Here is a 72,089-nt window from a genome sequence, read left to right on the forward strand (position 1 = left end):
CAGTTTAGGATGAAGGATTAGAAGGACTTTTACTTGAGTTGCAATTACATAATATTTTTGTGTTTAGTATGAATTTGTTTAGAAAGAAATGAACATAAAACGCACCTAAGCATGTCCCTTTATTCATTCCTCCAGCTGCCTTGCTTTCCCTTCTATGCCAGCAAAGAGGCATAATCTAAGAGATCTTCCATGAAGGCAGAGCATGATCTTTTTTGCTCGACATCCTGACCAAAACACTTAATATATTAATCCTTAAGCTACATATACTACATGTATAGGGCTTGTTTCCAAATACTTGCAATGAACCTACTACATAAACTGGTTATCATGCATTAAGGTATTTTTGACTAGACTCTGAGATGACAGGTCTCTCTTGAAATATCATAACTGTTGCTAATTGGAAATTTGAAGTTATTTATTTAGATAGTATTAAGGACCTAGGGTTTAGATGTCTTATCTGTTGTATTTTCTGCCTAAGCATGACTAGAAAAGGGGAAAAAAAAGCACTGGATTACTCTGACATCCTCTGCTGAAACTGAAGGCTGATGTCATTCTCATAAGCATGTGGAACAACAGTATCGTAGTCCATCTCTGTCTAGCCACAGTGTAAGTAGGAAAAGGTGGGAAATTGGGGAAATTTAGTCAATCATCATATGGTTAGAGTGCATGGCATGAGGGACTTTTCATGTGCACATACAGTGCTTTGAGTCAGGTGATTGATCATATTGCATACACTGTATTTATACTTCCACAAAACTCTGACATTGACTTCTATCATCAGTAAAAGTGTTAGAATTCTCCCTGTCTACTAAAAACAACACCTACAGGTGACAACCTGTATTTAGTTGTTATATCCTGTAATTTACCTGTAGTAAATTTTTCTAAAGTAATTTGGATTACAACCAAGGGCATACTAGCAGTTACTTGTCCATACCCAAACTTACAGAATACTGCTTCTTAGTAAACTTAGTCCAGAAAAAAACGTACATTTATTTTCTTGGCCAATCTAAACAAATCTCAGCCTATGTTGCTCCAAGGGAGCAACTTTTCCTGTGCCACCAGCAGGGGCTCTTTTGCTTGACTTGGCTTATTCTTCTGGCATATACAACACAACTTGAAAGTTTGCTCAATGTCTCTGTTCAGCTGAGACAATATAAAGCATTTCTGGTTTTCTTAGGTTTTTTCAGTCCTTAAGTGACCTGTATGATCCTTTATAAAAGCAGGAGTGGAAAAATGTTCTTTTTTCTGTCCAAAAATTCCATCTGAGTCTGAAATTCCCTCTTACAAGATTGGTGAGACCACCGCCTGCTAATTGCATTTGTTATTTTTTAAAAGCCTTATCCTCAGCTAGTATTCAGCCTTGCTATATACTCTGCAGAGACAAGTGATGCTTAAAGATTTCTGTAAAACTGTATAACTTTCCAAACTGAGAAGTAAGGACTAGGAATAACTAAGGCTATGTCTAGATGATCAGGCTTAGAAGTGCATCTAGGACTGAGGTGATGGAGAGGCACAGCTTTCCTGGCTTACTATGAAGGCAGGAATGAAGACTAAGGAGAAGTTGCTCTGCTTAAACAGAATGTCATGTGGACATCTGGGAGTACATCACTGATGGTAAATTGGACAAAGCTTTAATGTTTCCTTCCTTCACCATACAGGTTTTAAAATCTACAAAAGCAGCAAACCTGAGCCACTAAAGCTGACAAAGTCAATGCAGAAACTGTGGAAGCTGAAAGCTGTGATGACTTCAAAAGCTTATTTCTGCTGTCTTAACTCCATATATCCTGTTGTCCATACAGATTTGCCATTTGCTCTCATAGATTTATTCCTATGCCTTTGTTTTTCCACCTACCTAGTTCCTCTCAGAACTCCATTGAAGAGGTTTAAGCAACAAATAAAGCAAATAATAGCAATGCTAACAGAGATAATATTTGTTACTACCATGTTGTTTGCTGTGCTCGTTTCTCATTGTTCCCTCTGCCTTTTGTCTGTCTTGTATCTAAGTTCTGTGATCCTGATATTTTCTCTGATTGTATATTTGTACAAGTGTGGTAAATTACATGTTTCTTAGTGATTCTTAAGGCACAGTATGAGCTTCTATTAGGTCTGCACAGTATATGCATACCAAATATATACATTTCAAAATCAAACTTTGAGGGAGAGAATGCAGAGTCAGAGATTGTGATGACAAAGGGAAGCAGAATTTTGCTCTGTGTTAGATGAGAGAAAATTGTGGTTTTGATATGTATTCTTCTGTTTAGACACACATTATTACACTATTTAGTCTTGAAAGACAGACTACAGAACAGGGTTTCATGTGTAAGTCTACAGATAAGTGCATTCTCCTTTGAAAATCCAAGATGTAGACGGTCATTAAAAAATCATGGTGTCATGCTACACATATTATTTGTCAGAATGTATCTTGTATAGTGAATGATTTTACTACAAAGAAAAATGCTGTATATAAAAAGTAATTTGAAAATTACTCCATGCTATTTATCATATGTATTCTATTTTTCACATATGTGGTGAAGGCAGAAAGATGGTATGTTCATCCTCTGAAGAACTTTCAAGCTTTATACTGTAGTATCACAATCACTAGCAATGATTTCATTTTGACTGCACATTGGTCTTCTAAGTTAGGTAATTATTTTTTCTCCTACATGACTGTGATGATATTCTAGCATGGATGTATGCTAGAGTCACTGAATCAAAGAGTAATTTAAGCTGGAAGAGACCTCTTGATGTTGTTTGATATAACTCTCTGCTTGAAGCAGTGTCAGCTTAGATCAGGTTGCTCAGGATCTTGTCCACTTGGGTTTTAAATATCACCAGTTCTCTGTATGACAAAGACAGGCACTTAGCCTCTTCTTTGGACCTGCTAAGTAATTTGGCCATTGACGTGGCTCCTGATTTCTTATTGACAGTGTTATGCTTTTGACTGGGAAGAATATTTCAGGTTTATTCACGCCTCCTTTGTTGAAGGAAAGATGTCTAGCAGAGGATGAGCAGACCTTGGCAAGATGGACTCCTCTTGTCTTCAGTGTTCTCAGACAATAAGGCAACAACCCAAGCCATCAACAAGGCTGTTTTGATGGTGACACAACCCTTTATCTCACTTTGTCAGGAGGGCAGCCACAGACTTTGTTGTCGAGGAACAGTCTTTGATGAGGGGGACACTCTAAAGGCAGAATTATATTTTAGGCTTGGAATGCTCAAAGCACCTCCAAAACTTGCAGTTAGAAACGGGAACATATAAAGTTCTTATGCGGGAGCTCATTCGTGCCCTGCAGCAGCAACATGGCATCATCAGAACCTTTCTGTCATGGCCAAGAAGTGGTCCTGGGGAGCTGGTTTGGAGAATGGTCTCCCAATGGTTTGGAGAAAGTTAACTCAGCCGACTCAGAGAAAAGGTAAGGCAAGACCTTCTCCTATCCTCTCTGTTTTGGGCTCTTGGCCTTTCTGAAGCAATAAGTGAGTCTTCTCACTATGCATATAAGACACTAAAGGGACACTTAATCCCACAGATTTCCTGGTGCTAAAAGTGTGCGAATCAGCAGAGGCATCACTTCCTCATCCTGCAGAGCATTGATGATCAGTGAGGAGATTCATGAATGTTATGACCACGTGCTTGTCCACTTATCCCTGGGGCCCTCATCACCATGGTTACTACCATCTGGAGGCTAATCCTGTGGGATGTTGCACAGCTGGGGCTTGAGTAGTCTGGGGATGCTGAGACACAGACCTATCTCTGGGACTCTAGCACCTCTGCAGAGGGTGAGACCTGAGCACTTGGCATCATAGGCATGTTCCATAGCTAATTCTCCATCCAAGATGTTGTGCAAATATTTTGGAAACACTGAAACGTCCCTCAAATTCTGGCTCCTTTTTTTGGCTTCAGATGATGTTTTCTGAATTTGAAGTGGTGAAACCATGAGTGTTGATCTCCTCTTGGCCCCAGCTGCCACTTCTTTAAATGCTGTTTGGCACCATTCTGTTCAGCAATGGACACAAACAAGACAAGTGCCTCACAATCTAACACAAGAATGTTTTGTAGCATGTTGCCAAGGTTAAAGCATGTTGTTTTGGTCTATAGCATGAGAATCAGGAAGGGCACACAAGGCCATGGAGCCTTCAGGCTGAAGAAACCAGATCCGCCAGGATTTATTTTTATGTTTTATATAGGAACAAAACTCGGGCATTCATTGTTTTACAGTTCATTCTTGCACTTTTTTTTCACAAGTAAACTCTTTAGGCTTCAGCTCTTTCGACACGACCCCACAAAGAATATTGGATGATAAAAAACATGCATGTGGCCAGGAAGATCAATAGACTAAGACTGGAATGTGAAATGTGGGATGTAGCAACACAACAGTAAAAATATGTGGGAGATTTTGTTCCCCATTGCTACAAAGATAGGACAGTATTTGTAATTATGCAGTGGCCAGGACTCCTCTATATTCAATACTCTTCCAAAAGGACAGAAAACATAAATCCTGTCCCAAAATTATCTGAGAAAGGAACTGAGAAGGGGTATGAAAATATATGAAAATAAGGTGGAGATATGACACAATATTGTCCAGCATAACAAATATGCAAGCCATCTCCCTGATTATGTAAGAGACTGCAGAAAATTTCCTAGTATTGGATTCACTCTATGTACTACAGAGAATATATTTTTTTCAGGCAGTCATGAAGTGGAAGAAGACAAGTGAGCATTTCAAGCTACTATCAGTGCAGAAGTACTGGCCAGTAAATTAACAATTTTGAGAACTTGTCTGCAGGAGCATGATCCGTTATGGCAGAAAAAGCATGCTTCAAATGGAAAAGTAATTGTTGCAACACATGTCGGTGATAAGTACAAGACAGAGAGAATATAGAAAGGCTGAGCTGTGAAGAATCAAGAAATGTGTTCATGCCATAAAAAATTTATTTCAAGGGTCTTGGAGAGGACAGGAGAAAAGTTACCTGATTTCAAGTGGTTAATTTCAACATTTAATGAATATTAGTCCAGGAAACCCTAGCTGCCTTTACAAGAGCCATTAGTAGAGTGAATTTCTGTCAAAATCCAACATCTAATACCAAAAAGTGTTAACTTACCTGCTTCAACCAACAAATAACTCAACCTACAAAAAGATTTTCCAACTACTGTTGTTTGGAATGAGTCCCAAATATATTAATGGCATGAGTTCTTTCAACTTGAGTCTTTTGGAAGGGCTCCCAATAAAGTTAATGCCACAAAGTTCTTTCAACTAGTGTCTTTTGGAATGTGTCCCAATAATATTATTGTCATTCCCTCAACTCATTCATCTTTGTAACATCACAGTAATTACACATTCATTTTCCTATATAATGAACTACCTTTCCTTGTAATAAAGTAAAATTTTAGGTAATTAAACAGCATTTTGATTTTAGCTATATTCAATATTAATATATGCAGTGTTTACAGCCAAACACAGAGAAGTGAATTAGTTAAACAAAAATTTAATTAAACTGAAAAAATTTGAAATTTTCAGACACAGTATATGCCTTAATGAGCAACTCTATTATAGGAATTCAGGTATGTAGAATGTGTTGAAAAGACTTCTTTCATAATTTACCCAGCTGAGTAGTCAAGCTAATTCACATGACGAAATAGTCTGGCTTTTTTGTGTGGCTACATGGAAAAGAGTCATAAAAGACAATATATCTTCTAACTATTTTAAGGTGCCTATCTCTGAAATGCTTAAGTTGTTATGAGGTGGACTTATTCTTTGATGTTGATGAAGTTGAATCGTTTGGACCCATCCAGACTGGGTAAGTTGTGGTTTACTGTGGACAATTGTAACCTGCCTCTTTATACTCCCTGTCTAAATTACACAACTGAGAGCAGACTGATTGTTTATCTGGATCACTTTCAATGAAACACCACCAACTGACCCAGGCCAAGTTTTTCCTAAACATTTACCTGCTCTAATTGCTCTGCCCTGTGTGGGTCCTTCACAGGTCACTGTCCCTTGATGGACATGTCCATGCTGGCACAGACTTATTTATCCATGGGCTCCAGTCCTCTGGCAAGCAGTGCCTCCTTCGAGTGCATCTCCCCCTACACCCTCCAAAATGTTCCTCCCTTCTCTGTCCCTCCTCCTGTATCTTGTCATGTCCTCTCCTGTGCCTCCTCTTGGGTCTCCTCACATACACTTTGGGTATCTGGCAGCTCCTATCCTTTCCTAAATATGTCTGAGCAGAGGCACTGTTTGTTCCTCTGACCAGCGGAGGTTTTGGCATAGCTTGGACTAGCTGTCGAGCTGGCTGGAGCTGGCTGTGATGGGACAGGATAGTTCATGGCCTTCTCCCAGCCAAGGCACTTGTTGGAGCCTTCTGCTCCCCAAACTTTGCCAATTTATTCCCACTACCCATCCCCAGAATGGATTTTGGCCAGTTTCCTCTCTTGTGTACAGACACACACACACACACACACACACGTGCTCATACGTACATACACACCCAAGTTTTCTTGGCAAAGCAATTCCTGCTCACACAGATCTCTGACATACCCATGGGCACTGAGCTCACCCAAAATGAACTGCCTTGGTCCTGCTGGCCACACTATCTCTGAGACAGGCCAGGATGCCATGGATGCTATGGGCCTTCTTGGCCTCCTGGGCACACTGCCAGCTACTGTCAACTCGCATTCCCAAGTCCTTTTCTGCCAGACACCTTTCCAGCCCCTCTGTCCCGAGTCTATATCTCTGCAAGGGACTGTTGTAACCCAAGTGAAAGTCCTGGTCCTTGGCCTTTTTGAACCCCATGCAAGTGGCCTTGGCTCCTCAATCCAACCTGTTCAGATTTCTCTGCAGAGCCTTCTTACTTTCCAGCAGATGAACATTCCCACCCAGCTTGGTGTCATTTGTGAACTTACTGAAAGTGCAGTCAATCTCCTCATTCAGATAATTGATAAACATTTTAAACAGGCCCCAGAACTGAACCCTGGAGAACACCATTTGTGACTGACCACCAACTAGATTTAACACAATTCACCACAACCCTCTGAGCTCATCCAAAATATCCAGCCAAAATATCCATCCAATAAAGGATGAAGATTCTCCTTCTTTTGCTCACCTATTTATAGAAACCTTTTAAATTGTCTTTTATGGCAGTAACTGCATTAAGTTCTAGTTAGGCTTTGGGCCTTGACATTTTCTGAGTGGATAACCTCACAGCATCCTTGTCTAGACTTAGTTGTTTTTACAAGCTGCATATAATTCAACTGTATGGACTTCCAAATAAGGTATTTTATTAGTAGGAAGGGTTAGATTGTTTAGAAACATGGAAAAGACGTGTAGGGATTTTAACCTTGAGGTCATTGGTTTGAGCTTGGTCCAGCCTGATAAGAAACCAAAAATTTATTCTGTATCTTCTCATGCAACTCTTCCAAACAAGTGTTTCCTAAAGTATAAGAGGGTGGTAATTGCTGAGTTTTTTTCCCTTCTTTTTCCTGCTTTCCCTTCTGAGTTCAAACTTGAACACTGCCTGATAGGATGATCTGCTTCAGTTTTTTCAAGAAATGCAGCAGTGAATGTTCTTCTGTAGAAAGCGTTTCTCATTCTGACATAGATATTGTATATGAATAGTACTTTATTATTACCGAATTGACTTCACTGTGGTACTTAAGTGGCCTTTTTGCTAAATATTGTTTATTGTGAACACCCTTTTGTCCAGGTTGTATATTCTGGGTTTATTTCACATAAATTCAGATATCTATTCGAATCACATAATTTAAGGGAGGGTTTCTCTAAGCCCTACCATGTGGAAGAAAGAAAAGCACCAAGTTAGTACATCTGAAGTTTTATGTGTACTACCTTATCTTCAATAGCAACGTATTTGTCCAATTTTGTTTAATACATTTTGAGAACTGGTATGGTTTGGGACTATGCTTAGGTGCAGAAAGGCACGCTCAGCAGTGGATTAGAATGTTCACACTGAGATTTAAGATGTATTCACCTGGATTCAGGTTGAGTTTTAATGCCAAGATTAAAAAAAAAAATTAAGGATGTCTGCAACAGATAGCCCTTGCAAATCTCTAATTCTATTAGGCTTGCAGCACAGGGTTCCCTAAGAACTGAAAACTGAGGATCCCATGTAACCTCAAAAGTTTCCCAATCTAGACCTGTGGGAACCTGAACGCCTGGAGGCTGATTTACTGTGCTCAGGCTGGTTAACACACCTGAGAGCACTAATTTCACTTGAAAACGTATTAAAAAAAAGTGGTGGCACTGCATAGAGACTATTTGAGGCTGAAGATACCTTTAGGATTTGAGTCCTCTGTTATTGGCACTACTTCCAGCTTCTTATGCTTTGGTGGCTTCCTCTCCCTTCTCCTCCTTCTTCTCCCTTCTTCCTTTCCCACGATTGCTCCCTGTGCAATCCTAGGGTAAACACCAGTATAGGGATGAACTGCTGCTTTCTTATTAGCTACATGTATAATGCTCAGGCTGTCAGATTTTCTAAGATGACTGTATAGTGAATGGCATTACAGAGGTAACTGTCTTTACTACTATTATTTTGGATCCTTCATTTTTGACACCTATTGCACTATGGATGTTGCTTTTCATTTACAGTAGGCCATATTTTTAATACATACCTAAGGGTCTATTTCATGGTTACTGCCACAGTGATTGTTGTATATTCGCCTTGTTTCTAAAATAAATACTGTACACAAGTCCCATTTCCCAAACCTGTTCTCCCTGCTCCCACCAGTTAGACCAGTTAGACCTTCTTCCACCACAACTCACCACTGCTTTGATCAAGGTCTTGCTTAATTTTCAACCCATTTTTCCCAGCTGATATCTGAAATATTTGCCAGTAGTAGGGGTGACCAGCTACTCAAACTGCTTGTGAGCCCTAATCTAAATAAAATTTGAGGAAGAGACTGTCAGCAATATCTAGGTTTTCAACTCTTTTCATGGTCAACAAGCAGCATAGACACTGCAGGTACGGGTTGATGCTGATCTCTCTTAGTCCAACTTGTATCTCCATATTGCTCAGTCTCTCTGAAGCAGCTGTGTCTGCACTACTGTTTTCCTAAGACCGTGTGAAGGCATTAGCTTTATACTCCATAAAAATGCCCACAGTGTTCAGCTGGCCTCCTTTTGTCATTTTAGCAGCTGAGTGGAGGGGAAGCAGAATGAAGAGGAGAATACCTCCCTTAGTGTCTGAGCAGTCAAGTGAATGGAGCATGTGTTACTTGCGACTACCACCACAATAGGGTACTGTTGGTGTTACCAGAGTCTGTGATATTTTCAGAGATCTGAAAACGACATTTTATTTTGGCATAGCAGCAGAAATTTATCCCTTGAATTGCTTGTACTTTCCCACATCACAAATATTGCTGATATAAAGAGGGAATAATCAGCTTCTTGTGAGATTTGCAACCATTATTAGAGAATTCACATAAATTTGTCTGTGAGATTTCCAGCATTGGTGGTGTCCTTTATGCAGCTCTGGGAAAGATGGGGTGGGCTTGAACTGGACATGGGAAAATGGCATCAAAAGCCCTGTCTGTGCAGCAACCTTAGGTTATTTTACAACCCAGTTGGAGCATTGCTTTAGATGATTGTAATATGTGTCTGTACCTGTCATGGCTTGATCATAGACAGCGAAGATTTGGAGCTGTATTTTAACCCTGATCACAGTACTGAGCAGTTACTGCATTCTATAGCATTACCTCCATGTGCATAAGCATTCAGCTTTACATCTGTATAAATGGCATAGCAAGTTGTTTACCCTGATTGCTGATTATACTTGAGATGATCTCACATGTTTAGTGCTTCAAATGCTCTTTTTGTAATTGAGTCTTCTTCCCCTTCATCCCCACACTGAAGTATGGTGCTGAGTATACAACAGGTAAATCATTGCCAAATTACATTTTTCAGCTGGAACTAGCTGCCAACACTCATTTTTCAGAACTGTAAGCTGTACCTCTCAGTCACAAAATAATCTTCATATAAGGGCATAGGAATGGTTCAGACAAAGAGTCTGTCTAACACGGTACCCTGCCCTACCAGTGTCCATGTCCATGTCTGGACATGAAAGGAAGGAAAAATTGAGCAAAATGTTGCCAGTTCCAAAAATCCCTTCTACGATGAAGGCATCAAATTACAATACACAATATTTATTCAAGGTGCAAATGAATGATGGATTTAAACAATGGCATAAAGATTTTCCTATTATGTTTGGTTATCCTTTCCTAATGTTTCCTAATATTCTATTGGTTTTTGAACACTGAGTTGGTGCTTTCACTGTGCTATACAGCCTAAGCTTTTCTGCAGAATCTTTCTGCAGCATTTTCTGCAATCAGCTCATGTAATACATCTTTTTACATGTGATACCAGGTCTGTTTTTCCAAATGGTTTTCCTCATGACTTCACATTTATCTGCATTGAATTCCAGCTGCCATTTTACTGCTCAGTTGCTCAGGATGCTCCTCTTTGCTTACACTACCTCGAATGACTTAGCATCATCCACAGGCTCCACCATGGCACTGTTGGCCATCTTTGCCAGGCTGTTTACAAAACATCTTGCACTGCACACACACGACCAAATCTGTGCTGGCTCTGAGACTGTCATATTCCTCGAATTGAGGAGGTTGCTCAAACCCATCCAATATCTGGAAGAACTTTACTTGTAAGGAGGAAATGTCCTCTAATTACTTGCTCCCTGTGAACTAAACCAGTAGACCTGCACTGCACTGTTCTTGATATGGAAGACTTAGAGGCTCTTAGAAAAAGATAGGTTAGATACCTTTTCCTAGATAAGCTGCACATAAGCAGTCTTGTCTCTAAGCTTCATCATTCTGATCCTCTTAAAATATCTTAGACAGAGACCTCCTGACGGTCAAGAAGATTTTTAGTAGAGTTTTTAGTATATCAGCATGACATGTGTAGCACTGGCTTGATAGTTGTTGTGAACTGCCTTTTCATATTTGTGTGTCTTTTGTTTTTGCCATCCCTTTATGAAATTCTGAACCAACAGAAATTTTCACAGAAACCTAAATGACTCATTGGGCCACGATGGAAAAATCTACATCTTCCTGCCCTGAGCAGCAGTGCTGGACGGTTGTGGATGATTCATACTGGACATGGTCCCAAATTCATCGAAAATATCACTAGAATTGTAAAAGTGGCAAGTCATTGTGGGGGCCTGGACCCTGCCAAAGGCTGAACTGAGGAAGCTGTGGCTCAGCTAGTGTTGACTCAGCCCGACTTTGCTGTCATCAGTAGAGCATTCCCGTTTTACACCAGCTGACAGCCCCATCACAGCTATCAGTTTGCAGACCCAAATGTGATGGGATTGGAAGCAATCACTGTAAATTACTGCTTTGTGCAGAACAATTGGGAGGTTCAGCAACGGATGTGCCTAGGTAGCATGGAAAGAATTAGGCATCAGAGACAAAAAAGTAAAAACGATGGCAAAACGATGATCATATCAAATTATCAGGATAATATATCTTACTGGGGTTTACTTTCCTTTGTTGAACAGCAGTTTGTTTTACAAAAATGTTGTCTGGCATGCAGGAATATTCACCATCTCGTTAGCTGATTTGATTCTTTGCAGGGAGAGATTATTCTGTCTGCCTTGTTTTAATTCATTTTCTATTCAGTATGGAAACAGTCTCCCTGAATCTGGGTTAATCCATCTTCTGGTGGACATCATGAAATCTGAATGAACCCAAAAAAGAACAAATTGCAGCCGGCATGTAACAAGCCCCTCTTCTTTCTGTTAAACCTCTGTTAATAACGTGTGAAGGAGTGACAACAAAGAGCTTCTGTCCTGTTTATAAAAGACCCTTAAGGGCAGAGGCAGGCTGTAAGAAACTATTCTTTTGCTAATGATAGCTGAATTACTGAGAATGCTCAGTGTTAAAAACCCACGAAAAGGATTTTGTACATGGAAAGGAAGTATTTCCTTGGATGACTTTCTAATGACAGTCAAACATTTGCAGCCATCACACAAAAGGAAGCATTGTGAAGACAAGGCACAAGCAACCTACTGCGACTGCTGTGGTTACATCTGCCAGTAGCTGTGAGCTGTAAGCACTCATGTATTCCCACAGATTAAAAATTGACTCCTGATTCTCAATTTTCTTTACTTGCTGCAGTCGTCCTACATTTTCTTTTCTTTTCTTTTTTTCCCTCAAGGGTAGTTTGGTTGATAATGATTTTACTGGAATAATCTTAGAGCCTTTCAACCACATACAAGTCTTTCTGAGTTTTATAAAATACTTTCTCATATTAAGTTGTTCAGTTATTCAAGATCCTTACATTTCTATGTCACCATAACTCTCTTCTCAGCTGAAAACGTACCCATTAATATATATGTTATATGTACAAATTACACACGACTTGGAGAACATTCTTGCTCATAGCTATACATATTTTATGTGACTCAAAGATTAATAAAATTTTCTAGGTTTTAACACGTATTCCAGTGTCCACTTGATAAGGGGTAATTTAGTCTTAAACACATATTTTTTATACTTTCAGAAAATACAGAAAAAAAAGAAGATTACATCCCTCTATTCAGTTTTCACTAGTATTTTGTGGTTTGTTTTTTTCCCCTCAAATACAAATCAGGAAAAGAACAAAAGAATTCATGGTTCAGTAATTGCATAGTGTATAACAAAGGAATCTCATCACAATGTCCACTACTGAACTCTCATAATAGTAAGTTTTTATAGCAGTCATATTTTGTCAGTAACATAGAGCATTAGCAGCTAAATTGTGAGGAGGAAAGATCATTCCTGCATCTCATGTTGCATGCTAGACTCAAACAGGTGTCACACACTTTTTTCAGTGCTGTGATAGCATCAAGAGACAGATTTTTTGGGATGGAACTTCTGTAGCACCAAAATACTTCGAAATGAGACAATATTTCTTAAATACTGAAAGCTATAAGTACATGAAGTTTTCTTTTTGTTTGGTTGCTTTTTTGCCCTTAGAATAAGTTTATTAGTAAAGCTCTGTGGGCAAAATATTAGGTATGGGTATAGTCTATGACAGAAAGTTTTCCAATCGGTATGATATTTCAGCTGATCTGGGGGGAAAGAAAATCACACACCCTAAACTCATTTATCTGTCCACACAATATGCAGCTCTAATCTTGGCTTAGTGAGCATCATTAAAGCAGGCGTGGTGGACACTGGTGGAAAAACACCTTCAGTATTTTGTTTTGCTGAAATAGTTCTGCTAGCAGAGTCTCTTCAGTGGAGAGAAACAGGTTTATAGTATAGCTAATTATGAATCATTCACTGCAGGAAAAGTGAATGTAGACCATATTACAATTCAAGGATATATGCCTCGAAAAGTAACATGCTGAAAAGCACTAAAGAATTTCAGTGAACAAGTGATCTATGTGCTCCTCACATACTCCTGTGATTAAAAAGGTAAATGCAAGCCTTGCATGTATGGACTCCAAATTATTAGAGAGGATTTGCATCAAATACTAAAGAAATGAAGTTCTACCAGAGCTGGAATAATATGTTTACTAGTAAGGATAATTAATCATATCAATAACCTAACAAGACGTGATTATATCTCTGTAATTCAAAATATGTGTGCAAAACCAATTGCTTTTCCCTAAAATAAGTATTTGAGTTTAAAGAAAAAAATAGTTTTCAAAACCAGCTCCTTGTTATGCTCCTTGCATCTAGTCTTAGAAATGTAACTGAATACCATCACAGTAGAGGTGGATTACCTACTTTCCAGGCTTAAAGGGTACCTCTTACTGTTCTAAAAAAATCCCCTGCAAGGAGTGACATATATCTGCCTTAATTATAGACATCAAACATGAGATATTCGAGTTATCCATTCAACCAGCATGATCAATGGCAAGACATAAGCATCAGAAGAAAGCTGTTCATCTCAGCTGAAAACATACATGTAAGACAGATCAGATTAATTGCCCTCTGGAGGTGACTCTTTTGCACTGTAAAGGGAACTTAAAGGAGTAGATTCCAATATTTAGGCAATATTTAGGCATATTACTGCAGACAAACCCCTTCAGATGTGTAGATTTAGCAGAGTGAAGGGCTCCAATATTTTACAGCTAAATATTTCTTTAACTTTTCTTAAAGTATACAAGACCGTCTGCTCTCAATAGGAGAGACACAAAGGTGTATTTTTCACTGTAACTTGCACTGATTGCTATCATTCACCTCCAATTGCAGCAATAGTTACATCATGAACACACATTCATAATTTTCTGTCTGTGAATGACACAAAGGACAGAGACTGAGGATTAAAGGCTTGATTTAAATCCCATTAAAATGGGAGAGACTTGCATTGACTTTAATGGGATTTAGATTGAGTGCAGGGAGGCTGAATGCTGAACTGCTGTCAGGTTTGAAGTACAGAGGGTATTAAGGGGCAAGCTAATAATGCTTCTGTTAAATGTTAAATACCTGTTCTTCAGAGAGACTTGCCAAACTGGTCATTCAGTCTCTTTCAGGATGACTCAAGTGACTCAGCAAGCAATAAACAAAATTATTAATGTAATTGTTGCTTGTCTTCATGTCTTCCAATCTTTGTCACATTCCAATAAAGTAAGATAGTGTTTAAGACATGATGTGTTTGCAGATACTACTAACAATTTATTTTATATGATAGTTTTTGCCATCTGATACATCAGGGAATCTCTGTCTTTTACTGATGCATTATTTGATCCATTTACAGGCCTACATGAGAACATGTAGGGCTACATTAAGCCTATCAGTTGAGGTACCTGTGATTCCTGTGGACTGTAAGCCCTTCTATTTCTGGAAAGTCCTTTGCTACCTGAGAGAAATGAAGATAAAGCCCTCTACATTTGATAGGTGCCTGTGCTCCATTGAGCACTTGGAAAACACTTGGTTGACTTCACTGTGTGAACAGAGACAGGACAGGGAACTCATGAAACGATGGGAGCTTCGTTTTCTGATTCCTCCTTTTTAAAAAGAGCTTTGAATCCTTAATAGCTATTTTATATAGTCACTGCCAAAGTAAAGATGCAGAGATGGTCCTCATTTGCTGTTAAAGCTGAATCTCTGTGCAGGGATGAAGGTACGAGGCAATGGACACAAACTCAAACATCAGGAAACATTATTCTTATTGTGAGGAATACTGAGCACTGGAACAGGCTTTGAGGAATACTGAGCACTGGAACAGGCTTCCCACTGTGGTTATAGAGTCTACCTCACTGGAAAAGCTGTCTGGCCATGGTCCTGGGCAACCAGCTGTAGGTGGCTCTGCTTGAGCAGGGGTGATGGACCAGACGATTTCCAGGGTCCCTTCCAACTTTCACCAGTCTGTGATGCTGTGATGAATGGCAGTGTCTGAGAGGTAATGGGGGCTGTCAACCAGGTTGCTGCTTCTGAATCCCTGGGAGAAGAGAAATTTGTGGAAGGAGGGCATCCTGGCTTCAGCTCAGTTCTGCTGCAACTGCTCAACCACTTGCTCTTAATAAAGGGATGACAGCAGAGCTCGATGCATGCACCATAATAATGCAAACTCCTCTGGGGAACATTTGGATCCCTGATCTAGGGAATGTCCTAGGAATGTGAGCGTTCCTCATCTTAGGAATGGCAGAGGGGTAGGCGGCTGCATCCTCAACTTCAAGCAACCTATTCCAGTGCCTTACCATGCTCAGAGCAAACCCAATGTCTAATCTAAATCTGCCTTCTTTACATTTGAAATCTGAAAGTGAAGATGAGACATGCTGTAAATGGGACATGTTCTCAGTGAACCTTCTGTGCAGCTGACCTCTAGTCATGCTGCAAACAAATCCAGGTTATGTAGACAGGGATCAGGATATTATTCAGGATTTCCACACTGAATCATATATGGATATTAAAAATTATCTTAAATCTACCATAATTAAGTTTCCAGGCAGAAAATGAAGCCGTGTGAAGCAACATGGCCATTGATAACTATGTGTATTTTCAGGAATTCTGAGGAGCAGTAAGGATCTTGCACACTTCTCTTCTGTTGGCTACATGGCAAAAGACATGCTAAATGTATAGCTTGGGAAGTAATGTTCCTCTGTCGTGGAGTAGGAATGTTGCCTGCTTGCCTGTGGTCTGCTCTCTGTGACCTTAGTGAAAGACCAGATGCCAACACAGATACAACATTGCTGGTTTTAAGGTGATAAGAGTGTAGTTTCCCTTGGTTGCTGAGGCTGGATTTTCCCAGAGGTTTTGTGTGATGTTCTGCAGAAATGTGCACATGTATGGATTGACTACATTTGGAATTTGGGACTGAAAACACCCATTATATCATATTCTCAAATTAAGTTAATTAATCTATTTAAAAGAGCTCAAAGAACCTGTATACCTAGAAGCCATAATGTTCTCCAATTATCTTGTTAACATTTAAAACATTAAATAAATTTATTAAAAGAAAAAGAACCCCCATGCAATTCTAGGTTTGAAATTTTAGGTTAGGCATGTTTTATTGTTTGTTTTGCTTTAGAGATAATATATTGTACTGGAAATGAAACTGAATATAAATATTTTTTTTAGAATAAAAAATATTACACACACACCCTCCCCCCCCCAACACATCTTAGAAAATCTTTTAAGTGAAGAAGAATAAAAAATACATAAATACATTGTCAGAAACCCAGATTTGCAAAGCAATGTTTCACATGACATTTAGGGAGACTCCGTCTTACTTACATTTTTTTTTAAGAAAAGTATAAGACTTTTTCCATCAGCAATTTAGGTTTGTGTGTATCTGTGCCAGTGTTAACACTGGTGTATCTTTGCTATCTATGCCACCCTAAAAAAATCTGAATTTAGAATGAATACCTTGCCTGTCTCACAAGTTGCAGCTTAATGAAATTCTTCTCTTTTCATATATAACAAGAAATATAAATAGCGATCTAAAATAATTTGATTTCTGAATTAAATACTTCTGCTGACTGACTTGCTGTGACCTTACCATCCTTGTTCTAAATAGACACTTGAATAGGTCTTATTTAGTCTCAGACAGCAAATCCAGCTTTTTTGTGATGCCTTTTGAAATGTGTTGATGAGGTATTCTTTCTGGTGAAGAAAGACAGATTTCATTGGGTTTTTTTCTTTACTTTCAGGGCTTTGCAAAATTTAGCAAGAAAAGAAAATCATGAATGCACTCAGTGCTCATGCTAGCTAGTGACTGTTTCATGTCAAATGCAGACATTGGAGCAGGAATGAGAAGCCCATATTTGTGAGTGAGAGTCCTAATTGCTGGTGAAAAGTAATTCACTTTCTGCTGTTTTCCAGACTAATCAATCTTGGCTGCACTTTTGATTTATGTACAGTAGCACAGATGAACATCAGGGATAGAAGCTTTGCTTCTTGACATAAGCAGCCTGCAGCCTGATGTTTGGTACATGGAGGTGAGAAAAGGCAAAGTGACATCTGAAAACAGTGCTGTCATCACCTGCTCTTTAGAAGGTACTGTGTCTCTTGAGTTGATGTATAAAGGGCTGGGAAGAAATAAGACAGTGAATAACTTTTTTTTTTTTTTTAATAATAAATACCATTTTTTTTGTGTAGCAAATACTCTGGTTTTGAATTTTAGAAGGAAGGTCATCATGACTGGTGTATTCTTCATGGAGTTTGTGCCTTAAAAGTGTGCTATGTGTGCACAGATTCTACCTGCCAGACTGGATTTCTCAGAAAACAGGCATAATTTAAGATCCCAATTATGTATAGACATGGGATATATGCTGAGCTGCTCAGCTGTGCCAAAACAGTAGCAATCTTGTGGCTGCTTAGATGCAGACTGTCACAGGACATTCACTGGAGTAGCTGTGGGACCATATCCAAAATGTCAGTGGCCATGCAGAGCTGTTTGCTGGGTCAGGAACTGCGGGGGAGAGGGGATGTGTGGGAGATGCCCCAGAGACCTCAGGGCGCTGTCTCACCACGCATTACACTGGGCACACCAGCTGTGCCACACAAGAAGGCACTGGGGTGAGCAGGCAGGACATCTCCAGCTGTTCCAGGCATCTGAAAACTTCTACTGAGGCCTTAGCATGGCTGACACCATTAATCTGCTCTCTGGTTCCTGGTGCCTAGCACACCTCAATGTACCAAGTTATGCTATGGTTACAAAACCATACATCTAGCTTTGCCCCTTAGATCTTGAGCTTGTAACAGCTTCTTAAAGCAAATGGGTTAAATCCCCCCGATTTTAATCCAATTATTCCTGTGTCTAAAATGATATATGCTTTGAAGGCTTCCTGCAACAACACATAGGCCTAGTCTGACTCGTTCTTCCTCTTTCAATTTTTCTTTTAAGTATCCTAAATGATGGTTGTCACTAGAACCAGGAATCCAGACACATTGACATCAAAAGCAATTGTAATATCTATGTGGCAACAAGGGTGGGGGGAAGAGTGGAAGGAAGAGGAGCACTTTGAAGATGTCATGATAACTCAGGCATGTTTAGATTCAGTAAGTAGGTGTGCCTTTTTCTGTATCCTGCTCATCTACAGAGTAGGATGTTTGAAGAGAGGGAAAAATGAAATGCTATTTCCAGTAAAGGGGAGGAGATTTAACAATGGCAAAATCATTACGAAAAAAACAAGCAGTGGAGGGAACATTAGAATTTTTAGTCAGGAAAAAACTGGGAAAAAAGATGTATGTATTTGAAAGAAAGAGAAAAATTGCTGCCTTTTTTTTTCCAAAGCACTGTTGTTTATCATTTATTTGTGACTGAATTTTATAAAAGAGTTGCAATAAATATAAGGCTGGAACTAAAGAATATTTTCCCTTATCAATTTGTCAGTAACGTGATTGAAGTGTAAATGTAAACATACATGTAAATTCCACCTATATTTGCAACTAACAACATTTGATTGTTTAGTTGGGAACGACAGATGAACTCTGTCCTTCTCTTGAGATTTTGGCAGAGGTATCACACAGGACCCATGTGCTGAGGTGGCCTCTGGTGTATGCCACAACCAGGGACCAGTCATTAAACCTCCCCCAACTTTTGCTAGCTGTGCCAGCCCTCATGGTCCCAACAAAATGAGAGCCGTGATGGAGGAGCACCAGCAAGGGTTTAGTAAAGGCTCTGTCAGGTCTGCTTAGAGCGTGGGAGAAACCATTTCCCAAGTGGATATCAAACACAAAATTGGCATCTGTGATCAGTAGGATACACCACTCAGCAAGGCATTTGTAGCAGCAGGGCAGTGGCACTTTAAAGGCCAGGAGCTGTGATTTTGCACAATGACAATGCCCATGTGTAACTGTGGAGAGTTTCTTCCAGCTCCACTCTTCTTTAACCTTTCCAAGCTTGCTGGCAAGGTGAGAACAACCAGAAATCACCACAATCACTGCTGGAGTACTTGTGCACTTGGATCAAGGGGTATGGATATCCAGTAGGACTGCAAGGAGAGGATGCAACTAGTTCAAGAGCAGTTAGTAGCTACAAGAGTAGTTTTTATTTTTCAGATTATTTCAGGGCTTTATCTGTTAAAAAAAAATGCTTCTACTTTCTTTTTTCTTCGCCTGAAATTTAAGGATTTATCCTGTAATCCAGATCATGAAGCTGCAACTTCCACATATTACCCTTTTCTGAGATGATCTTGACTTCTGCCACTCATTTGGCTGAAACCCCCTGTTTGGAATATTATAAGAATCTTTCATTCTCACATGTGAATAATTGAAGTATTTAAGAGAAAATGAACCAGTGGTAGTAAAAGACAATGAAAGAAAGTATCAAAATACCCCAAGTATCTAGAGGTATATATGGTACTTAAATTATCATAATTAAAATTATTTGTTCAAGAATTGCATATGTATATATTTATATATATATTTATATGAATATCAACTTGTGTGCTAGGGGTGGGAGTTCTGCCACCTAACTTGAAAAACATTCACTTTGATTGGTGCCAGATCAACCTTTCCTTATTTTGCTCTAAATATTGCCCATTTGAGCCTGGGCTAAGACATAGATTCACCAAATTTCAGTGGTCTGTTTCCCTCCAGCTGTTTGTTACCACCTCTGTGCTATTTACTGCCCTATATCCAGCCCTAAAGCAATTTTTGAATACTTCGTTCATTTCAGGAAAAATCGATTGGATTCATTTCTTTAGTTTAAGCAGTTTACCTGGTTTGCTCTGTCTGAAGTGGATTAGGAAACTCTAATATAAACTGTTCTTCTAGCAGAATTGTAGAAATGCTGAACTCTTTGGCAGTGACTTCTGTAGCAAGACCTCACTCAAAGGAGCAGGGCAGGGCAGTGATCTCCAGGGGCAACTCCTCAAAGCACAAGAGGACCATCCGGATGTGCAGGAAACAGCAGGTGTGGCAAGCAGCCAACTCGGCTGAACAGGGAGCTTGAACTCCGGGCTGAGCTCAAACACAAAATGGAAATACACAGAAAAGGGAAGTGGGGATCAGCTAAGGAGTATTGAAATTGGAGCTTGAGCTTGAAGGGGTGAAGCCGTGAAAACACAAGTCAGGCTGGAGTTTAAACTGGTGAGTGATAGGAAAGGCAATGAGGACTTCTGAAAGTGCATTGTGAGCAAAAGGAAAACCAACAAAAATACAAATCTGCCACTGAATAGGATGGATGATCCAATGATGAAGGATAAACACAGATTGACAGAGTGACTTGGTTATTACTGGCAAGGGCTGTTTTGCAGCTTCCCAAATCTCTGTGGCAGAGTGTGGAGGGAAACAACTGTTACCTGTAGTAGGGTGGATTGGAATTAGAGACCTCTTAAACAAATTGGAGATGTGCAATCTCCAGGTGAGGCTGGACAGAGTGCCTCAGAAATACCTTCAGAAAGTGCAAGGAAGAGGATCTGGGAGACTACAGGTCAGTCAGTTTCACTTCAGTCTGTGGAGAAGTTATAGAGTAAATCCTTCTGGAGACCATTTTCAGGTACATGGAGGAAAAGAATGTGATTTACCAAGGGTAAATAATGCCAAAACAAATCTGATTGCCTTCTATAATAGAATGGCTGGATGTGGTGTCAAAGGGAAAGCAGTGGGTGTCCGTGAATGCTGAAAAGACTGGAAGGGATCTCTGGAGGTACTGGTATGTAGACAGGAGACTTATAAAAAGGCAAAAGACAATATACTCCATAATTTTTCTAAAACATATTACTTTTAATTTTTTAAATACATAAAATAATTTAATTGACAGATTTAACCTATAAGAAAGCATTAAGGGTTTTAGTTTGCTAAATTTATTATTTAGTGATAAGTGCTTATGTTTCAGTTTATTCTTCATTTCCTTACCAGCTGATTGTCAAATCATCATAGTAGACAGAAGTATTGGAGGTATTCTGTTAAAAGGATCTCAGAGTTTCTGTATAGGCACATCCTTTTTCCAAAATAAAACATTTCACATTTAACAAAAACTGTGGTTTTAGCTTATTTCCACCTGGTCTCTGTCACCATGCTGCTCTGCCATGAAGCTGGTGCTGAGAAAGCAATTTGGCATGGAAGGCTTAGGGGAAGAACACCAGAGCCACACATCAAAAGAACAACTGGGATTTGTAACCGTTGAATTTGTTTTTGCAGAGGTGCTACAGGAAGTGTTCGTGCTGGCAGCCTAGATGTGTGGAGCCAAGAAAAAGAATGGAACGATACTCTGCCCTTTCCTGGGATCAGACAACTGGGTAAGTTGTAGCCTTCATATTTGTGGCCAAACATGCACACTAAAGCTTCTACTTATTACAACCACAGAAAAAACAAACCAAATACTGTATGAGGGGCTTTTTCTTTTTATTTTGTTGCTCCTCTTATTGCCTCAAAGTGGACAATACTCATTAAAAAAAAACTCCCACATTTTAAGCATGCACAAATAGTACACATTATTAAAAAGACTGGCAAGGACTGCAACTAACTTTTAATAGAGGGGTTTTTTTCATATCTGACACTGGTCTTATGTATGCTGTTATGAGGATGTAGCTGTTGAATGCTACATGATTTTAATTCTTCAATGTCAATAGACAATTCAATAGATATCCTATATGTCTTTTTCGGCTGACATGAGGGTGGCACTGCTGTCTAGTGATGGGGAGGCTTTCACTGCTTTCTGTACAAAGCAATGGTAACTGGATCCTTCTGAGGTTGTTTTCTCTCATTAAACCTGTGCTGGTCCATTGCCAGATAGCTGAAGAGGCAGGATGCCTGATTCATCTGGGAGTGGCAGCATTTGCTATTCAGTCTGCATCTCTTAGTTCTATGCACTGTACTGATTCTTATCACTCAATATGATATATATACCCAGTTAGAAGAAAAAATATGAAAAGAAATATGAAGAACTAAGACGTGCTTCAAAATATGTTATTAGAGGTTGAAAAAGCTACAGTATCCCAAAGAAAACAGTGTTGTATCTAAGAAAAGAAGCAGTTTTGATATATGAGAAATCAGAGCAGAACAAATAATAAAAAAGAAGACATATTTATGAGTGATATCAGATATATTTATGAGTGGTGTCAGTGAACAGCATAGAAGCCAGCAAATAAAGAAAATTAATGAAAAAAGATAATGGAATGGAAGAGTAACCATCTGGGTTAAAGATAAAGTATTTTCTGAGTAGATCCAAACAAAACCAATACTAACAATAATAAAGGCAGGATGACCCTAAAAGAATTGCAATGACTGACATAGAAAAGGCAGAAGAATTCCATAAGTGCTTCAGTTCTTTATTATGGGCTGACTGGGGAGAAAAATAAATTATGTCTTCCTGTTGGATGGTGCTGATCTAATATCCTGCAGTGGTACTAAGCATAGCTAGCAGGTGCAAGGCATCACATGATTTTAAGTTAGTATTTCCAATAGTCTTGCAACCAAACCCTTGTCAAGATTAATGCTGAGATTAAAAAACCTCTGGTTGCTTTTCAAGAAGCCTTGGAATTTCCAGAGGACTGCAGAGAAGATAACACTGTGCCATTATTTTAAAACAGAAAATGGATAAAAGCCCAGAACTGAATAATGCATGTCTGGCAGTCAGAGCACACACAGTATTATGACAAATAATGGAGCAGTATACATATATAGATTAAAAATATTAAGATATGTTAATATAATTTATTTCAGTCAATAAATTTGAGAGAAATATATCTTGGCAAAGTTACTGAATATTTTGACTGAACATCCAAGTTTGGTTGGAGAACTGAGAAACTTCTGGTAGAGATTTGATTTGGTACTGTATGCGATTTTCACGAATACACCACAGAAAAACAGGTCAATGCAGCACACGTTACGCTGTTAATCTCTAAAAATAATTGTACATATGGGTGTATCTATGTCTTATTTGGTTAACTGAGCTTTCCAAGAGATGCAGGGGCGAAAATTTTTGCTCTATGTAATTGAGTATTTTTACTAATAACTGGGCAAAAGGACATAATATTTTGTCTGAAAAAAATTGATGATGACACAGAATAACAGGAGTGAAAAATTAAGAAAAGGTGGATCAGCAACAAAGAGTATCCAGGGACATTGTATAAGCAGGAATAGGGAAAAAAAGAGATATTTCTGTAAAAAAAAGTCTCTTCTGTAAAAGAGACATTTATGTACAGCCGAATAGAAGATCTATTGTCAGAACAATAGATCAGGAACAGAAAAGTAAGCCATAAAAACAAGAGAGAGGACATTCCTGTGAAACAGAGATTCTGAAGAGGATATGTTATTTTGACCACATGGAAAAAAATTAGCTAATACTATCCTTAGGTATATCCACCAGACAGAAGTGGAAGGTTACAGGGTTGCCACACTTGGCAGAGAAGCAATTGCTACTGGAATAGAGTGTCCAGTTCTAGTGCTCAGAATTCATGATGGATGTGAATAATTTGGAGAAGGGTCAACAAAAAGCCATGGGAATATTAAGGACCTGGAAAGTCTCCAGCAGTGCAATCTACTCAGCTTATCAACGTGAAGACTTAAGAATAACTGGTCACGGTACACAAAACAGGACAAATAGCAAAGAGCTGTTCAGCCCAGCAGTCAGAGGTCTGACAAGCTCCTCTGTCAAAAAGGTGAAGTTAAAACGCAAACACAATATAAGGCACTTGCTTTTTTTTTTTTTTTTTCCTTAGCAATCCATTATATTAATGGCTATATTCACCCACTGATGAAGTGTGGTATCCCTGGCAGTTTTTAACTCTAGATTGGGCTTGCCTCAAAAGGCATTTACTTATCCTGAACCAGAAATAACCCTGTGAGACTCTGTGGACTCTGTCATTGATGGGATCAGAGTGGGTATTTGAGCCCTGCTGCTCTTTATCTGTGACTGTATGGATATGTGCTCTGAGAGAGCTGGTTATCTGGATGTCATGACATGGGGATGATGCTACCTTAGATCTGATGAGCAGTACAGCAGGGTTACTCTGGTGATGAGCTCTGGCTAATTAACCGTGTCACGCACAAGGGCCAGTCAATCATCTGTGGTAATGTGACTCTGCTGCTTCCCTTTGTGGAGCTGGCTCTGCACAGTCCAGGGTTGTGCAGCTGTTTGATGTATGTACAGCTCAAGATAGACCCTAAGCAAGTTTGCTCGCATGCACTAAAAAAAAATGATCACTATAAAGTGCTTCTCTTTTTAATGAAGGTAGAGTCATTATGGTAACTTGTATTATGGTATTTTATGTATAAACTCTTTTATGTATCTAGATATAGCTGAGACATTACAGGGTGTCTGGTTCCCTCTGCATATTAGCCACATTATGACACATTATTCCCGGTTTTCTTAGCTGTTTTTTTGGCTCTGATTTTCCTACTTGTATCATTTAATAAGAAACATTGAACAGAGAATTTATTGTGACATTATTCATACTGAGAAGAGGAAATGAATAACTCTTCTGTGAAAACTGTAAAATGACAAAAATCTAATGGAGACATTTTCCCAGTTGTTTGTAACTGTTTATCATATCACTCATTAGGTGAGTCATTGCATCAGAACCTCTCTTACTCTTTATTTACTCCAGATAAATATTTGCAACATGCAAGTAATTATTTGTATTAGTAGGTCTCATCCCTGGAATTTTCCAGAGATGTTCTCTGATTCCATGATACCTGTGTGGGCTAGGGATGCATATTATATACTCTGCCTTTAGCAAGGGCTTCCTACATGTTATAGTCACTCAGAACTTTACAAAATCTTTCTAAAAAGGCTCCCCTAAATAATGCCAGTACAAAAAAAAAAAGATGAAAACTCAAAATTAAAATTACAGCCTTCTCTCTAAATGCAAGCACAGAAACACTTTAATAAGCTGAAAAATAAATAGGAATTACGCCAAAAAAATAGGTGAGAAGAATGAGGATGGGTGTAAAAGTAGTGAACACATATGTAGATTAAGTCATGGTAGTAATGGAGTAATCAGTATTTAAATTTAAGATGCCTCCTGAATTATTATTCCTAGAGTAAATGCTTCTGTCTCTTGTCTACAGCAGTTTGTAAATAAGCCCTTAAATGTTCTTCACTTGCTGGGATTTAGTTTGGTCCTTAGGGCAATTTCAGAGGTTTCAAAGTGGATTACTTTTGTAAGAAACAAAATCTATCTCCACTTGTAGTGTCCTCCGGTGTCTGATGGGGATATTAATGTGTGAACTTACGGAGTCCATGTCATGCCCAATGCATGTCTGACAGAAAACTGACAATAAAAGGCTGCTGAGAAATCCTGAGAAATCCCAGAGTGGGTTTTGACTACACTAAGGGCCATGTGCTGTGACTGTGCTTTTTAAAACCTGAGAACCATGAGTTACAGAATATAATCTACAGAGCACCTAGCTGCACCACGAAGTGTGCCCTCTGCCTCTGTTAATTCCCTCTGTTCCCTTCAGTTCCCTCTGTTCAAGAAGGTATTTCTGCTATAGTTTCATGAACTGAGTGAAAAATAGATTTTTGAGTACCCTCCCCTTCCCTCCCTTCCCTTCCCTTCCCTTCCCTTCCCTTCCCTTCCCTTCCCTTCCCTTCCCTTCCCTTCCCTTCCCTTCCCTTCCCTTCCCTTCCCTTCCCTTCCCTTCCCTTCCCTTCCCTTCCCTTCCCTTCCCTTCCCTTCCCTTCCCTTCCCTTCCCTCCCCTCCTTTGAATACTATTCCGTTCAGCACTGAGAATCCTGTCCCTCACACACAAACAAGAAGCCATTTCTTCAGGTCCAGAACCTCCAGCTGACTGTGCTCAAAGTAGTAGCCATGGCAGGGATACCAGTTCTGCTTATCTTCTTCAGGGAAAGGAATATCTCTGAAAACAGCTCTTTAAAAGACGTGTCTTGCTAGGATAGTCATAGTGGTAATAGGATTTTTTTCAGTTCTTCCTTATTGTGTCTCACAATCCATGTTGTCCAAACTCAGAGTGGCAAGGCAGTTTCAGCAGCAGGCACCACAGAATCACTTGGATACAGCATGAACAGAAACAGAAAGAAGAGACTTGTATATTCAGTGGTGGTTTGAGCAATGACGTGTTTGATTTAGGTGAGACAGAAATAAGGACAAGCTTAGAGGTTGGACTTCCAACTTTTCCTTGACCTTGCCTCATGTAATGTCCTCGTGAACACCCCAAAGAAAATTTATCCAGAAAGTAATCACTCCAAGGTTGTTCTGAACTCATAATGTTCTAAAGACATCCTCAAGCAGGAGCTATCTCTGTCAGGCTAGTAGATCATTTCAAGCAGGACTTTGCAAGAATCATTTGTGCATGTGATTCTGTTCAGCGCTTTTTCAGTGTTTGGGCACACTTAAGAAACTGAGTATGAAATAGACTCTGGAAGCAGTCTGAGAGATGGTACCAGAATTCAAAACTGTCTGATGAATCAGACACTACCAAGGCAGTCTGCAATCATCAATGTGAAACTTTGTAAAAGCGAGTAGTATACATTGCTACAAGAAGCAAAGATCAGACCAATGTATAAAGATAATTTAAAGATTTTTATCATTGTAAGAAGACAAAAATCTCATTCTGGGACATACTGAAAGGAGAATCATACGTATGATAAATATTTTGTAAAGTTCCAGTGTAAGATAACTTCGATTTTAATATATTTTAAATATTGTGCAGTAGTTTTTCAGTGTCTATCATGTGACTGTTACAGCAAAAAGTCACAATTTTATGTACTTAAACTGCAAATGCAGCTGCAAATCTACAATCCTGTTTTACATAGAAGTCTAGAGGTTTGGTTTTTTTTAAAATGTAGTGTATGTTTTCAGGAGTAATGTAAAAGAATATTGATATAAATGAGGTGAAGTAGCTGACAAGTCTTGTCAAGTAAGGAACCTTGAAGAGAAAATTCCTAATTGAAGCGGACAGTGTGTTCCCTCCTCCTGTTTAATTGCTATTAAGGAATGCATCTGCTTTTCTTCATTAGCTGTACTTGACATCTGTATATATGTGATGCGTGTTTCACAACTTCCTTCCTGCTTTTCAAGTGCAACAAAATCAAAGGTTTCTGAACAACAGAATTACTACTTCAACGTCACTTGAAATGCATACAGTTGTTTATGGGACAAAATGGAGGAGACTGTATACATTATCACTACCTTACAAATAAGATATGTCTTTGCTTCTCACCCTCCAAAAGATGCAGTAGGTTCATCTTATTTAATCGAGTCATAGAAAAAAAACTATTCAGAAAAAGAAATTCTTGAGATCAGGGCTTTATATTTCCTATAGAATGAAATAACAATGCAGTCAGAGGCACCATCATAACTTAATCCCTGTTGAAGGATATAAAAGGGTAGATAAACCCCATATAGTCCACAGAAAGAAGACCTTGAATATTTAAACTAAAAAGTCATCATACTTGCCTATACAGGATATGCATTTGCCCACACTGAATTAAACTAAACTAAATTAAATTAAACTAAACTGAACTGAACTGAACTAAACTATTATCTAAGGAAGTTCAACACATCTTTGTCTGACAAATGTCTGTTGATTTCAGCTGTCCAGCTATCTCACAATGAAGTCAGTTTTGGTGTGTTAAAAGAGAAGCTTTCCAAAATATCCACTGAATACTGCAGGTATTTATACACATCAGTTATATCCTCCTGAGCCCTCTTTTCTCCAGGGTATGGAGTCCCATTTCTCTCCACTTCTCCTTATGTGTCAAATCCTCCAAAAATGCATTTAAGTAATTAGATAGCTTAAAGCAAACATTGCCAGTTCTTTTTTGATTGTTTTAAACAAATGCAATCAAATATATTGGAGAGGCTCTGGAGGGGGACTATTTACAAGGGCACATAGTGATAGAAGCAGGGAGTACAGCTTTAAACTGAAAATGAAAGAGGTTTAGACTGGATATTAAGAAGAAATTCCTTTACCATGAGGGTGGTGAGGCACTGGAACAGTTTGCTGAGAGAAGTTTTGGATGCCCCATCCCTCAAAGACTTCCAGGCCAGGTTGGATGAGGCTTTGATGCCTAGTGCTGTTTCCTTCCAACCAAAACCGGTCTGTGAAATTTCTGTATATAAGCAAGCAACTATTTTTTTTTTTAAATACAGGCAATAAATGATGATGATGATGATGATGAACTCGTTATACTTGTACAGTCTAATCGTTCAAACACTTAGTCTTGCCTTTTAAAGGAGTTAACCCTCACTTAGGATCCACTTGCACAACAGCTGACTGACACTAGCTCAGTCTACCTAAGATCTGAGTTGAGTAGAAGTTAGTCTGATTTGTTCTGGAAGCAGTGCAACTACTTCAGCCTGAGCTTGGAGAACACTGATTTCTGCACTCATGGCTTTCTATGCTCAACCTTGTAGACATCCTTAATGCCTTTTCAAATACTTGAGCACTATTTAACAAATTCCAGATCATAATAAATGTCTCCAACTATACAAATGAATGATACAAAAAGTTTTAGAAGCCTTTAAAGACGTGTTTAAAAAACTTATCAAACTCAGTAAAAAAGAGGTGATTTAGATTCACTTAACCTTGAGTTGGCATATGCTCAAAGAAACTCTGAGTACTGATTTTACATTTAAATTTTGCTTTTCATTCTGAAACACTCCCAAATACTCTACAAATTGTCAGCAGATTTGGGAGGCTCCCACTTTCTAGCAGGGAAATATGGTCACCTCCAGCACATGACAAAGCAGATGTCTCCATGCAGAGTGTGAAACTGAAGAGAGGGGCAGGATGCTCTGCTAACCCACGCTGCCATTGGCAGGAAGAGAGAGGAAAAGAGGAAACAGACTGTAATCATTCAATTTGGAATTTGGCCAAGACACCGTGGCTGGCGTTCCTGCTCTCTTGCAAGAGAACCATGAAATGTCATTCTACTGCAGGTTTTGCAACTTGTTGGGAAGACTGAAGTATGGATGGTCAAACCTTGAAGAGCTGAAAAATTTGGTTACTTCTAGATGAAAGCTGTAAACTCTTCAGTTCGTGCATAAGCACAGTAGAAGTCTCAGCAAATCACACATGTTATTTATTTCTTGTATTTTTACCCCCAGCTATACCTTCTCTAGTTTTTTCAGTCTTTCATATTGTGACCATTATCCTAATTTATGTAATTTATGTATACTTGTGTAGGTATTTACACACACTCAGAAGTAAAAATACATATATGCACGAATATGTTTATAGAGTAATTTAAAGGTATTTCACTTGCACATTATTACAATATCAATTTATTCTTTTTCGGTCAACTAAAAAAAATTCGTTGAATCCTTGCATAAACTGAGTACATATGTAAACAAATATTAAATGGCCTCACCTATTTGTGACATAGTTTTTCCTCTGAAGACATTTGTAAGCAGTGTATCTCAGCTTCAGTATGAACGTTATAAAGATCAAATGCTTCCAAGATACTAAATAATGAATTGCAAATATCAAGAAGCTTGCCATATTCTTTGTCTATTTGTTCTTTAACATGAAATTTGGGCAAACAAATTAATCAAGAGAATTTTAGCAGTTAGTTTAGAAGGAAGTGCCTTCATAACCTATGTGGAGGTGCTCAATGCAGAGCATTAATGTCATGGGTCATTTCACAATCTGTTTCCATCTCCTATAAAAATATCAAGTTCTGAATTTTTTTGAGAAGATTCTGTTGTTGTCATTTAATGGTCAAAAAAATGTGCATAATTTGCAAAATAAAATATAAATTATTAAAAAGACAAAATTATAAAATATTCCTAAACAAATCTATTTGGAATTCATGAATACCACTTAATAAATGTTTATACATATTTTCATTACATTTCATAGTTTAGCCTCTCAGTGTGAGTAGTGCATGATTTGTCAGCATTTCAAGCTTTTATTAATATAAACTGATATCCACATCAGAAAACAATAAAAATATTTCCATCAGTGCTCAGCAGTCTTTATTATTCACGCTAATGAACACAAAGTTTAAAAATGCAGTAGACAAGTCCAGTGGTCTGGCAGACATTCATAGTTTGCATGAGTGACATACAGAGCTTACATTACTCATATTATGGCATGAACTAATGTAAGATTGTCTCCAAATATATTAAAACTCCTTTAAAATTCAAAATATGAGATTAAAATGATAGAACACATTAGAAGTGGTGTATTTGTGGTTTTAAAGACAGTGGGTTATGTTTTGTTCAGACTGATATGATTTAAAAAAAATCTTTTACTTCATTGAAAACTTTTTCAGATAAAACTAATGAAATGCATTCTATATACCATACAATTTATATCACATAATATGAAACATATTTAATTTGTATATGTACAGGTATAAATACATATTTTTTTCTTATCTATGTACTCATATAAATACACATCAAAAGTGTAAGCACCTGGTTACTGCATGTGTTGAGTATTTGACTACAGCAGATATGAATCTTTCATGCTGTATCTATGCTAGCTCCTCGAGACCAGTGGGGCCAAATTTGTAGGATGTACTACCTGCTGTAGGTGCATTCCAGGAAGAAGCTTCCTGTATCTTTGGCAAGATCCACTCTGGTCCTGTGAACACCTGTTAGCAATTATGATGCTTGTTCCAGTTTAATAAAAAAAAAAAAAATCCAGTTTGCTTGAAATCTGCCATTTTACTTGCATGTCCAACTAAAATTTATCAAACCCACCAGTTTAGGTATTGTTAACTTGGCATGTTTCTCTCCTGCTTCTGCAAAGGCTGCATGTGTTTAACCCAATTATCTGGGGAAGATGTGAGGGATTTGGGATTTGTCATTATTCTTTTTCCTGATAGCTTCAAATGAGAGCCATTGTCTGACTTCCTTGGTTTCACCACTGATCTGTTTCTTCAGGGTAATCCCATGTATGAGTTACTCACAAACTCTGGGAAATTAAGGTTATGAAAAGGTAAAAGAGCAACAAATGCTTCCCCTCATCCCCCTCACCCAAGAGCAAAACAAGTAGAAGCAACTTCTGGGGGACGTAGTTTCTGAAGAAGAATTCCTTACCAGTGTGTCCTTTCAGGTTTTACTGGGTTTCAGGATTTGACTCCCACTTTTTCTAAAGCACTCCTCTAGGGTGGCTACACAAGATGCAAAGTTTTATAGCAATACTGAAATTGAAGATATCTATTGATGGGTGTCATATAGATACTGATGTGTCTGAGTAATTGTCACACTGTACTTTAAAATTCCTTCCAGATACTGCCTCCCACAATCAGGACATCCTTGGATTGTCACAATGATTTCATGAAGGTTTAGGATAATGACCACTAAGGTGTAACAGTAATTCCTGAAGGTTTTACTTTTCATTACAGTAGATTTTTCTTAATAATAGTAAGAAAAGGGGAGTGGTGCATGGTGCCTTTTCACTGCCTGCATAGCTAAAGGACAGTAGTAAGAAGACTGACAAGACCAAAGAGAGGTCAAGGTTTTATTTAGTGACAGCACTTTTAAGTCCTTTTGTCTGCCTTGGTCTTCTGAACTGTTCAGAAACTTGGCTTAGAAACTTGAACCCAAGAGCACAGCATGTACATGGACAACTCAGTTGCCTTCTTGAGCAGAGTACAAGAACATGGTGGTCAGAGCAGTGGGCTACAGGACAGTGCAATAAAATGTGAACCACTCTGTGGACCAGATCCAGTCACAGCTTACCAGATGGACCATCCTGCTCCACCAACACCAGAGTGCCAAATCTGCCCTGCTCAAGAGTGGTCAGAGTAAGTCAGTGTTTGAAGAATGTAAGATACATGTACATGCACATTGCTGGGAAAGTTCTAGCATGTTTAGAAGATTGACAACAAGCTGCAGTTATGGTCTACCTGTAGAAGGCTGTAGGGTCTTAAAGAAAATGTGCAAAAAGTGCTTCCTCATAATGAGAGGCTGGTGAAGACCTTGGACCAAAGCACAAGATAAAGGAAGTGAAGAGGCCATGAGATATTAAGTAGAACATTTACTCACAGAGGATCTCATCTCCACAGGTAGTTCTGTTCCAGGCACAGGAAACTTGGAACTATGTGCTAAAGGTCCTGGGACCATGAAAAAACACAAATCGACCTGGATGTAACAGGACACCAAGTAAACAGAAGGAAACTTACCTATTTGGGAAAAAACAGTAGTAGCATCAAACACGTTTTGGGGTGTACAGATACCACAAGCAAACAGTTATGTATTTGAACAGTTATAGCATATTTAGCCTGATACAGTTTCCCACTGCTTCAAGAAAGGTAGATAAAAATATACACAAAATTACACTGTCAGCATACAGAGGGATGATGATTTTCATGTGGCATATTCGAGCACTGAGTGCATAAACTTCTAAATTAATGAACTAAAAGCTTCTTGCCTTTTATTCGTGATGTCCCAAACACAAGAGAGTTTGTGACTATATAAGGGTGTGTAGAGAACAGATTGTGACTGACATTCTGAGCAAAAACAAGCAGAGCAAAGATAGGCATGATTGTTCCAATAAACATCAGACAATTTTGCAACGCATATGCAAGTCTGAACTCTCTCCAATTTTCAAACAGCTATATAAAACCATCCCACTCAAAAGCTTTGATATTTAGATTAGGATTGCTTACTTCTTTTTACATCACTGTCACTCTTCAACAATAAACCGGGACCCCCTAGGAGAAAAAAAGGTCAGACGTCTTTTTGTAATGAATCCAAATTACAAATATTTTATTGGTAATTTAGAATGTTTATGCCGCTTGATCTACAGAAGTTGCTATTTCAAGTGATCACAGAAAATGAAATATAGAATAATTTTACACAGCTATACAGAACAATTTTCAAAAATCCTTTAAATATTATTTCAGTACATACAACGTTCTCTTGCTAAGCCAGCTGTGTCTCGATTAAGAGCTGTTTGGGACACTGAAATGTCACAGCTCATAGCAGATGCTCCACAACCATCAAGTTTTGGATTTGATTCTGAGGTGCAGTACCAGTGTTTCAGTTCAGTTTAGGCAGAATTCAGAGCAGCTGGGGAACTAACATCTAACTGCTGTCTGAAAACTAAAACACAGAGCTGTGATGTAGTTTCTTACAAGTTGGTTTCTTTTACCTGGAGCCATTCTGTGTGAACCCTTCAGACCACTGGGACAATGACTCTTCCCTGTCACACCACTCTGGGCAAGCACACTGAACTCCTACAAAGGCACCTGGGTCTCTCCTACCTGTGATCCCATCTGAGGATTAGAGAACATCGGACTGGATGTCTCACCCTAGAAGCTGATTTCATCTTCTTTTCCTATGTTTTCTAATCAACTCCTTAAAAAGAAAGCATTTCGATTTTTCTCTTATTTTGTTCAAAGTAGCGAATGTCACATGGGCTTTTTAAAGAGCTGTGTTCAGCCCTAATTCTGCTGGAACTGAATTGAACGGTTAAATGTTTACTGATTTCAGTGAATGGAAGAACAAACTTGTACTAAGGATTTCAGAAAACACCTGTGTGAAGTATTAAGAGATTTAATCTTAGAACTGTATAAGAACAGAAGTTTTGAAACTTTTTATTACAGGAAATGAAAGCTTAAATAAAAATATTGCTTTGAATAATACTGAAAAAAATGACAGAGTGTACTAATATTTATATATGAACCCAAAAAGGGGGCAGCATATATGGTCTTTATTTGCAAAACCTAAATATCTGACTTAGCAGAACTTAACAAAGAATTAGTCCAGGAAAAAAATGAAAAATATGTTACACAGTTGCCGACATAACAGCTATATTTTAAATAAAAATAACAATAATATACATGTACAATATTGTAAAGATAAAACTTGATGAAAATAACACTGATCAGTATCAAATCTAGGATTTCACTTATTATCCATCCTTAACAGATGAAACGCATTTCACAGAAATAGATCCAGGTAGGGTGAAGTGAAGTGATATTCATGGCTTACTGTGAGAAAGTTACCATGAAAATTAAGGTAAAAACATAAAGAAGGAAACCTAAAATAGATTTACATTTATAACAATTCAGCATTACAGCAGCTGAGTGGACGTGCTGCAGCAAGATGGTAACAGCAACCTTATGGTACACACCACACATGCTTGCACACACACACTCACACACAAACACACACGTGCCCATGCTCAAATGCATGTGCAGGGGTCCTCCTCAGCTTGATTATACAAGCATTCACTTACCAGCTTTTGACGGGGACAACACCAGGAATGGGCTCACCACCCCGTTTTTAGCTGTCTGCAAGGTAGCTGTAGCTACCTAAAGTCAGAAACCCACCCAAAGTAACATCAGCTGAACATTTAATGAAAGCTGTTTTCATCCTGAGCACATTTAAGGCACTTTAGTAAAAAATCTGAAGTTAATCAAGACTGGGAAAAAAAGGTAAAAATCCTTACATGTGAGATCTGGAAATTTAAAATAAAAAATTTCCTGAGTTTTGATAAATAATTTTATTATAATAAAATACCAAGCCTGTTGAAAACATGTCTTTTATAAAAGCATGTTACATGACAATTTTTCTTGAAAAACTCATGCCTTAGTGCATGAAATATGTTAATAAGTCTTTGGGGACATCTGTAACAAATTAACAGGAAATGAAAAGTCAAAGAATGACCTGTCATGTATATACAAAACATGCATTGCTCCCGGCAACACACATCATGTTTACTACAGGCATCTTTATCTTCTTCTGTTCTTGCAGGGTCCTGCCCATATCTTAATACTTTACAATTAATTACATTTCACTGAACTATTTACAGAAGCAGAAACTAATCACACATCTTCTTACGCCCAAAAATATGGAACTACAGAAGTAGAATATATTTTAAAACAATATGAAGATGAGTATGCTACATAGTACTGTTCTCTAGAAGCACAGCTCATTAATTATTTTCTTTATGAAGATTTAAATCTAAATTAAGATAGAAGTTTAAATTCTCTCTTTTTACATTGGTGACATTTTTTTCCACCCACTATTTTAAAAAAAATTTGCTCCAAGACAGTACTTGGGTTGCAAAAACAGTTGTAAATTGTCACAAAAGTATCTCCAGTAAAGAACCACCAGGCTCTGGAATGCCCACTTTTTACACAGGATACAATCCATTTGTTTTCAACTAAAAATAGCTGAAATAATAGCTGCTCTCTGTACATTTCTACTAGTATTAATTTTTTGCTTTTGGTGTGGTTTTCTCTCCTTTGCTATCAGTAAACACAAATACTCATACCCAAAGTGCTGGCAAATGCACTGAAGACACACAGTGGCTACAGAAATGAATTTATAGAGCCCTTGGCAGGTTCCTTCTGACAATAATAGGTAAAAACAGTCATCAAAGTAAAATGCACTTTCGTCTTTACTGCATCCTTTAATATTTTCAGTAGCTACCTCGATAATATACCTGATAAAAATTCTACTTTTTAACATTTAGACTTCTATTACAAAGTATTTCATGTTTTATTTAAACAAACTCACAATAGTGATAGTGGTTAATTTGCTTTATAAAAGATAATACATTGCGTTATATATAATAATGGCTTTGATCCAATTAACTTGATATTATGCTGCTTAATAATTACTGTGACTTCAGTTCCTACAACTGTTACAGAGAATACAAACGATCGCTTAATGTACAGGAAGTGGGGATCATTTGGAAGTGCTGATTCAGAAGTATTCAAGTGCTAACAATGACTTGTTCTTTCTATGCTTTTCTTCATGTTCCATAAATGATGATTTCATAAATGTCCGTGATTTTCAACGTGATACCGTTTTAGGACGATTTTTTTTAATGTTCTTTTGTTTTGTGCAAATACAAAACTAGATTACTCTGGATGTTACCATCTTGTTAAAAGTAATTGCAACTTTTTTCCTTAAAAAGGCACCAGTATTAATGTAAGAGAATATACCTTTTATGCTTGCTTTATGAAGAGCTGTACTTGTTACTGGAGCGGAAATTATCATATCCGTGATCATTAGCTTTGAACTTTAAACAGGACTGCCTTTCCTCCAGGGACAACAGATCTTTGGATTGGCACCAGCAACACAAGCATGACTGTTAAAATAAATGAAACAAACATTTTACATCACTCTGATTTTGCACACGTGGCAAAACGTACTGAAAATCTGCCCTTTCCCAGGGGTAGAGTAGGAAATGGCGAATGTGCAAGCTGCTGCTCTGCGATTAGAGCATAAAGCATAGAAATGGGACTCAACTCTGAGCTGCTCAAATGGCCCCATTAGCAATCTTACTTCTGGAGCACAGCAGGAGTTATATTGAGTAGTTATATATAGTAACAGCCACACACATACCCCTTCAAATCTGGTCTGCAGTTCTAAATGCATCTGAAAATAAAATTATGACTCCTTATTGTCCTTTGTCTGATAATCTTTCTTGAGGAAAAAAATGCATTCTTATCTATCCCTTCTAAGCAAGATGCTGCTATTTAGCTCATTGTTCTGAGGTGGGAAAAAGAGAAGTTAGAAGAAGGGTGAAAACCCATATACAACTCATACATTTACTAGATGTACTGCAGACCTTTTTCTCATGCTCCTGTCTGGCCTTTGGGTGCTAAAGTGCCTTCCTCACACCCACTTACTTCCATGCTCAGGATGATGATCTCTTATGTGCTCTCAGCTCCAGTGACTCTTTCAGGGAGCCAGCAGCATAGACAGGGAAGACAAGACCAACACTAAAACCTCTGCAACTTGTGCTGTCACAGGTATGTGGGAAATACATTAGCACTACTAGATGTAGAGCTGACTGACTACTGACTTTCCATCTTGCTAGTAAGGAATTTTAAAAGCCACACAATAACCCTAGCTGTGGCCAGTGGTTAAATACTTGGCAAGAAAAGAAAAAAATCTAACAATTTAGATCTAAAAATCTAACATAGGCAATATAAGGACTCCAATACAGTGTCTAAAAATAGCAAGGGTTCACAAAGCCCAAATCTCCATATTTTCCAGGAAGACGTGAAGGCTGAAGGACTGATGAGCTGCAAACCATATGCAATCCATAGCCTGAAACCCTGAGTGGAGAATTAGTGCCCAGCTCTATTCACTCAGGCCAGAACTACAAACAGGTCTGTCTCATAAAATGTTGGTGCTGGAAAGGGAGAAGTACAGATTTGCATCCTCTGCCTTCCATGACTGATTGAAGTGCTCTGCCAGGAAGAGGGAGCCCAGGGTCAGCACCCTCCCTGCCAGGATGCAGAGGATGTGGCTACGTGAATCTCTGCAGCACAGTCCCAGTCTGCTTCGTCAGTGCTCTGGGAGTAGCTGGGTGCCAGCTTCAGTCAGGAAGTGATGTAGCACTGATTAGCATGATCCACAGAGGCTTTATTGTACACTCTGCTCTTTTGCTTTCTCTTTTTGTTCCCATCAAACCTTAGCTCCTTCCTATGAAGCTTCAGCAGGAGGGAGAGAGAACATTTACCATAACCCAATTCAAATGTAAAGTACATTTTAATGACCATTTAAAACATGTTAAGGAATGAATTTTATGACTGATATCATCTTTGAACCAGAGGAGCAACTCCCAGCAGCCACTTACCTTAAAGCAGTTTTGGAATCTTTTGCTCACCAAATACAGAGCTATTGGATTGATGCAGGAGTTCAGTGAAGCCATGTTAATACCAATGTAGTCCATCACAAGAAAAAAGCTGTGTGGAAATTTAAGTGAGACACTTCTCATTTGCTTTGAAAAGGCTTAGTAGAGGTTTACAACTATGGAAATTGGACTTGGTTTCACTCAATCATGACCAGCTATTAAATGTAATAGTAATGGGGATTAAATCAACAGGATTAACTCATGCGGGTAACAGTTATACTCAACAATAAGGTCTGAATCAGAAGACCATTCTTGTGAAAGTAATTTCAGGAGATCCAACCATTTTAACTTTTGGAAGAAGATATTCACAAGGTCTTTTTGAACCTTTGAATCTTAGCTGCTCTCTTGAAAGGAAAAATAGGGACAGAAATCCCCTTTCTATTCTCATAGCACCACATGACAGAACAGTCCCAAAAAGGATCAAGAGGAAGATGGGGAAAAGAAAGGGAATTCCTCAAAATTCTATTTCTCTGCTATTGGAGTGAAACCAGATGGTCCCCGATGAAGAAGCAGGGACAACTCTAGACATGCAGAATAAACTAATTCAATAGGAAATCCAAATATGCTTACGGAGAATGCCCACAATACACAGATATTTTATTATTGCATTCTCACCTTAAAAGTTCACATCTGTTGGGGTCCTTCTGATCATAAATAGTGAGTTTCAAGATTCTGCTTAAGTGAAGTGGGAGCCAACACAAGGCAAAAACAAGCACCAGACAGAACACAGTTTTGGCCACCTCACGTCTCTGAGAAAGAAAATTGGACAGAACAGTGTTACAGTTCTCCTCTCCCTCTCTGAATCGTTGCTGTCTTCCAATATCCAAATATTTAATAAACAAGATAAAAAAGCCTATCAAAATAGGAGTTAGGAAAGCATCAAATAGCTTATTTTCTTGGACTATGTGCTTGATCTTTTCTATTGTTTTAGAAGTCTCGCTCTGGTTTTATGTATCTCTTATTTCAAGAAGTATGAGTAATAATATGACAAATCGAGGTCATGAAAACATCATTTAAGCAGTAATTTAAATTAAAATTAAGAATATATTTGTTTCCCCTATCACGTTCAAATACCAGCTTGTTTTCAATTGTGTTTCCTTTTGCTTTGATCTCACATCTTATTTTAAATGCCCCAAGAGATTCCAATTACACCTCTAACCAGGTAAGAGGAAAGGAGCACAAATACACATTATAGAACAAACAGAGTTTAATTCTAGTGATGTCTGATGTTTGTGTCTGGGCCACTAATACCTTGGAATGCATTCTGGAATATATTTTGCTCTGCTAACATATACTGCTAACCTCAATAGGGTTCAGCAAGAACTTGCTTCAAAATAATTAACAGTTTAAAAGCAACACCTACTAGACTAGAGCATGACTTCAGTTTGCATTACAAAATAGTCAACTCTCATTATGGCAAAGAAGAAATAAAACCCACAAAACCTGAAACATTAAAATCAAACAAGAAAGACACAATTTTGTGATTTTCAGTTAAAGTCTTAGGTTCCTGAGGGCTCTGATATATACATATGTATATGAGTTCAGCAGCACCACTGCTAGGAAACTTCTCTTTGCTTCTAATCTTGAAGTCATATAAGAACAGAATGATGTGGCAGGAAAATAAATAAAATTATTAGGTAGCCTGTCTATAGTTAGAGAGTGGACAGGGATAAATTTTTACCTGTTTTAAGTGGTCATTTAAAGCAATCTGCATCCCACTTTTCTTTCGTAACATCTCACAAGTCATGAGAGTATAGAAAAATGCTGTGATCGCCAGTGGCAAACAGAAGTAAAAGCTGAACAGCCACCAATCTTTAGCTTCCTTGTAAAACTGTAAAGAGCAAAGCAAAGCAAAAACATGGTTAGGAATTAAATGCTGAGCATTTTGCTAAGTGTGCTGTAACCAATTGGTCAGTCTGTCCTGAAAAGCATTTATGTAAGGTGTACATTACAGGTGAAAAAACAGGACAAGAAAGCAGTATGTTCAAAGCCCACAAAAAAGTCAAAGATTTCTGAATGCTCTTCTTTGAACCTGTATGCTTCAGAAATGTCAGTATTTCATTTGAACATTATCTTCACCTACATGTCACATACACCTGTGCACATTACAGTTCACACAACACTGTGAAGATCCAAGGAACTGTCCCAGAGATTTTATAAATGTTAGTTACTTACCATCATAAAGGATGTTTTCTGTGTGGGGTGAAGCAAGCAGATTCTAAGATACTTTCCTCTGTACTCCATTGTAATCATGTCAAATGCAATAGCTTCTGGAACAGCCAGTATCACTGATATGACCCAGATGAGGACAATTTCCACAGCAGTCCATTTTGGCACTCCAATTCCTTTAATGCGACTCCAAGAAGCGACTGCTCGGTACCTGAAGCAACAGCATACATTTACAAAATCAAAATAAGAGAAAACTCCAGTTTAACTGGCTTAAATTCATCTTTGCATCAGCATTGTATCACCTGAGCGGAAAGGTGAATTTGAGCCAATGCCCTTATAGAAAAAAAATTAAGAGACTTCAATGAAAAATGGGTCTCACCTGTCTATACTGAGGGCACACAAACTCAGCACTGTGATGCCCACCGATGCCTTTTGAATGAAGGGCACTAGTTTGCACATTTCAACACCAAAAGGCCAGTCCTCTGCAAGTAGCTGTGAAAAGAAAACAACAATTATTAAAAAAAAAATTCATTCCCAGTGCTGAAACATGGAGTTCTATCTTGACTGCTTTCCACCAGGTCTTGTCCTACAAAGACAGGCTGAATGGGGTTTGTTCAGACTAGAGGAGAGAAGGCACCAGGAAGACCCTGTAGCAACTTTTCAGTACCAAAAGGGGGCCTAAAGAAGGCTGGAGTGGGACTTTTTACAAGGGCACTTAGACACAGAACAAAGGGGGAACAGCTTTAAACTGAGATATTGTGAATGCCCCACCTCTGGAAGTGTTCCATTCTAGGCTGGATAGGGCACTGAGCAACCTGGTCCACTGAAAGGTATCCCTGCCCATGCCATGCCATGGAGGCTGGAACTAGACGACCTCTAAAATTCAAGTCAAACCATTTTACAATTTTATGCAAATCTTAGTCAAGAAGAATCTTTTCACGAGGGAGCCCCTGAGGTGTGTGCCCTAAAAACTGGACAGTAGCAGTGTAGTCACTCCCTGGTGGGACAACGGTATCACTCAAGTGTTAGTCCTGCCTCCTTAAGCACTGTAAACTCCACTCCTTTTGCTTCTAACTTCATCATCTCAGTGATTATGGGAAAAAATGACAGAGCAGGTGAGGATCTTCCTCATCTTTGAATTGTCTTTATCTGACTCGACTGTTCACTGCTTTTCTTACATGTTCCAAATAACACACCCTTGACCAGAAATACAGAAAATTACCTGAGACTGATCAGAACAGGGACAGAGCCAGAAGGTGCATATCTGGTGTGGGGTGTATTTGAGGTTTAGTGTCTAGGCTCCATGAGCTGAGAAGTCAGGCAACACTGGAGAGAAATGTATCCCCCACAGTTTTTAGCTAACCATCTGATTAAAAATAAAAGGACCCTCTGGACACTCAAGGAGCATAGGACATAGTGTGATCTAATTGTTTTGCAGCAGGTAAAAACATCAGATGAATCCCTCACTAATGGTTTTTATTGACCAGTTTACCAGTGTTCTCTACTATAATACCAAAAGGACTACCTGCATATTCAGCATATCTCTAAGTACTAAGACATAGAGAAAACAGCACAATGCACTTCAGGTTGGCTCACTTAGCATTTTGAATCATACACTTTAATGAAAATCTTTCCACATCCCCAGCTGCACATTTTATCTGATTTAGGGGAAAAGATTAACTGGACACAGAAAGCACCTTCCTCACAGCTGATTCTATGAACAGACAAACGTCTGTAGCCTCAGTTTAGCAACATTTAGCCTTTGAACTTCTTCGATGGTCAAATACACCAGAGCAGCAGCCAAATCTTCCAGTTTTCATTAAAACAACATTCTCCACAACAAGGGTTGTGCCAAGAAATAGACGCAGTTGTTATACAGAAGAGTAAACTTTTGGAGTTTCTGTATTTAGTTAAGATTATCTAAGCCCATCTTTGTTTTTCATAACTTTCTTCAAATGAGGTCTTTGGAATCTTTGCAGATACAGTGCTACAAAATGGAAAAGGAGAAGGAAGAATGATGACTACCCAAAAGAGACTGGAAAATCTTTCCTTTGGCTCAGGTCTCTTCAAACAACTCATTTAGGAGGGTTGTAAGAATGGCAGAACAGCTCATCATACTGCATGGAGGTTTCTAGGAACCAGAAAGGCTACAAAGTCTCCAAGGAGGGTTCTGGACAGGCTGGATTGATGGGCCAAGGCCAACGGTATGAAATTCAACAAGACTTGGGTCACAACAGCCCCATGAAGTGCTACAGGCAGGAAGAGTGGTGGGGAAGTGGCTGGAAAGATCTGTCAGAAAAGGACCTGGGAGTGCTAGTAACACCTGGCTAAACATGAGCCATCAGTGTGCCCAGGTGGCCAAGAAGATAAATGGCATCCTGGCCTGTATCACAAGGGGCAGGGCAATGATTACTCCAGTTTTTGGCAGTGGTGAGGCCTCACCTCAAGTGCTGTGTCCAGTTCTGGGCCCCTCACTACAAGAAGGACATTGAGGTTGAGGTGCTGGAGTCTGTTCAGAGAAGGGCAACAATGCTGGTGCAGGGTCTGGAGAATAAGCTGCATGAGAGCAGCTGAGGGAGCTGGGATTATTTAGTTTGGAGGAGACCTTGCTCTCTACAACTGCCTGAAAGGAGGCTGTAATAAAGTGGGTGCTGGCCTCTTCTCCAAGTAAGAAGCAACAGGACAAGAGGAAATGGCTTCAAGTTGCACCAGGGAAGGTTTAGACTGGGTATTAGGAAAAATTTCACTGAAAGGGCTGTGAGGCATTGGAACAGGCTGCTCAGGGAAGAGTTTGAAAGAAGAGATGTATGCGTAGCTCTTGGGGACATGGTTCAGGGATGATCATAGTGGTGGCAAAGTTGATGGTTGGACTTGATGATCTTGAGAGATTTTTGCCAACCTCAACTATTCCATGATTCTATAATTGAAAGTAGCCAGAGAGATGCCTGATCCCATTGGTTTGGTTGAGCAAAGTCTTTATGCAAACATACATGTCCCTCTATGGACTTACATGGTCCATGAGAGTTTTTGAAGAGCCCTGATATAATTTAAATAGAATTTTATTTGAACATGGGCTTTTGGGAATCTCTGTGAAGTGCCCACCAGTATTTTCAGGTGCCAGAATATCTCCAAACATCTGCTGTAGCTCTGTGCTGTAACGGAATCTTCAGAAGAGCAGCACTAGACAAACTGCAACATAGCCCAGATGTCTATTTCTTCAATGATCTACTTAAGTAAGACAATAAATACAATGCCTCTGCAGAAATGAAACACAGAAATAAATTCTAAGGATTTATGTTTCTCGAGAATTTTATGGAAAGCAGAGGAAGTAGGCATGAGGTTGTAATAACCACTCAGTATCTTTTGCTTATGTGATGTGGGAAAATAACACAGTTTGTAATTGAAATATTTTCCACAAAGCCTCCCTCGGAGATGACTTCTGAATTTCTGTAAGGGGGTGACAGTAACAATCTATTATTAAAGCTGTAATGTGAATAATTACATGTATTCTAAATTTACCCTCTACAGAATTGAGTCACACCTGGACTAATTTATATCAATTAGGCAGTGAACCTCCAGTCTCTCACATCTATTTGCCACAGAAATCAAGGACTGGGTAGCAAGTACCTTGGATAGTATTTTATGGTATGTGAGTGTGTATTAGACTAGAGAGAACTCATTAAAAAAGCACTTTGAAGTAAAATATTATTTTCTTCGTAACTGAAATGCAGAAGTTGGTCAAATTTTTATTGGCAGGATCTGTTGAAAAATTTTATTTACATCTAGCTGGTGTGTAGACACTCCCTGTCTCTCTTCCCTAAAATCACAATGGTTCAGCTACATGTTGTAGATTTTGCTGAACTAATACTTATCTCTCAGGTGCAGACAGTCACACCTGTGCTCCAAACTGACTGGATTTGAGCCAACTCCAGTTTGGGATTATAAAGGCGTGGCACACAACTGAATGCAGTCTACTGAGAGAAAGGGTGTATTAGCTTCGGTTTATCATAACATAAAAACATTACTTTCATTCAGCCAGTTTATATCAGGGCAGAATGGACATGCAGCTATCTGCACTGGATTGCAAAAACATGTGCTTTATGTCTTGCAGCTGATGTATTGGGAAATTTGAGCATTTTAATGCATGAGTCAGAAGTTTCTCTATCATGGTATTGCAAGTGGTTAATGATATGCTTTACAAGAAAAGCTTGAAAATATTAAGAAAGAACAAAAAGGGAAAAAAATAAGGAAAAAAGAGAACATTTTGATTGCTGAACTATGTTTCCTTGATGTTTCTGTGTGTTCTCTGTATTGCTCTCCCTTTCAAATATGGCCTTTAAGTAGAGTGAAGATCCAATGTAAAGTACTTGGGAGCATCACCTTTGGGGACAATGATAATTCTTAGTGAAATACAGATGTAGCCTATTGCAATTTTGTATGAGTAAAATTATTCTCTTATGAGTCACAATACGGCAGCTGTAAAAAGATTGTCATTTTACAAATGACAAATGACTTGGAGCTGTGAGAGGAATACTGCCAAGTGGCAGCAAGGAGAAAAATAGTGTTGTATTTTCATAAGTGAGATGCCAAGATACCCTACCACAAGCTGTATTCCGAGTGACCTTTCCAATGTTTTATAGTCACTTATTTTACACAGGCAAAGTTTTAATTGCTGACCAGCAGTGATGTGTTTAAGATGAAAGAGATCAAAAGGGAAGGGAAAACATTGCAGAATGAAGTCAAAACACATTTAAAGGAACCAATACATCTGATGCATGCCTAGCCGATGCTTTCTCAGACCAGACAGATCTGAGCCTAAACTGATGTGCAGGCTGCAGAGCTATGAAAGAAGCCCCAAGAGATGCTGTGATTCACAGACACACCTGCGAGCCACAATTCCCACTCTGCTTCCTCTTAGTCGTGCAAGAACTGAAAGATGTTCTCAATCTGCTGCTGGAATGCGCCAGGCTGTGAGCATGATGTGCTGCTCCAGGGCTCAGCTGCTGTGGTCCCCAGACAGAAGGCTGATACCTGGCTCCAGCCCACTGCTGCTCACGGGCTGCAGTCGGGCAGGAAGAAGCAGAAAAGCGTGCGAATATTCCTGTCAGTGTTCCAGTCCCGAGCAGTGAATGCACATGGGAAAAGCAGAGCAGGAATTTGTGCTTCCGCCAAGCCGTGTGTTCACAGCAAGTCTCGTTCACAGGATACTGGACTTGATTTTCATCATTATGAACAGCAGGTACAAGAGAAACCAGACATGCAGCTCTACCCCTAATTCACATGCAACAGTTTTTCTGTTATATATCTCCGAAATGACTGGTAGATTTTCACCTGATTTTTTTTTTTTTTTTTTTTTTTTGACACAGGGAGGTCATGTAGATATTTTCGGAGCAAGCATTTTCAAAACAGAAAATTTGACCAGGAAATTAAGGTTATGGTCAGGGAAAAGTCAGACAACATTACAAACTTATTACTATTTAGCTATAATTATGTCAGGGTGAGGAGCTCCCCAAGAGACAAGAAAATATATTTCCTGCTGTCAAGCGTAGCTAGGAATGCTTTACTGATCTATCTAATAAACAATGTAAAATCCTCATCTGAGCCATTCAATTTCTTTATTTTTTTGTATCTTTATTAAAAATCCTACTAGAAACTAAATTTAAAAAAATTAAGATAAAGTAATTTTATACAATCATCTTGAAAATCACAGAAACTTGTAATATGTTGTTGAGGTAAAAAAATTCCGCAATTTCACAAACACAAACACAGGGTAGAGGAAAAAGCCAAAACAGAGCAAAACTTGCTTTGAAATTTGTCACATGCATCTTTTATACATGTGAATGTATACACAGACGATGTATACATGATGAAAGAAACTACTTTCAATTTACAAATCTATACTAGCATCATCCAACTTCCTTCAGTTTGGACATCCACCATGAAAACTATATGTGTACTTTTAACAGCATTCAGACATTTCCACTACTACATACTCTTGACTTCAGAATGGACTTTTCCCATCTACATACAGACCAAAGTTACCCCTCCCTGCCACTGCCTGCAGAGTCCACACAGGTTCCCCCACTGAACAACTCAGATCTTTCTGAAGTGCCTATAACCTGCACTTGCTCACCATAAAGGGGGTCTTAAGCAAAAGAGACTTCTGGCTTAATATGGTCAGAAATCAATAAACTTTGTGCAAGAAATTCTGAGATTAACTTTGCAAGACCTCAAGTAAGTGGTTCAGATCTCGAAAGAAAGGAAATAAAGTATTTCTTCCAATAATATGGCCACTATCTTTAACATCAGAAAAATCAGCAACCAAGAGTTTTAATATGGAATAGTTGAGAATCCTATCTAAAGAGAAGAACCTTGATTAGAAAGTTAGAAAAAGGTTGGCTTTATCATAATGCATGGCCTACAGGTACTTGCATTACAAGAGTTAGTAAGTTCATCACAAATAAATTTCCATGGAAATCTTTTTCAGAGCCTTTTGCAGAGAACATCTGGATTAAAAAAGAAGTCAATTTGTGTCTGCATGGTATAGAGAATCCCTAATCTGACCTTTCTTGTATTTCCAGTGCTTGATAATGCCATATTATGTTAACCATAATTTTTATGTAATCCCTAAATTAAGTTAATGAAAATAAATCAGTGCCTACAAAGCTGACTCTGGCCCTTGATTACTGGCTTGGATAAAGACCAGATTTTTTTAACTTCCCTTGAAATTTTTTTCTCTACTCTTCCATTGCACTCTGAGAAAAAGGAACCCATGACAGTAATGCCAGGTGATATTCTTCCTCAGACATTTTTTGGTAGCCAGAGTTCAGAACGCTCCACAATAATGTGCAGAGCCTAGATTTCTCTCCCTGTTAAAATTCCACTGGGATATGACAATAAATTGGATTTAATATACAGGAATAAATATCACCAAAAAAAGAGAGAGAGAGAGAGAGATGTTGTTTGTGTATCAGAAGAGAAAGCATGTTAGTGTGTAATTTGATTATAATTATTTAAGCCTATGAGAGGAAAAGCTAGTGTAAGTTTGGAATTTCCAGTCCTGATGTTTTGGTGTCATAGACCTAGGACTTTACAACTTTATTTACTTGGGAAAGTCAGCATAAACTGTCCAGACTGTATTGTCAGGTGCACAAGCTGCCACTGTCTTGTCTTCCAAAGTTTAAGTGCAGAGAAGGGCATTAAAAGCTCACTAACCACCTGTTCTATCCTTCTGCTCCTTAATTGCTGTTTGCAGCCTCAAATTAACAAAGACGTGCTTACTTAGTCTGTTTAGTGGAGCAGCACAGATCACCTGCACATCCAGTTAGTAGCAATTTTGCGAAGCATCTACACTGCCAAAACATTACATACTGCAGAATGCCTGTCTCAGACTCTGCTCTGCTTCCCCTCCTGCAGCTCGGAGATCCAGGCAAAGCCAGACCTTTTACCGGGACCCAGAAGGCCAAAAGGTCTGCCAGGTTCTACATGCTGGAACTGAGCACCCTTCAAACCCTTACTTCATAGCCAGTTTCCTGACTGTGTGACAGATTCTGATATTTTCCATTTTCTACTGAACATATTGCATGATATTCAAATTTAGGAAGTGCAATGGACTAATTAGCATCTTATGCACTGGACTGCATTTGCATCCCTATCCAGGTAACACCTGCTTTTCTTTAGATACCCTTGATTTAGGAGATGTCAATTTTCATTTGTGCACTTTTTCAGCTGCTTATGTGTTCACTTAAACAGTCACAAGGGACATCTTTTGCAGTTATCCCTTTCAATATCTAGTGGAAAGCTTCTTCTAATGCAGCTTTTGAATTGTCTCCTATGGGTCTGTCTGGAAAGCATTCACAGACACTTTCACACTTTCTAGGGGAAGTGTTGTGGAAAGAACTGCTGGCATTTTATTAACACGAGAAATTCTCTCACACTGTTTTATGCAGCTGCCTTACTGATGATGCGGTAGCAAATTCTGGATGTGGATCTGTTTCATGTAGTCTTAAATTGTTTCAAACTGCAAGTTACAATTGCTAAGTATACTTGATTTACTGAGGGAGCCTTTGCTTCTAGTACTGCTGAGTGATCAAAGACAGATTTTCATTGCATTACTGTATATATTCTCCCTGTTGCTCTGGAATGAAATGGGATGTAGAACTGATGAAAAGTTATCAACTCAAACTGCCATCAAAATTTTGGTTAAATAAACACAGTAATAGGTGTTTTTTCCCTTTTTCTTTTTTTAACTTGCATTTATTCAAAAAGTCTATCTTAAAATAGCAAATATTTCACTCATTATTATAAGGAATAATATAAAGTGATTACGAGCTTTTCAGTAAGACAAGTATCAGTGAGGGAGATTTAGCATCTGAGAGCTACTGCACAGCTCTTAGCATTATCAGCAGCACAATAAAAATCGCAGACTTGCAGCTGGTGTAATATTTATTGGTTATCAGTCTGACCCTTTATTCCTCCTGCTCCAACCTACACTTGTATAATGATACACTTGATGATATTCAATCAAGATAAGAACTGATGTATATTACTGCATATCAACACTAATTTTGAAATTGTCCCTGACATTGCAAAGTCTCATACTGAGAAGCTGTTACTGATTTAATCTTTTTGATTTTTCTGAGAACAGATGAAAATAATTTTTTTGTTCAATATATCTTTTTACAAAAACACATTTTAAAGCAGTTATTTTGTTTTCTAAATTCCACCTTCATTCGAAAGAGCACACTTCTATCACAATAATTAAGAGAGTGTACAGTATAAAAACCACTGAAGCTTCAAATCTGAGAACTATTATGTAATTGGAACTAATTGAATCATGAGTTTAACACAATGATGACATTCCCTACTTTGTAATACTTAAATATTTTAAAAGGGTAAAAAGAGAAAATTCTCTCATGTCAGTAGCTTCTGGGACAATTATTATGGATTCTAAATCTGTCCCTTCAACGTGGCTTTCTAAAAATACAAGTAAAACCCCCTAGTTTACAATCATGCATACAAAGTGAAGAGAAGATGATAGATATGACTTTATGAAGTCACTGATGGGTGCTCAGGGATCCAGACTGTAAACTTTTAAAGCAGAAGGAATAGGTATACTCTTTCCAGTATACCTTCAGAGAGTGCTAGATTACAATTAGAGGCTGGATTCAACTGCCCAGCTAATTCCTTAGGACAAATGGATTGCACAAGCTGGGCACAGAAGACAGGGGCTGTACTCCCTCCATGGCAAGTCTTATCAAGTCAAAACACAGACTACTGAAGCTGCAAGAGGAGCAGGTGTGGCTCATCCCCTCTCGGCTGCCATGCTGCAACATTGGCAAAGGTTCCTCCTAAAAAAAGCCCCCGTGCCAAAAGGGACTGTACAAACCCATGTAAAGTATCATGACCAAGCTTGCCGCAGCTAAGCACAAGGGACCAAGTGGTACCCACAGGAGAGAGTTGTTTTCTGTTTCTCCCCTCCATTTCTCGACCAGCCCACTGAACATTTATCTATTGCATTTACTTCTTTTATCCCTGCGACAGCACCTGTTTCCAGGTGATTTGCAGAGCTTGGCCACCTCCATTCTGTCCCATTCCCAGCCTGGAGTGCTGAGAAAGATGGGACTGAGGGACAGAGAGGGTGCCATCTGTGACCACATCTGACCAGAATAACCCCCTCGGCAGGGTTTTGTCGGGAGGTGAAGTCCACGAGTGTCTCCCAGCCAGGCAGGGGAGCGTCTCCCCGCGGCAGGGACGGACAAGGAGCACCGAGGGCTGACCGCCACACTGCCGTGCCCGCTCCCGAATCCATCCCCGGCCCCTCCTCACCTTGTAGACATTGATGGGGATGTCGATGATGATGTGGAGCAGGTCGCCCAAGGCCAAGCTGGCGATGAGAATGTTGGGTCCATTCCTCATGCACTTGTTCTTGTAGATGATCCGCAGCAGCGTGGAGTTGCCGATGATGCCCAGGACGAAGACCAGGCAGGACACGACGGTGTTGATGTACTTGAAAGTCTCCTTGATCTCGGTCTGCCCCGTGCACATGGGGGGCGAGGCGGAGCGCGGCCGCCCTCCAGCCGCCCCCGCGCCCTGGGGCAGCGCGGCCGGGCGGCTCGCGTTGTGCAGCGCGGGGGTCGCGGCCGTCGGGGGCGCGGCGGCCGCGCTCTGCCTGCCCGGGCCCGGCCGGAGCAGCGAGCCGTCCTCCTCGGCGGCGGCGCGGCAGCTGAGGAGCAGCAGCAGGAGGAGGAGGGCGGGCATGGCTGTGCCGCACGGCAGATTGCCCCCGCCGCCGTCAGCGCCGACCTGCGCGGAGAGAGGGGACAGGGCGTCAGCAGCGGACGCGGCACCCCGCCGCTCGCTGCCCCGGGGCCGGGGCGCTGCCTGTCCCCGGGCGGTGCCGGCGCTGCGGGCGGCAGAGCAGCGTAGGGGTGAAAACCTGCGCGACGGCGGCCGCGGCCAGCAGCCCCTCCGGCCGGACCTGCTCGGCGTCGCCCCGCTCGTGTTCCCCTCACCTCGGCGAGAGGAGCCGAGCCGATCCTCCCCGCCGAACGCGCTCCGCTGTCTGGCTCCGCGCTCCGCGCCCCGGCTGCGTGTCCCCGCCCGAGCCCGGCTGCCGCCGCTCGCCGGCGATGCGCGCTCCGCTCGGGAAGGCGGCCGGGACGGGCGCTTGCGGCAGAGCCCCGTGTCCGTCAGCCGCGCACCAGACCCCGTGGCCAAAGGCGCGTCGGCGGCGCGGGGCCCCCCCTTTTCTAAAACATTCAACCGCATCTGGCCCATCAGTCACAGCCAGACCCCACCCGCGTCCTCCGCCCCCAGCGCAGCCCGGCCCAGTCCCCCCGCCCGCCGGCCCCGCGGAGCCTCCCATCACCGCTGTCAGGAGTGCCCCCCGGCCGAAGGGCTCCCGACCTCGCTACCGGCCAGGCGAAATGCCCTCCGACCTCCCCCTTGTCTTGTACCAGGCTGACACGGCAGCCTAAAGAAGCAGGCTTTGAAAGAATTTTTCAGGAGGGTTTTTGCAAGGGGTATGGGCATTGCTGGAGGACAGCTGGGAAGCAGAGGGCACTTCCCTGCTGTTCCGTCCGAGACTCACTCCCAGTAGCTGGGTACGGGATTCTCCCGCTGCAGAAACCCCCTTGCACAGCCCGAGGGGCGCACACGCTGGAGAAGCTGCCTGTACAACGTCTTCGAGTTTAGTGCCACGTTTTAAAGCGCTTCACAAAACCTTTCTTACATCACAAACAGTATTTTGACTGCTCTGAAGGTCCAGTTCGGTTATCTTGTTGATTGCCGCTTTGGGCAGCCTTTGCAAGGCGTCTGATCTCAGTGAACTCGTTCCAGTCTTTGCACCCTTCAGTGAAGCGTAAGGAAAGCGGGAAAGACATTTGTCCAGGATTTTGTGGAGACTAAGAACAGCCTCTGCAGGTTGGAGACAATTGCATGTCTAACTAAAGAGAGTTGAATTTAAAACTGTTTTTCAGCATCTCTGTGTACATCTCCCCGATGTTCTTTTTTCCTAAATCATTCTGCAAGCTAAATCTTGAGTATATGCATGCTTTGTTAGAGAAGCAACCTGCTCCACCTACATTATTGACATGCCCATATGGGAAAACGCTGAAAACCACACACTTCTTTTTTTTCCAAAATTGGTGATCTGATTAATCTTTCCAGCATCTCCTGCTAATACATCCTTGTGCCACTGGAGCAGACAGTCTTTTCTTGTCCTCATTTAGCTTCCTTTTCACATCTTCATCTTTGTTTAAAAGACTTCTCTATTAAACACCTTTCCCATTCAATCATTCTTGATCAACTTCCTCATTTATGTCATAGTTCTTTTTCTTCCCATTTGAAATTGCACTATTTGTGGAATAAAGCCATTAAAGTAATTTCTAAACTGTACAAGGGTACCTAGAGGCTGGTTACACTCCAGCTGGAAGACTGATGTCCCCAAGTTCAGGTTTTTCAAGATTGCGTTGTGCAACATGATTCATTTTTAAACACCATGGGTGATTCCTCTCCCAAAGATAAAAGTATGAACATTGAATTCAATATTGTATTCTGAGCCTGGGGATTTAAACAGTCTTTTAATTTTTCACGTTTGTATTTTCTCAATTTCCAATCCAGCAATCCATAAGTGAACAATGTTTTGCTAAATGCAATATTGATTTAGAAACTCTTGCCAATTAGCACAGCATTAACTTTAATCTCAAAATGCTTTTTTACTTGCAAGGTTCCAGCCAAGTCTCAAAGACTTCTATGCTGATCCAGACGATCAAGAAATATATTGTGACTACAGTGAGATATGTTTGCTAAACATTTTCATTATCACAACTCCTTAAGATGTTTGCTGCTAGTGGCACCTTCATTGCTGCCACTTACTTCAGCTCCATAAGTTTTAGTAACAGCAATTTAGTTTCTGAAGTGTTTAATGTTAGTATATACAAACTTAGTATATACAGAACTTTGGGCAGATGCTGATCTCCAAAGCACATTACTCTTTAATATTGCACAAAATGAGTCTACGTGACAAAGCATCTAAGATACTTCTGGCTGCAACTAGTTAAATTTACTATCTTTTTTTGTTTATAGTATTTTTTTCAGATATTTGAGGGATTAAACTCAGTATCTGCTGTGGAATAAGTATGCTTTAATTAATGAAAATTAAAGGAAAACATAATTTCACATAAATTTATGTGAGGATTCAGATAATACTGTATAAAATACCAAGACCATATCAGATATCTTGGCAAATTAACTCTAATTTGAATTAAGATCAACTAACAAGATTAATTTAGACTGCAACAAGAGAAAAACATCTGTAAATGTAATAAACTTGTGCCCTTTAAGTGGCCTCTGCTAATTAAGCTATGAAAGAAATTCCTTACTGAACTGTATGGAATACATTATATAAAATTATGTAATGTGTCTGGCACTTTTTTTTTCTTCTTTTTTCTTTTTTTTCCTGTGAAGCAGAAATACTCCTTGTCCTATGGAAAGTTCACTTTTGTACAAAGCAGGGAAAGCTGGACCCTCCAGACTGCCTTTTACTCATTTTATCTTATTCTGTGCTTCCACTGCATTTCATCTCACCAGATATTAACAATTATATGAACTAGCCAGTCACTATTTTAATTATAAGTCAGATGCAACATTTTCATCAATGACTGATAATGTTCGGACAATTTTTTTTGTTTTTTCCTGATTTGGAATGCCATTTACAAAGTGAAAAGACTGGATAACTTGTAATCATCACCAGGATGATTTTTAACAACAGAAAGGCTTTAAAAACTGTTACGTTACATGTAATATAAATCATGAGAAATGGTCACCATTATGGCATCAAAAAGTCCTTTAATTATCAAGCTTATGAGACACACTGCAGGACTGTATATGTTAATTAATATAATAATTTATTGAACCAATGAGAATTTTGTTATGAATTTTTCAGGTACTTTTGCAAATCCCATTAACTTTCTGTTTATGTTGTTCAGCAGCTAAAACAGCCTCAGAAGTCTGCCCCATCAGGCCTGCTTTTCTTTTTATTGAGTCTGGTGGAAATTTGCCCACAAACTGGGCAAGTCTGGGATGAATAGAAAGAATAGCTGTCTCAGTGTGAGCCACTCATTAGATGCATGAGTTGAATTAATGTCAGAAAATAGTCCTCTGTGTTGCAGAAGTTACTATAGAAACATTACCAATGGCAATTTTGAAAGAATAAAGCACTTTAAGAAACTGAGATATTAGGATATTGCAGTTTTGTAACTGCATACGTTCATGTTCTGGACAGATGATTAAGAAGAATGACATTATCTGTCTCATTTTTTTTCTTAATCTAAACTTACACAAAAAGATGGAATTCTTTTTATTATGCTGTGCAGCTATGCTTTGTCTTTTTCTACAAAGCTAAGCAACTTCCATAAATAATAGTATTGTCTGTTGTGTACTGACATTATACCTACTTCTTGAAATAAGGAAACAAAATTTATTTCATCATAAAAAGTTAGATAAAACCCTACCAGTGGATAGCACCAATGAAACATGAAGTTTGGATGCAGATAGCTGTTTTAAGGTAGATTACATTGTATATGATTGCAAGATCAAATGAAATTGAAATCAAATTTGTACTAAGAAGAAAATATTTGTCTGTCTCTTATAGTCTTTTTAATAAGAGCTTGAGGATTTTTTAAATGGAATTAAGTTCAAGACTGAGTGAGACTGATTGATAACTGAAATGTTTCTTCCTAACTCTGAAATTAAAACCAATATGCTGCTTAGTAAAATTTTTCCCTTCATCCTTCTTATTCAGCAGCAGAAAAGGAAATCACAAGGTAAATTGCAGTTCTAAAACCGATACAGCAGCGTGTAATTAAATTGAGGTACAGAATACGCTGAATTATTGTCTATTGGGGGAAAAGTTACTGAAATGGATTTGGGGAGGTAGCTACAGGTTAGAAAGAGCAGCATTTCTGCATTTTATGGAAATGATTAAAACCTTTTTTTGGTTTGTTTGTTTTTCCCCATGATACTTCACTATAATAAAGGTGAACACGTTCACTTTTAAATTCCAGTTGTAATAGAAATTTGGATCAGAATCACCCAGGAAGCCTAGATAAGATCAGTTGTTTAAAAAAAAGTGCATGTTTTAGCTGCTGTGTAATGTATGAATTTATACAAGGAAGGTGATAACTGACCATACATTGTTTATGTTGTTACACAGAGATTACTCCAGGCAAGCTTTTCAAGTCTGGATTAAATTAATTTCCAGATAAAATGCCTGGCCTCAACAAGAGGTGTAGTGATTCACTCATCCATGCATTTCTGCAAGTGTGGCTATGTAATACAAAACAGTGTGTTCATCTGGATAGAGCAAATCTTCCACCACATTCTGGCTCTAAACTGTACTAATGAGCTGTACACCAATGAAATAATTTGGTTAAGAATTCTCAGAATAAGGACATCCGTGCTGTGAAGTAAAAGAGAGATTTCATGTGCCAGAGAGCTGGCTGTCCACAGGCTTCTTGTTTACTTCGTGCTTGGCTCTGCACAGGATGGTCCCACCTAGCTACAAAATCAAATCTATTACTGTGGGGCCAGGCCTAAGTGGTGATGAAAGCTGGTTCTTGCCACAAGACATTGGGGTTCCTTCCAGGCAGTAACGTGGCTGCACTTCCCAACAACTAAAATAATCCCTGGGATCCTCTGCTTGCATTGGAGAGGGAGACACTTCCATTTCTAAGGTGAGAGTTGTTCCCTTGAGGGGACATAATGATCTTAAGGGTCCTTTCCAACCTGTATGATTCCATGATTCTGCAACTTTAACCAAACTGCACTGACAGACTCAGGGAAATAAACAAGAGATAATGTTTAGATACCATATACCCAAGAGGTAGAAATGCTGTTTATGTAGTTGACTAGAAGCTACTCAAATGCTCAGAGATCTTGAAAAGTCTTTCTACAATTTATGTCATGGCCTGGGGCCCTAAGATTTTCTCTTATAAGACATAAAAAGATCTCACATGTATAAGTAGGTCCGTACTGATCAGACCTTTGAAGAAGCTCTTCACTTTTATTTCAAACAAATGTTGGATTGAGAATGAAAATAGTGCTTGGACATTTTCTCAGTTTTGGATGTTGACCATGAACTATCTTTGTAGCTCATCAGCTCTCAATTCAGAGAACATCAGAGCACTATCTTCTGCAGGTCAGCAAAGACTGACACTGCCTATTATCTTTTGGAAGTTCCTAACACTGCTGGTTCTACTGGAAACCACATTTTTGGTAGGAAGTGTTTGAGGGGCCCAGATCTAATGAATTGAGACCACACTCTTTCAAATCAGTGCAGCTGCTTGATGACATGGCTACTGTAACTACATTTTTCAGAGTGTTGCTGAAGGATTTGTGTTCTTTGTAGACATTCTGTAGTTACTACAGATATGTCTTCTCAGGACATTAATAAACACAGCCTTTAATATATTGAAAACAGACATGTATTATTGTTACCTTGTGTATTTTGCAACAAAATCTAGCTTCTTGCATTTAAAAATGTTGTAATGGACTAATGTCTTCTCCTTTTATATGGTAAAGGCTCAAATTATTAATATCCATTTTTACATAGATCTGTATTAAGTGCTAGAAGATTGTATGCTGTCAGCCAAGGCAATGCAGAAATTCTGTCTCCAAATGCTGTTTTATATGTAGAAAGTGACCTCTGGAAGAAGCCTCAACATCTGACTTTTTATTGATAGTACCAAGATTTTCTAGGTTCAGAAACTTTCCTTCCCTTACAAAAGTGTGTCACATTATTTTAATAGACTGAGGACTTAAAGACCTAAGAGGGTCTTTTTGTTCAGGTATATGGTCACTATTAAAATAATTCTTTGATGTAACTCCTACAAGTATTGACTTGCAACCTCAAAGTCCCCCATAAAAGACAGAACACTCTGTTGCTACACGATGGACTCTTCTCTTAGTTTGCTGTCCTTTTTTCTCCCAGGTGCACTGGAGTTATTTTGTTTAGTTTTTCTGGAATTAATTTTGATTTCTAAATTACTGTGGTTTTGTGTGACATTTTCTCCTGCTGTCTTTGGTCCTTCAGTTGAGTAGGTTTGGTAGCCACAGATACTGTAATCAGAACCACATAAGGGTTGAGGTTGGAAAGGACGTGTGAAGGTTGTCATTTCTGTGTCTCTTTGCTGCTGTTTCTCCAGCCACTCTGTACCTCTTTTGGTACCCAGCTGGCACAAATGTGAATTTGGTACAGTCAATCCTCTTGAAGCCCTTAACAGAGCATTACCTTGCTTGTTTTTGAGTTCATGGATCTACAACAACATTATGTAGATGCTCTAGAAGCCCAGCCATATTTTTGCTCTTAGATCAAGCCACCATCCTCTGAAGTGGACTTCTTTGCTCCTAACAGCAATCTATTTTTTATCTCCAGGAAATGGAGTATTCTTGTTTCAAGAGGAACTCTCCAAAGCTACTTCCTGCTCAAAAATACATTTTGATTTCTCCAGGGAAAAGTTCTCCTTAACCTGTTTTTAGCTCTCTCCCATCCTTGACCTTTAGGTACCATTTTGTTGCAACCTCCCCTTCATGACCCTTCTTCTGTTTTGCTAGAGAAGCGTACCTGTATCTCTTTCTTTTAAGCTTCCATGCCACTGAAATCATATTCCCCTCAATGTCAGCCAGAAATTAACTACTCAAACTCTTTCCATCACTTTTTTTAAGCTGTACACTTTCTGCTACTGCCATTCTTTTTTTTTTTTTCAAGTAAAATACCCTATTATGGCACAATATCAGTGCACACTTCATTTTCCCCTAGTTCTCATGGGGTGCAGATGTATTTATCGTCTTTTTATTGTAACTGAATAAGGTTGTGATTCCGTAGTAGGTGGGCAGAATAAAGTGTTTAATTCTGTGCTGAAATTTCAACTTCTAGTTTCAGAAAAGCTCTTCAAACAGGTGAGGAGTTCTTAGAAAGCCTGTTCCAAATTTAAGTGTGGTCCACATGAATCTATCTTACTAAATTCTTTGTAAACTGGGAATAAATTCTCCAGGGTTTTTCACCTGCAGATAATGATAATGTCCTTAAAATAAAGAAATATTCAGCTTCTTGAAAATGACAAGTAGATGTGGTGTTTTCCAAGATTCTTCTGCATCATTCTCACCATTCCAAGTCTGTAGTGTTCATTTCTCATTCTCCACCATGCCAGTCTCCTGGTGACCCAAAATCATACTCTAGCACATCTTTGTTTTCTGCTGCTCACTAATCTGCACAACAGATAAAATGATTTGGGGATTTACTCCTGTGCCCTATGTTCCTCTTTTCTGATATGGCTAACATTTGTATACAATTGTCGTTTAGAAAGGGACCATGTAAAATATGCAAAGTAACTGAACAGAAATTCACAGTACTGTATTACCTCATGTTAACTGGTGTGTGCATTCAGCTTGGGTTAACACATGCAGCTCTGGGCATTTTTTGGAAACAACTTTAACCCCCTAGAACTCAGTCGATGTCCATGTCTGGGTTTTTTTTGTTGTTGGTTTTTGGTTGCTTGTTTGTTTGTTTGTTTGTTTTGTTTCTAGTCAGGAATAAAATTGTGCAATAACTATCTTGCACTTGGTTCTTCATAATATCTTTTTCCGGCCAGCAGTTGAGGAGGAAAATTAATGAAGAAAAGCAAGTGCAAATATTGCATCTTCCACAAGGGTCATTCAAATTTGGGCAAAATGTCAAAGAGGATTTCAATATATCTTAGCCATTTCCCCTATTTCTGTTCACAGTCAGCAGAATGAGCTAGCTTCTATTATGTTAAAAATAAAGTTACCAAAGTTGTATTTTTAAGTTAAATATAAAAGAATGATAACCCATTAGCCCATGTTCTCATACAGATTCCTTGCCTACCTACTCTAATGACGTGAATGAACATCATTCCTTTGTCTATTTTAAAACACAGAATGCTCTTGCAAACAAGACACTATTTTAGTGTGGCTTTCCTGGTTAATTACAAGTTACATCCCTCAGATATGATTCCTGTGCATTTGGATTGATGCAAACCTTCCTTTGAATCACTTGACTGGAAGCATTTCTTTCATAGCTGTGTTATGCCAGAAGTCCAGATGCAGAGAGCAAAAAGCCATGAGAATTAGGGCAAAGACGTCATAACATTTAAGAATGCAACTGTAATTTTCTCTGCTTTTGATAACTTTTGTAGTAACATTCAATTTGCCAAAAGTGTCTTATCAGTACAGATATAAAAATGTTCAAATTAATTTATATTAAATTTGAATCCTTTTTATGGAATGATAATACACATAGACAGATTTACTGCTGCTTATTGATGGCATAAGGTATTTGGGGTTAGTTAACATTATTATGCTTCAGACCAATAATGAGCCTGCCAATGTATTTCTATGCTTGCCCTCACTATTAATAAAAGATATGCTCCACTCCCTTTCTCAGTATTCATTTTTTAAGTGAACCTTTTGCCCCTTTTAATATTTAAACCCCAGCATGCTCAATAGGTGAAAGATGAAAATGGTATATTTCTTGCTTCCAGAATAAAAGGGAAGAGAACAGCTAGGAAATCGGATTCCTTCCCTAATTTTTCATGTTAGCTGTGAACATTTAATCAGTGGTTCCTACCACATATCAGCAGCTGAGTAATCAAAGTATCACATACCCACAAGGATCATCGAGTCCAGCTCCTGCTCCTGCACAAGACCATTCCCAAGAGTCACACCATGTGCCCAAGAGCATTGTCCAAATGCTTCTTGAACTCTTGGTGCTGTGACCACTTCCCTGGGAAGACTCTTCCAGTGCCCACCCACCCTCTGGGAGAAGAAATATTTCCTAATATTGAACCTAAACCTCCCTTGACACAATTTCAAGCCATTCCCTTGGATCTGGGTGAATATGTTCCTAAGAATATGCATCAGCCATCATTTCTGAGGGCTTCATGCCCTGCTTACTTCCACCCCCTTGGCAGGTGACTTGCTTTGTGAGCATGCCAGCCCGCTGAACACCATGAATATTTATGGACCTAAATGTTACTGTTCAAGAGCAAGTTTTGGGAAAGTGTGATTCCACATATTTCTAATTAGCTGATGGATAGGTGAATTAAATTCACCACTCTTGAGAGAACTCCCACATAGCAGTGTGGTTATGACTGTGCCAGCTAGACCTGGCCTAGATTATGCCTGAGTGTGTTATGAATGGGTTGATACATGATTCAGACTGTTCCAATGAAGAATCTGGACTTTTTTTTTTGGTGTATAGGGGATGGGATGCATTGTGGAAACGAGGGTTTAGACGTATGCAAGTTGCAGCATGCCTGGGTTCCTGGCTAATCCTATTTACTGATACAGACATATTGTGCAAGTTCCAGGGAAGCCTTGAAGACAGACTTTCAGCGGACCTTGGAGTTGCCTTCTGCCAGCAAGGAATTATATGCAGTTTGTGACTCACTGCCCCAGTGTAAGCAGACAAAGCTCTCACAGAATCAGAGCAGGACCCACTTGTAATGCAGATAGCAGAGAAGATGAGCATCTGGTGGAAAAGGGTCATCTGGCAAAACAATGGAGCATTGCAGTCTGAACTGTAAGGGAATTGCAGCTGTGGAACAGATGAAAAAAAGAACCCTTCCCTTTCTAAAGCTAGGTGGAGACCTGAGTAGCCTAATGAGTCTCTGCAGGTTGACCATAGCATGTCTAAATAGCTCTGTGTCAATTCTCCAAGAGCAGGAGGCAAATAAAATCTTCATCAATGACAAGACATTGGCAGATGTTTTCTGGATAAATGGAGCTCTGTTTTTCCTGATCTCCTTGTTTACCCACAGAAAGTGTGCTGGAGGCTGTACTCTGCATTGAAGTAATTTCCAAGCTAGGCATCTGCATGATAGATGCTAAACCTGAAGCAGCTTTTATAAGATTTCTTTGCATGAATAAAATCAGTTGTCTCTGAAGGTGATTAATTGCACCTGGACATTAGGGTATAAGATTGATCAGAGGACTTGTCTGCTGGGTAATCTATTATTCTCTCTCCTTTGGGTCTGGTGAGAGTATAGTGACTAATTCAGATTTAATTTTCAATCTTTTAGCTTTAAAACTAGATGAGGTGAAGCTTAATGTCTGCATTTTAGCTCAAAAAAGGTTTAGGATAGGATAAATAAGTTAAAAATAAAAGGTATTTCCTACATCTGTTTAGTGAGTTTATTTGGATTCCTTAAATTTGTCTGTGTCTTGTCACATAAATTTTAGATACACTCAAGGACAAATGATGTTATATTGTCTCTTTTATCATTCATTCCTCATCTTAACATCTGTTTCCTAACCAATTATTTCTCCAGGTGTGACATTAGTCACCACTGCAGCCACCAGTAAATTTGGATCACCTTTTCCAGACAATGGCCAGGTGCATATTCCATACAGTTTCCATTTCTAAAATCACAGTTAGAATTACATATACTTTGATTCAAATGGGTTAATATTAATGATCAGGATGAAACATTTCCTTTATCTCTATTTTTAGCTTAAGGAACAAGCCATAAGCACGGACCAAACCAAACTTTTCCTTGGCATTGATTCAGATGTTTTTAACCTAATCCTCCTCTTTGGGAAATCAGTAATAGCACTCCCATTGGTCTTCTGGAGGGACAGACAGGGTCATTCATAATAAATATATTTTGTGAATTCAATTATCTTAAAAACAGTGATACCAAAATAAATAAATTCACATCAGTCGTTTATTTTTCTGGACAAAATCCAGGTGTAATAAATATGTCATGAGCAAAGGACACAGGATACTCCACATTACTGAAGAGACTTTGACATTCTAATTTTTTTGTACTTAAAAATTAAAAACAATGTTTTCTGATAAATGGAATTTTTTTTATATGAATCATCAAGATGATTATATTTATTGAGACTATCTGGAAATCTATAAGCAATTTCTGTGCAAAAAATAAGTTGACTGAATTTGATGGCCTAGGCCTCGTTGACTATGCACAAATAGCAATCTAATATGGGTTTTGACCTGAGAGGCTCACATTCTCAGAGAAATTATTTGATAAATGTGAGTGTCAAAATTTGAACTGGTTCAGTTCCAACTAATGTATGAACTTAACTGAGTCATTTTTCTTTGGAGTTTATTTTTCCCTGAACCCATATTTTCAATGGGAAAAGATCGACATATGCTGACTATGATTTGGATCTATTGACAAGAAAGGAAATTTAGAGCAATAATGCATTTGGTATAGATGGCTCTTTCATCTCTTTCATCATATGTTACAAGAAAACTAAGAAATACGAAAATGTGAGCTTATGCATTGTTCTGCCTCTGCCAAACTTTTTGTTAGAATAGTCCCTGACCTGGTTTAACTAGAAATCATTACCTACATAGGTCACACCAGTGAAGTTCAATGGGTAGAATTTGTCTGAGACAAACCATTTGCCCTTCCCTTCCCTTCCCCTTCCCCTTCCCCTTCCCCTTCTCCTTCCCCTTCCCCTTCCCCTTCCCCTTCCCCTTCCCCTTCCCCTTCCCCTTCCCCTTCCCCGTAAATGCTGAGAGAAAATTTCCCATTGGCATTTACTAGAGTAGGAAAAAAACATTTTACTTAAGTTTTTTGCTGTGATTAGTTCACTTTAACAGAGTAGTGGCAGTAAAGAGGGAAAGATATCAGGAAGGAAATGATGAATAGATGTTTTTGCAAAGCTTGACACATCACCACTTCAGACAGGCTGAAAACTTAAAAAAAAATTGTGATTATAACAGTACATTGTGTTAAAAAAATAAAAGAAGAATGGGACATGTTTCACTTCTCCACTGCAATTTCTGCCATCACATAGTTTGTTGTTTTTCTTGATTTGTTACAAGTCTCTCTAACTCTGTGTTTTCTTAAAAAAAAAAATTAACTCTATATCAGTGTTTGTGAATGTCCCCAAATATGATAACCTTAGGCATATGTTGTAGGTTTTCATCTCAAGCAACCGATTCCCAAAGTACAATGACAGGAATTCAAGTTAGTAAGTAACAGGGCCTTTATTTCCCCAGAGATACAAGTGTGGAAGTCAAGGGAAATACAATGACGTTGTTAATGTTTTATTTATAACTGTTGGTAGTCCCACCCTTGGCTACATTGTCTGAACTGCTCTGTTATTTTCATAAAAAGCACAACAGGCAATTTCTATTTTATACAAATGATTTATTTCTATGTGTGTGAGGAGGAAAAACCCATTTTTATTAGCTGTTTGCGATCTATTAAAAGAATCTTGTCATAATAATTTATGCCTTAAAACACTGATTAGGTGAGCTAGATTAATTGGATAAATTTGGAAGGTGTAAGATTCTGGGCATTCCTTTTCATCTCACAAAAGATAATCTAACTTTAGCCATTGCTTCTGTGCTGATAAATACTCTAAAGTTGCAAAGATGTTAGGGACTTCAAGAAGCCATCACAGGATTTTGCTTGCTTTAGCATAACTGATTGCCAGTTGTTCAGTATAATTCCTGATATTTTATAAAAGAACTTCTTTTGTAAAAAAGAAGTGAGATTATAGGAAGATAAACTCACAATTCATAATGCCTTTGCCAAAATCAAACCAATTAAATCTGTTTAACATTGTTTTAAAATGGTTACAGGGCATCATTTGCTGAAGAATTGGATATGCATCTGTCAGTATATTTTAAGAAATTACAACATTCATGTATGTTTGGCACCGTCAAAGTTAGGAAGTATTTGAGAGAAACTCATGCCATGAAGTTCTCATAAAATGCAACTTACTAAGTTCAAACAACATTTAAATATTTGGACACCTGTTAGTTTATCCAAGCTTTCCAAAATTTGCCCATAATTTTTTGTACGAAAACACTTCATTAAGTACTTAGCCAGTTACCAAGTCTGAAATGAATGCGACCTGACAGAAACATCACAAACCTTTGTAATGTGGTTTTAAATGTTCAACTAAAGTAATCTAAAGTCAATTGATTGCAAATTGTGGGAATTAGCTGCTAATCAAGTAAACTGTTATTTGGAAAATTAACAGAACAGGATTTTGTTTTTAAGGTGTTTTACAGATCAAGCAAGGTATTTCACTTACAATACTGTTTAAAATAAAGGAAGTCTTCAGGTTCCATCTCAAAGGACTCCTGTGAACTCTGGTGAGATGAATTCATGCCAATATTATGAAATATGGCTGTCTCCTGAACTGGTATATGAATGAAGGTCTGGAAGACTTCTTTGAATGGTATCAAAGGATGAGTACTTGAAAAATAACTAGGAAGTTGAAAAAGGTGTATAAGTTACTTTAGATCATGCAGATAGAGACTTCAGACATCCCTACAGATATCCAGGACTGAATATAGGAAAATCCTGCCTGAAAAGCAGTGGAAGAACAACCTTAATTAAGGAGCTTCTTGAGAGCTGTGGAGCAGAAAGAAAGACTATATCCTATAGAGTGAAGAACTATTTGAACTTTTCTTTTCCTCATGAGGTAATAAAGAACCCCGAAAGAAATAGAATTTTGCTTTATCAGAGAATGAAGTTATAAAGGAGAAAAGGGATTCTGAAAGAGCTGCTGCATCTGACAGTAGGTAACTCTCACTGCTACAGAGTCTTGATTTGGCCATATTTCAGATATATTTATGGGCGTCTGCTCTTAGTGGCTTTGGTAAGGGTTCAAGGCTGTTTACTAGGGACCAAATCGCAGGCATAAATGTAATATAAATGTGGCAGGCATGATGTGAGTTTTGTTCTGCATTATCATGCTGAAGTCCAAGCAGTGTGTTCTGCTGTTTCTTCATGCACTCTCAGCTATCAGAAAAAGCAAATGTAGAAGTTAATTTTAGCAGGCTTATGTAGCAAAATGTATGGTAAACAGGATAAGCTGGAGAGTTTTGATAATATGTAGCCTTAGATATCTTTTCTTACTAAATATTTGAATTTAGGTGAATTTCCTATTCTGTCCCAGCATTTTTTCCCCCCCCATTCTTAGCTATTTTCATATCATTCTTCCTTTGAAAGTCTTACCTTCTTTCCTTTGAAATATTTTTTTTTTTTTTGCATTGAAGATTACACTACCACAGAATGACAGAAAAGCTGATGTTTGGAAGGGACCTCTGGAGATCATCTGGTCCACTCCTTTGCTAAACAGGACCACATACAGCTGGATATCCAGGACCATGTCCAGGTGACTTAAATATCTCCAGGGTTAGAGATTCCACAATCTCCCTGAGCAACCTGAGCCAGGACTCTGTCACTCTTACAGTAAAAAAGTGTGTCCTGATATTCAGATGGAAAAGGAAAAGATGTAGGGAATAATCTGGATTGCACATTTGCAATGTTTGGAGGTAGGTAAGGAGAAGCCTAAGTAACATGATGCAATCTCATGATATATTGTTATGCAGTTTTCCTGTGTGCTGAAGGTAAGGCTGAGAATCTGATTTCTACCCTTCATAGAAACTAGAAAATGAAAGGCTTTTTTAGGGGGTTAAGCAGTAGAAAATTACTGTCTGAACTTGAATTAAATTTAGTCTCAATTTATGCAGATGTGTCAATAGAGTGGAATAGATGGGAATTGTAGTGATCCTAGTAAAATACATTAATGCTGTCACTACAGAGGTAAGCCATTAATAAGTACCTTTTGCCACATGTTGCTGGGCCTGTGCAGAAATAATGAATTTGTTGTCAGAGGAAAGTCATACAATGACAAATGGTGGAACTGACAGATCTTTTTTAACTCCGTGAGATCACACTGCTTTTTACCTAATACATTCATGAAACCTTTTCTTCCACTACCAATAGCGCCAGTGTTCCTTTTTACTGTTAAATCATGCTAAAATAGAACAATAACTGTCGAGGGGACTTGATTATCCGCTACATTACTAAGGATATTTTAAGTGTAACATTTGGTTAATTTGTTATGATTACACTATGTGTCAGTAGTTTCTTTCTGTTTCCACTTCTGAGTTTCTAAATATATTTGTTTCAGTTGCGCTTTCTTTTTGTACTAAGCTTTTTTTTTTTCCTTGATTGTGACTGAAATGCAGAAAATAGCATATATACATAACCATAAATAAAATCCAAAATACTTAGATATGGATAATTTCTGAAGCAAAAAGGGCATGTTAGAATGCTGGTGATACCCTGTGCTCCATATTTTACATTTCAAAAGTGATTTGGGTTCTTTGTGAGACACCCAGGGTCTTCAGGCAATTTATCTTTACCTAGATATAACCTTAAGAATATTTTCCTGGCTCTCCAATAACAGCAGAGAGAGAGTTCTTCCTTTATCGTCCATAATAAATCCTGAATGCTTGCTTGTTCCAGAAGTCCAATATACATTCACTTTAGAGGTTCCATATACTTTTTTTCCCTGTCGAAGTATCATACAGGCAGACTTGATCTGCCAATATGTTGATCCCTTTTCCTGACCCAGTAGGGTGGTTAAACAAATACTCCAGTGGATGTGGTCTGAATTTCCCTTGACTAAGGACAGTCCTAAGGCAGGGCTAGGTCTTCACCTTACTGATGAGCTCATAGCAAGGCATATAAACAAGTGGTGCTGTCTTAGCCAAAGAACGAGACAAGCAAAAAAAAACCAATAAGAGCAGCCAGTAATCTGATCCAAAATGTCCCTCATCAGCGTGAAACACTGAGTACCCTAGTGTTTTTAATTATATATCACTAACTGTTTGAATAAACAAGCCCCAAAAGATAGTGATAATCTAAAACCAGACCACATGAGTGCTTGGAACAATTTTTGTGACAAGCTGTAATTTGTTCCAGGAGACAAAAAATAATAAATCATTCTTAATTTGTTGTTTTGATTTGTCCCTCTTGACATCATTCCTTTTAAGATGCTTAAGTATAATCCTTCCTTGTTTTTTCTGCCCATATAGTCTCACTTTCAAGGGACCACTGAGAGAAGATGAAGCTTCTGTAAGGGACTGATTATCTGGTGGGAGTCAAGACCATGCCATGGTGGGAGAGTAAAACAATGATGTTTTTATCCAACTTTCCTTCAAGACTTTAAAGGAGAATTGATAGGAACTTGCCAGGGCAATCCTGAGGCAAACTCCATGAGGTTTTCGTGCTTCAGCCTGTCTTGCACATTGCTTTTGTTATTGCACTGAAGTAGCAGAGTTTACTGGCTACTGACTGCTCATAAACCAGTGCAAAACAGAAAAATCTGGGGCTTGGTGAAACTGTCTGCTGTGTTTCTCAAAAAGATATAGCCAACTCGTGTGTCGTAACCTAACTTAAAAAACCTTCATGTCCTGCTAGTGGGTAAAAGCAGTTGGCATTTCTCAAGAAAGTGATTTTTATTAGAAAGTTGCAGTTGAAATCAAAAATCTTTTGAGAAATGTGCTGCGTTAGATAAAGACTTCTGATGAAACCATTTCTCAAAGCAAGACAGAACCATTTTTGGCATGGGTTTTGGCATGCAGCATGAGCAATTTTGTTATGTCCAAGATATTTAAACAAGGTCAGTTCATCAGCATTTATCCTGCTTCTTTGAAATGACTGCTTTGAAAGAACTCCTAATTTTGGGAGGCTAGGTCAGATAGGAGTTGTCTTCCTAGGGCTGTCTGACCAGTTCTATCCTGTTATTCTGTTTTTTATTCTTATTCTGTTGATATCTGGCATAAAGAGAAATGAAACAAGGAAAAAGAGGAAGAGAGCTGGTGAAGGTACGTTGAGAACTAGATCACAACTCAGGAATTATGTAGATAATAGAGAGTTTAAGCTGAAATAAACTGCACTCAGGTACCATACAACTTGAAATACTCAAATACCATTGAAAATTCACTCTGTGTGACTTTCATGTTTCCAGCTACACCCAACTTTGCTCTGTTTTGAGCAGAGCTGTGTATCTGAGCCTGAGTTGCAATCTGGATAGTGAATATTCGATTGCCTGTGTTCCCTCATTGGCCCAATAGACCTAATGTATTCTGGGCATGTGTAACACATACTGACAGGTTTGGCTGACACTTTTTTTTTTTTTTTTTTTAATGACAGCCCAAGGCTTTATAATTATGCTTTTAACACAACAATTCAATGGGCTTTGGCATCATCTGCCAGGACTTTTCCTCTGTTTAATTCCATGCAGTCACTGAGTAAACTGGGAACGGATGGGAAATTTTGCCTCTTCTTCTCACACTGTTTCTGACAATTTAACTAGACCATCATGTTCCTCAGCATGCTTTTCCTTTCTGGCTGAATATTTGTCTGCACAGAGTAGAAACATTTTTTTTATAAATCACTTTTTTTTTGTAGGAGTCCAAGTAGCAGAAAGAAAAATTTAATCTTGGAAGAGCAGCACTCTGAATGCACACAGGCACAATGACACTGCAGGTACCTTGATTTATTCTGTGCTTTGTTGCCTAGCTTAGAACCCATTTTAATAATGACCAATATACAAAACTGGCATGCCAATTCCAAAATGTATTTTCCCTGCCCAAAGCTGGGAAATCTTTGTAAGGAAATTGTAACTCCCTGTCCAAAGCAGAGGACAACCCATTGCCAACCACTGAACTCTTTTAACCAGTGCTTTTCAAAAGAAATGTCATATTTCTGGTTTAAATAGGCCTTTTAAGTTTATTATTATAGTTCAGAAGGTTTCAGATATATTAGAAATTGTTTTAGCCTGTCAGCTTAAGGTATTTACTCTTTTTAAATGCTGACTTCTGGGATAGCAATTTGAAAACAGTAACAGAAAAGAAATGTTTTTACCTGTCAGAACTGACTGTGATTGTTTTGTTTTGTTTTGGGATTTTTTTCTGTTTTGTTTTGTATTTTTCATTTCAAATTGTCACACAGTTTGCCAAGTCTTGCTTTAAGATGCACTACACTATTATTATTACCATTATTACTATTATATACTACTATTCTTATAATTAATGTTGTTATTCCAAACAAGCCTAGACCCATCAGAGAAAACAAAGCTGGACCTAAATAATTTCTTTTGTGTGTTTTGTAACTTTACATCCTTGTGAGTTTAAAAGCACTCTCCACAAAAGTATTAAAAAAAGGTTGTTGGAATGTTTATTTTCCATATTATGGAAGATGTGATGTGAAGAGCAGGAAGGAATGAGAAAAAGAAAAAAGAGAGAGAGGCAGAGAAGGGTGAAAGCCCCTAGGGAGTGAAGGAACATAATATGGAGTGTAGTTTTACATATGATTATAATAGAGACGTTCATTTGTGATGTGGAAGTCTAAAGAGGAACGTCTGAAAGCTCTGCAGTGATTGTGATGCCAGGTTTAAGTAAGAACTCTCATTTATTACAAATAAATACTGAATTAAATAACCTTTAAAAGCAATATTCCCACCCAAATTCTGTTCTCAGCCACATGTACAGAAGATGTGATTGTTCAGAACTTAAGAATCATCCACTGAAAGGCCACCAGAATGCTCAGAAGGATGAGCACACTTGCACTTTGGGAAAAGCTTGAGGAATGTGGGCTATTTCAGCCTGGATAGGAGGTAGTTTTGTGGGGATCTAACAGCAGTGACCATGTACAGGTCACATCAGGAGACAGAGGTGGGTTCTTTAAGGAGATGCATGGCAGGTGAACAAGAAACTGCAGTGGTACATTGGAACAGAAGAGCTACAAAGCAAAAATAAACCAACACCCAGATGTCTTGAGGACTGTCAAGCAGTGTAGTAGGTTGCCCACAGAGGCTGTGCTATCTATGTCAGGTTTTCAAACCCCACAGTATCCAGCCCTGAGCAACCTGATCTGACCTCAGAACTACCCTTGCACAGAGCAGCAGCTTGGACTAGAGAACTGCCAAGGCTCCTTTCCACCTGAGTAATGCTGTGATCATGTTACACCGTGGCTGCTTCCCAAATGCTGATGCCACTGTTACAAGTGAAATATGTTTTTGTACATTTAGTCAGAAAATTGTCTAAGAATGTGACTAGCTGTTAAACTGAATGGAAACTGATGTACTATGTCATGTATGATTTCTAGAACTTCTTTTCTCCTTTTCTCAGTGGGTGTTTTGTTTTCTAACTTGCAGACACATCCAGTGGCTGTATTCTACCCACCACAGATTACAACTTCTCTAACAATAAAGCCTCAGAAGATCTTCACAAAGGCAGTTGTGCCACTTGACCTGAGCACCAGTCCCAGCTATTTTATGATCTAGCATAGATTTACCCTCTGGGCATCATCATTCACTGCATGGCAGTGAGCTCAGGGCAAGGGCATGCATAGGTGGGCTCTTCACTCACGTGGCAGGGATATGAACACGGGATATTCTGAAAGTGAAGCATGTTCCCATGCTGCTTTTAAGATTCTTATATTGCACCAAGGCTGAAATCCTTGACAGCCCTTTATTAGCTTTGTAAAAATCAGGGAAAAGTACAGGCTTACAAGGGAAAAAGATGACTATGTCCTTGGACTTTTGTGAAATCAAGTCATTGCATTTTACCAATCTCTAGTTAGCTGTCTCTCTTTCAGACTACTCTGAGAAAGCATATGCAGCTAAGTTAACACTGTGATGCAATACATTTTCTGCAGAAGAACAGAATATGCACAAAAGAAATCTGTAATTCTCAACATTTTTTATGAGCAGGGCCCCTTTATGGCCTCATTTGTCTCTATGTAACCTTTGATTGCCTAACTAGCTTTAATTGCTGGCTCTATTTGAAGTCCTGCTGGGCTGGAGAGTGAAGTAACAAATGTAGTAGCTGTCTCCCAGTAAATAAATAGTCTCTCTCATGCTGCAGATTACTTGAGTTGCTGCTGACTATATGTTGGCATATTTTATTTGATTTCTTGAGATTTTTTTTTTTAAATCTGTGTAGGTAATTTGATCCACTTATTTATTTAAAGCAACTAAAGCTGTTATGTATGATTTGGGAAAAACAGATTCTTGCTTTTTTTCATCACATTAAGCAAAACAATATAAATACTGTAGTTTTAAGAGTCATATGTTAATAAGTCATTCTCTGGTAATAGAAGTACTCATATCATCATAATGTTTCATGAATTACTTGTGTAGTCTCAAGGTTTTCTTTGGAATAGAATGGCACACAAAAGAAGCAATTTTTAATTATTATTATTTTTTAATAACAGCAGCATCCTTGTCAAATGTAATGGATGAGCAATTACCATTTCATTTAGTCTGACTATGGAACCACACATAGTTAATCAGGAATGTGAGGTTAAAGAGACTTTTATGTGTTTCCATGTCTTGCTAAAGAAAGAAAGTCCCTCTAGGTTCATCAGTCCCTGTCTTTACATCTTCTATGTGGATTTTTTGTATTCTGTAAACCCTACTTCAGATATGAATTTAACTTTGGGTTAATAGTACAACTTTATCTTCCTGACTGTTGCTTATGTAGTTCTGGTTTTCCTCTTAAAAAATCAGCAGTAAAATATAGATGTAGCATTCTTCAAAATAAAAAGAAAGTAAGAAAGCGAAAAAACCTATTCTTACTGGAAAATGTTTTAGAAAATTTTCTTCCGCTACAATTTCTAAATTCTCTAAATACATCTATAAAGCAAAAAAAGAGAAATTGAATGATTGAGCCCTTGTGCATATTTTCCAGGAACGTTATACTTGTACATTCTACTGTAGTAAACTCCATTTAACTACTTGTCTGAGCTGGGCTTATATTACTTTGCTCAAACTGTGCCAAGCAGCCTAGAGAACTCCACAGAGAATCAGTAGAATAATTTCATCTACATGCTAGAAAGTCAGTGAATGTGCTGTAACTCTCTTCCCTGGGTGTCTTGGAATGTTATTACTTGGCACAGCTTAAAAATACCACTTGAAAAAGAAAAAAAAGAAGTGTGATTTAGGGCCAGATTCACTGACACATTCCAGTTGCTTTGTGCTTGTCTGGTGATAGAAAACAGCAGTAAACTAACAAGCTAAAGTGGATTTATGATTGCTTTGCATATCTGACATGGCATAGGGCTATTACAGCATACCAGATGGAGTGCTCTCTTCCTTAGTGATGGGCTGGAGATAAAGGGAAAGGGTGTTTGTTCTTGCTTATAACAGAATTCCTGGTGATATGAAATAAAATCATAAATCCCGTCATATATTCGTGGTATTTTAGTATTGATTAAATTGTCTTCACCTGCTAATTGTTGGCAGATATTCAGACAGCAGAAATGTCCCTTTAAGACTAAAATGGCAATGAATCCACTGATACAAGAAATGTTTGAAAGCGTTTTTAAGAAAAGGCTCTGCATGCATCACGCAGTAAGCTGCACGTGGTAGGGGTTCATATCCTTCCTGTCCACATAACTCTAACTGATCCAGCCTAAATGAGAAAGTCTCCATTGCTATCAAGAAGGAATGTCACCAATGTCAGGCAGAGCAAATACATTTGAGTATGTCTGTCTGACATGTGACATAAAAGGTTTCACTGAGCCCCAGCAGCATGAATTGAGCAGTGAAGGGCCTTTGTCATCTCAGCTGAGGAATGCTTTAGACATCCAATTGGCCTTGGCATCTCTGACACAGTGA

General features: G+C 38.8%; 1 protein-coding gene and 1 long non-coding RNA gene across 4 annotated transcripts; one reads left to right on the forward strand and one right to left on the reverse strand.

The window, feature by feature from the left end:
• The first annotated feature begins 21,626 nt into the window (after positions 1-21,626).
• On the forward strand, positions 21,627-42,127 carry LOC148224843 (uncharacterized). The gene is made up of 3 exons (XR_015801544.1): positions 21,627-21,642; positions 36,957-37,041; positions 42,080-42,127. It is a non-coding gene; the product is annotated as an uncharacterized LOC148224843 (long non-coding RNA).
• EDNRB (endothelin receptor type B) lies at positions 29,629-50,375 on the reverse strand. 3 transcript variants are annotated; one of them, XR_015801543.1, is made up of 9 exons: positions 49,929-50,375; positions 40,480-40,592; positions 40,107-40,311; positions 39,613-39,762; positions 38,547-38,680; positions 37,875-37,983; positions 36,229-36,374; positions 32,938-32,982; positions 29,635-32,410 (listed from the first exon to the last, which is right to left on the reverse strand). XR_015801543.1 is itself a non-coding variant. In XM_088159806.1 (8 exons), exons 1-7 carry the CDS (start codon positions 50,358-50,360, stop codon positions 36,243-36,245), a joined length of 1,275 nt encoding a protein of 424 aa, XP_088015932.1. In that variant the 5' UTR covers positions 50,361-50,375; the 3' UTR covers positions 29,629-32,982; positions 36,229-36,242. The 3 variants fall into 3 exon arrangements, 2 of the variants coding, with proteins under 2 accessions (XP_088015932.1, XP_014726470.1); XM_088159806.1 differs by having other exon boundaries at positions 29,629-32,982; XM_014870984.2 differs by lacking the exons at positions 29,635-32,410; positions 32,938-32,982 and having other exon boundaries at positions 33,008-36,374.
• Between the last annotated feature and the right edge of the window lie 21,714 nt (positions 50,376-72,089).

The sequence above is a fragment of the Sturnus vulgaris genome, chromosome 2, assembly GCF_052056855.1.
Source record: "Sturnus vulgaris isolate bStuVul1 chromosome 2, bStuVul1.hap1, whole genome shotgun sequence".
Classification (NCBI taxonomy): domain Eukaryota; kingdom Metazoa; phylum Chordata; class Aves; order Passeriformes; family Sturnidae; genus Sturnus; species Sturnus vulgaris.

Coding starts and splice junctions, on each gene's coding strand:
- EDNRB (XM_088159806.1), bottom strand. CDS start 50,360: ATGCCCGCCCTCCTCCTCCTGCTGCTGCTCCTCAGCTGCCGCGCCGCC. Junction 39,763..40,106: donor AGAAAACATCCTTTATGATG/GTAAGTAACTAA, acceptor TGCTCTTTACAG/TTTTACAAGGAAGCTAAAGA. Junction 37,984..38,546: donor AACAGATGTGAACTTTTAAG/GTGAGAATGCAA, acceptor ATTTCCACACAG/CTTTTTTCTTGTGATGGACT.